Here is a 72,089-nt window from a genome sequence, read left to right on the forward strand (position 1 = left end):
ATCAGTTGTTTATCCTTGCAGTTAAGTTGTTGGTTTGTCTACAATCTAGGCATATAGGCTGCTCTTAATCTGAAGAACAATTGAACAAAGCCCGATTATTCTCAGTGCGAAGTGTGGCAGAAAGTGACTGATGTTAACATGGGAGACAAGGCTAGTGAGAACTCTTCCCGACCAGCTTGACAGTATATTCATCATATATCTTTGGGATACCCCCACTAATTCAATGGGATAATACAGAAGTCAGCAAACCATAGGCCCAGTGCCAACTTCAATGAGCTTTCTGTTTTTGTATGGCCTGTAAGCTAAGAAGAGCTATTAATTACATTTCTCAAGGTGGTTTTTTTTTTAACGTTTTTAAAAGATTATATTTATTGATTTTAGAAGAGGAGAGAAAAGGGGGAATGGAGGAGGAAGCCTCAACTCATAGTAGTTGCTTCTCATATGTGCCTTGACCAGACAAGCCCAGTGGTTTCAAACCAGAGACCAGCATTCCAGGTCAACGCTTTATACATTGTGCAACCAAATAAAAGGCACATTTTTTAATGGTTTTTACAAATAATTTTAAGGATACTACTTGTGTCTAACGGGGTGGTGGCGCAGTGGATAGAGCATCGGATTGGGACACAGAGGACCCATGTTCAAAACTCAGAGGTTGAGTATGGGTTCATCCGGCTTGAGCATGGGCTCACTGGCTTGAGCCCAAGGTTGCTGGCTTGAACAAGGGGTCACTTGCTTTGCTGTAGCCCCCCAATCAAGGCAAATGAGAAAGCAATCAGTGAACAACTAAGGAGACTTAGGAGCCACAATGAAAAATTGATGCTTCTCATTTCTCTTCCTGCCTGTCTGTCCCTATCTAACCCTCTGTCTCTGTCACGAAAAAAAAAAAAATTGTGACATGAAAATAATGTGAAATTCACATTTCAGTGACCGTACACTAAGATGTAATGGAACACAGCCAAACTGATTCACTTACACCTGCTTTTGCTCTGTGAGGGCAGAGTTGAGTCAAGATAGACTATGTGGCGAACTAAACTGGAATACATATTTACCGAGACCCCTTTATAGAAAGAGCTTACTGACCCCAAAATACTGTGTGTAACACACCTAGCGCAGTGCACCTACGTACTTTAAAGCATGGTAAGTTTTGCCACCTTAATACACTGTGGATATTAAAAAAAAAATTTAATTAAATGTGCAGATCTAACTGGCTTTATTAAGGGATTTCTGAGTTGGACTTTACAGGAGTTCTAAGAAATAGAAGAATTTTATAAGAAGGGAACTATTAGGAAAAGAAAATAAAGTATTTCAGCTGGGACATCTTTTTGGAAGGGAAGAGAGGGATTTTTATTATGTAGAATGCCTCCACTTTCAATGGGGGATAGAAAGGGCCTATTAGATTACCTTATAGTACTTGACCAGAAAATTCCATATTGGTTAAGATTGTGTTTCTAGCCCTAATCAGGTGGCTCAGCTGGTTAGAGTGTTTTCCTGATACACTCTAACTGTGGGTTCTATCCATGCTGAGGGCACATTCAAGAATCAACAAATAAATGCATAAAATGGAACAGCAAATTGATGTTTCTTTCTCTCCAAAATAAATAAAAAGAAAAAATGTACCGTCTGACCAGGTGGTGGCACAGTGGATAGAATACTGAACTGGGACAAGGACGACCCAGGTTTGAAACCCAGAGATTATTGGCTTGAGCGAGGGCTCACCAGCTTAAGCATGGGATCTTAGACATGACCCCATGGTTGCTGGTTTGAGCAAGGGATCATTTGCTCTGCTGCAGCCCCACTCCCCAACCCCCATCAAGGCACATATGAAAAAGCAATCAATGAACAACTAAGGTTTCACAACGAAGAACTGATACTGCTCATCTCTCTGCCTTCCTGTCTGTCCTTCTGATTCTGTCTCTGTCAAAAATAAAGTAAAATAAACAGTATTTTCAGGAAAAATACTAATAAATACATTTACTTATAGTAGCAAGTCACAAGACAACAACAGTCCAAAACTGTATTTTTGGATGGCTAGCAATTTTTATTTAAATTTGCAAGCCTAAGGTAAAAAGCAAAGGCAATAAGTTTTACTTGTAAATAAAAAGCAGTTCTACCAATCCATTGATAATTAATATACTAAGCATAGTTGAAAAGCATTTGACTGAAAGCAAAATATTTAGAGAAAATAGACATTTGTATAAAATTATAAAACACTTATAATAAGAACAAGTGCATTCCAAGGAAAGCACAAACTAATGTTAATTTATAAAGCTAGTTAAAGCCTTGAAAAATTTAAGGGAAATTGAAAAATGCAAAAATGTATAAACATTCTACAAAAGATGGTCATTCTTTTCCTGAGTGCACTAAAGCTATGAAACGTAAGGAATCAGGAAGGGGGATTTATGGGAACACTTTTCAAGGGCATTTCCTTTCAACACACTGCTTCCCTCCTTCTTCATATTCTTGTTTGGAAATCCACATCTGTTGAAAGGTTCCCTGTAAAATGGAAAAAAATATTTGTATTATTATGACTTTTTATTAGAATATACCTTTTCTTTTTATTATTATTATTTTCTTTTTCCAAGCGAGAGGAGAGGAGATAGACTCCCGCATGCGCCCTGACCAGGATCTACCTAGCAACCTCCATTAGGAGCCAATGCTCTGCCCATCTGGGGCCATGCTTGCAGCAAAGATTTTTTTAACATTTTTTTTTAAGATTTTATTCATTCATTTTAGAGAGGTGGGGGAGATAGACAGAGACAGAAGGGGGAGGGAGGAGCAAGAGGCATGAACTCCCATATGTGCCTTGACCAGGCAAGCCCAGGGTTTCGAAATGGCAACCTTGGTGTACTAGGTCGACGCTTTATCCACTGTGCCACTACAGGTCAGGCAACAGCTGAGATATTTTTAGCACCTGAAGTGGAAGCTCCACAGAACTACAATATCCTCAGTGCCTGAGACAATGCGCTTGAACCAATTGAGCTATGGCTGTGGAAGGAGATAGAGAAAGAGAAAGAGAAAGAGAGAGAGAGAGATAAAGAGAGAGAGAGAGAGAGAGAGAGAGAGAGAGAGAGAGAGAAGGGGGATGGGGAGAGAAGCAGATGGTCACTTTCCTGTGTGCCCTGACTGAGAATCGACCCAGGATATCCACAGGAAGGCTAACACTCTACCACTGAGCCAGCTGGCCAGGGCCCAGATAATACCTTTTCTTTCAACATCTAATTTTCACAACTCCTATTCCTTGAGGAACTCTTAAACTCCCTTCCCCTAAATAGTATTATTCTCTTCTTATTTCTGGCCTCCTCCCAAACACCTGCAGACTACTTAGATTGGAAAGACTATGAACTAAGCCTATACCTATTAAACTGTCACAAGGATAGAAAAAGGCTGTGACAGAAGATGCAGGGTTTAGCTATGATGGAAACAACAGAAATTGTTGGAATGCTTAAACTTATTACAAAATTGAAATATGTTCTAGGACTTGAATTGATTCATGGTAACATTTATCACTGAAAAGTGCTCATCAGAAGAAGGATAAAGTTTTGCAACTAAACACACAACAGTAGCAAGCACTTTACAAAATAAATAGAAGGTGAAAGAAGGAAGTGACCAAAGGATGAAGAACCCTGGACTTTATGGTTATTAGCTCTAATCAACTGATTTTATACATGGTACCTAGTTTTGGTTTTTTGTTTGTTTGTTTGTTTTCCATTTTTATTTTATCTTTTTAGAGACAGAGAGAGAGACAAAGAAGAAGATGCAGGAACCATTAACTTCTATATTTGCCTTGAACCAGGCAAGCCCAGGGTTTTGAACTGGCGCTCCAAGTTGACACTTTATCCACTGCACCACCATAGGCCAGGCCATGGTATCTAGTTTTGACCTAAGATCTGCTAAAAGACTTGAAATAGAACATAGATAAGAAATAAAGACATAGACAGTTCCAAATATCTAATTGCTTAAAAATGGTTTAGTGTAAGTACTTGGTAACATTTGCTTTGACTGCTCTGAGGAGAAGGGAACATTCTCAATCTAGAGTGCAAGTAAGGATAAGGACTTTTCCTTCTGATTCAAGGCAGGCTCCAGTCTAAACAACATGCAAAACCAAGCACCATGACTTCACCATCTGCCTCCAAGTACCCATTCCTCACTTCCTCTACCTCAACAACAGGCCAGGGAGCAACCAGAACCTGAAAGGGAATGATTTAATTAGAAATATGCTTCAGGTACATCCTGACCAGTGTCAATGAGATTACTAATGAAAAAGGAGTGAATAAATGAACAGGTTCCCACCTGTTTGAGAGGGAAGATTGAAATTAGGCTGACAAATATCCACTAGTAGAGGCACAAAGCAGTCTGTTATACAGTGTGTCCATAAAGTCATGGTGCACTTTTGACCAGTCACAGGAAAGCAACAAAAGAAGATAGAAATGTGAAATCTGCACCAAATAAAAGAAAAACCCTCCCAGTTTCTGTAGCATGATGTGGCAGCATGTGCACATAAGCAGATGATGACGTAACACCGTGTATACAGTGGAGTAGCCCACAGCCATGCCAGTCGAGATGTGGACGGCACAGAGGAAAGTTCAGTGTGTTCTGTGGCTCGCTAAATTCAAATCCGTGACCAAAGTGCAACGTGAATATTGGCACGTTTATAACGAAGCGCTGCCACATAGGAATAACATTACTCGGTGGGATAAGCAGTTGAAGGAAAACAGCAGTTTGGTGGAGAAACCCCGTTCTGGTAGGCCATCAGTCAGTGACGAGTCTGTAGAGGCTATACGGGATAGCTACCTAAGGAGCCCTAAAAATCTGTGCGTGAGCCCACATCGAACTGCATTGAATAGGTATGAAACTGGGAGAGTTTTCCTTTTATTTGGTGCAGATTTCACATTTCTACCGTCTTTTGTTGCATTCCTGTGACAGGTCAAAAGTGTACCGTGACTTTACGAACACACTGTATTAGAAAATGTAAAACTGGTATTATTAGGCCCTCTAGTCATTTGACAGTTGTAAAATGCAAAGATAAACGATGAACTAAAGTTATTTTTAGTATTTTTACCAAATTTAGTGTTTTCAGCAGTACATTTAAGAAAAATCATTCAATAGAAATTGTTACCTAGTTTTCAAAGCAGTGTATTTACTCACCAGAGAAGCGAGAATAGAGCCACCAATCCATGAACTGAACCTACGTTCCACTGTTGTATTATTTGCGATCAATTTCAACCGCATACTCTAAAATAAAGAGGGAAAAGTATCATTAGCACCATCAATTAAAACAAGAAACTAAACTTGGAAAATTCAGCTTTGACAACCTTTTTTTATTTTAGGGAGAGAAAATGAGACAGAGAGAACAAAAGACAGACAGGAGGGAGAGAAATGAGAAGCATCAACTTGTTGCAGCACCTTAGTAGTTCATTCACTGCTTTCTCATATGTGCCTTGACCAAGGAGCTCCAGCCAAGCCACTTACCTCTTGCTCAAGCCAGTGACCTTGGGCTCACGCTGGTGAGAATGGGGTCATATCTACAATCCCACACTCAAGCTAGTGACTTCGTGCTCAAGCCGCAGGGGCTCGCACTCAAGCCAGTGACCTTTGGGTTTTGAACCTGGGTCTTCTGCATCCCAGGTTGACGATCTATTCACTGCGTCACCGTCTGGTCAGGAAGACAACTTATTAATGATAGCTTAAAGCACTAATTGTAGGACTGACCTGTGGTGGTGCAAGGATAAAGCTTTGATATGGCATGCTGAGGACTCAAGTTCGAAACCATAGGGTTGCTAGCTTCAGAGCGGGCTCATATGGCTTGAAGTGGGATCATAAACATAATCTCGCCTAAACAGGCGGTGACGCAGTAGATAGAGCTTCAGACTGGGATGTGGAAGACCCAGGTTCCAGACCCCGAGGGTCGTCAGCTTGAGCACAGGCTCATCTGGTTTGAGCAAAAAGCTCACCAGCTTGGACCCAAGGTTGCTGGCTCAGGTAAGGGGGTACTCAAACTGCTGAAGGCCCATGGTCAAGGCACATATGAGGAAGCAATCAATGAACAACTAAGGTGTTGCAAGGAAAAACTGATGATTGATGCTTCTCATCTCTCTTTGTTCACATCTGTCCCCATCTATCCCTCTCTCTCTCCCTCTCTCTCTGTCCCTGTAAAAAACAAAACAAAACATACTCCCATGATCTCTGGCTTAAGCTCAAAGGTTGCTGGCTTGAGCAATGGGTCACTGGCTTGGCTGGAGCCCCCTGGTCAAGGCACATATGAGAAAGCAATCAATGAACAACTCAGATATTCACTGAGTTGATAATTCTCATATCTCTCCCTTCCTGTCTGTCTGTCCCTATCTGTCCCCCCTTCTCTCGCTCGATTAAAAAAAAAATTGCAGACTCTTCAACCAAGGAACACTGAAGAAGCCACACCGAGACTGGTAGGAAAAGCAGAAACGCGGAGAGGGCTGCCCAACTCCCCAGAGCAAACGGCAGCTGGGAGAGACTCGCGTGGCGGGAAGTGACTTTAGCAAAGAGGGGAGGGTCCTGAATCCCAGGAACAAAGCCCCAGCCTGCAGCCCCAGAGCCTAGAAGAGGTGTATGGACAGTATTTAGCTAGAAACAAGACAGGATACTATTTGTGAGAAAGAGACTGATTTCTCAGACCCAGGATTCTTCTTAAAAGGACCGGGCAGAACACCTCTCTCACAACCACACACCTGGGGCTCCAGGGGTCAGGGGGAGAGGAGAATACCAGAGTAGCAGGAAGACAGTGTAATCTAGGAGGCACAGGGAGAAACATTTTGGGAGACAGCCACCCTAACCCCTGGGACGAGTCACTCCCCAAATCAGAAGTGAATATTTCCCCTGGAAACAGCAATACCAGCAAAAGGAAGCAGGACACCATCCAAACAAGCTCTCCCGCAGCACTCAGAGCAGAGTTGCTTAGAAGGAGGGTGTTTTCAGGACTACAGTAGTGAGTCTTAGGGTGTGAGCTGCAGCACCCCCACCCACATGGCTGAGGGCTCGCCGGAGGGCGGGGGGCGGTAGGACGCGAAAGCGTGGTTCTGTCGGCAAGGGCGGAAGCCGGGTGGCCACCACGGAGGACCAGCTGTGAGGACCAGTCTTGCCCGGCTGGGGAGGAGGGGGCAAGCAAAAGTGGTCAAGCCCAGCTGTGGGCCGCCTGTAATCTAGCCTGCAGGGGAAGGGCAGGAGCCTCAGAAGGGATGGAGACCGGCCCTTCAGCAAGGGCTCAGGAGCACAGCCTTGCCCTGCCCATGGAACAAAAGCTTGTGGCCTGACTTGGGAGCCAGCTACTCCTGCGGAGGTGGAGCCAAAAACCCAGAACAGGCAGAGTCACACTATTGAGCGTGGGTGAGGAGACCCACCTGACCTGTGAAGCCAAGGCTTGTAGCCGTCCCAGAGCGGGCTCCTCCTGCAAGGGCGAGGCAGAAGCCTGGAAACAGGAGGAGACCCGCAGCTGAGCAAAGGTGCTCACCACTGCCCTCAGGGCCGAGCATAACGCCACCCAAGGGTGGAGCAAAGGCCAAGGCCAAGGCCACCAAGGCCTGTACACCTGAGCACGTGACCACAGCCACTCCGTGAAGGAGAGGCAGAAACCACAGCAACAGCCCCAGTGGGCAGGCACCGGCAATGCCCATAACCAAACACCCTAGGCAGCAACAGCAGAGAAGGACGCAGGCCTGCAGACAGACCATACCTAGGGAACAGAGGCCACACCCAGTGGACTCTAGTGGCCAAGTCCTTCTTTTACACAGAGAAGATGAGAAGGCAGAGAAATGCAACACAAATGAATCAAGAGAAATCCCCAGAAGGGCCTGAATGAATCAGATATAACCAAATTACCAGATGCAGAGTTTAAAACAAGGGTCCCCAAACTACGGCCTGCGGGCCACATGCGGCCCCCTGAGGCCATTTATCTGGCCCCCGCTGCACTTCCGGAAGGGGCACCTCTTTCATTGGTGGTCAGTGAGAAGAGCACATATCACTTGTTACGGCTAGCAGTGACAAATATGGAACCGGATATTGACCATCTCATTAGCCAAAAGCAGGCCCATAGTTCCCATTGAAATACTGGCCAGCTTGTTGATTTAAATTTACTTGTTCTTTATTTTAAATATTGTATTTGTTCCTGTTTTTTTTTTTTTAACTTTAAAATAAGATATGTGCAGTGTGCATAGGGATTTGTTCATAGTTTATTTTTTATAGTTCGGCCCTCCAATGGTCTGAGGGACAGTGAACTGGCCCCCTATGTAAAAAATTTAGGGACCCCTGGTTTAAAATAACGATTTTTAGGATGCTCAAAGACAGGGGTCCCCAAACTTTTTACACAAGGGGCCAGTTCACTGTCCCTCAGACCGTTGGAGGGCCAGACTATGAAAAAAAAACTAGGAACAAATCCCTATGCACACTGCACATATCTTATTTTAAAGTAAAAAAACAAAATGGGAACAAATACAATATTTAAAATAAAGAACAAGTAAATTTAAATCAACAAACTGACCAATATTTTAATGGGAACTATGCTCCTCTCAGTGACCACCAATGAAAGAGGTGCCCCTTCCAGAAGTGCGGCGGGGGCCGGATAAATGGCCTCAGGGGGCCACATGTGGCCCGCGGGCCGTAGTTTGGGGACCCCTGCTCAAAGACATTAGAACAACAATAGATGGTTATTACGAACACCTAAATAAAGAGATAGCAAATATAAAAAAGGACACTGAAATAATAAAAAAGATTCAGTCAGAAATGACACATACAATATTAGAAATAAAGAACACAATGGAAGGAATTAAAAGCAGAATGGATGAAGCTGAGAATCGAGTCAGCAACTTAGAGGACACGATAAATAAAGGACTGGCACCAGACCAGAAAAAAGAAAAGAGACTCAAAAAGTCTGAGGAAACTCTAAGAGAGCTCTGTGACAACATGAAGAGAAATAACATCCACATCATTGGGGTTCCTAAAGAAGAAGAGAAAGAACAAGGTATAGAGACTTTGTTTAAGCATATCATAGCTGAAAACTTCCCTCAATTAAGGCAGGAAAACATCTCACCTGTTCAGGAAGCACAGAGAACTCCATTAAAGAGAAACCCAAAGAAATCAACACCAAGACACCCCACACCCAGTGGACTAACTGGGACATAACTAAAATACCAAAGTGATAAAGAGAAAATATGAAAAGCTGCTAGAGAAAAAAAGTCTATTACCTACAAAGAAGCCCCCATAAGGATGACTTCCGACTTCTCAACAGAACCACTTGAAGCCAGAAGAGAATGGCAAGAAATATTCAAGGTAATGCAGAACAAGAGCCTATAACCAAGACTACTTTATCCAGCAAGGCTATCGTTTAAAATTGAAGGAGAAGGCCTGTCCTGTGGTGATGCAGTGGATAAAGTGTCGACCTGGAATGCTGAGGTCACCAGTTCAAAACCCTGGGCTCACCCGGTCAAGGCACATATGGGAGTAAAAGCTTCCTGCTCCTTCCCCCATTCTCTCTCTCTCTCTCTCTCTCTCTCTCTCTCTCTCTCTCTCTCTCTCCTCTAAAATGAATAAATAAATGAAAATAATTAAAAAAATAAAAATTAAATTGATGGAGAAATAAAAAGCTTTCCAGACAAAAAAAAACTTCAAGGAATTCATTACAACCAAACCAAGGCTGCAAGAAATGCTAAGGGGCCTGTTGTAAACAGATCAAAGGAGAAAAAGAATATAGCAAAGAGGAATACAATTTTAAAGAATAAAATGGCAATAAACAATTACATATCAGTAATAAACTTAAATGTAAATGGATTAAATGATCCGATCAAAAGACATAGGGTAGCTGCATGGATAAGAAAACAGGATCCACACATATGCTGTCTACAAGAGACACCCCTTAAAACAAAAGATGCGCATAGACTGAAGATAAAAGGAAGGAAAAAAATATTTCACACAAATGGAAATGAAAAAAAACTGGGGTAGCAATACTTTTATCAGACAAAATGGTTTTAAAACAAAGGCTATAGTAAGAGATAAAGAAGGTCACTACATAATGATAAAGGGAGCAATCCAACAGGAAGATATAACCATTATAAATATCTACACACCTAATATAGGAGCACCTAAATATATAAATCACACTTTGATGGATTTAAAGGGCAAGATCAACAGCAATACTATAATAGTAGGGGATTTCAATATCCCAACATCACTAGATAGATCCTCAAGAAAAAAAATTAACAAAGAAACAGCAGACTTAAAGGACATACTAGATCAACTCGATTTAATAGATATCTTCAAAACATTTCACCCTAAAGCAGCAGAATATACATTCTTTTCAAGTGCTCATGGTACATCCTCTAGAATAGACCACATGTTAGGTCACAAAAGCGGTCTCAACAAATTTAAGAAGACTGAAATCATATCAAGCACTTTCTCTGATCACAATGGCATGAAACTAAAAATCAACCACAACAGAAAAATTGAAAAATACTCAAACACTTGGAAACTAAATAGTACGTTATTAAATAACAATGGGTAAACAATGAGATCAAAGAAGAAATTAAAAAATGCCCCCTGGTGGGCATGCCGGGTGGATCCTGGTCGGGCGCATGTGGGAGTCTATCTGACTGCCTCCCTGTCTCCAACTTCAGGGGAAAAAAAAACAAACCCAATGACTTACTTCAAAGATATAGAACACATATTCCAAAAATTTATATGGAACCAAAAGAGAACATGAATAGCCTCAGCAATCTTGAAAAGGAAGAATAAAGTGGGAGGTATCGCACTCTATTGTACTCAAAACAGCCTGGTACTGGCATAAGAACAGGCATATAGATCAATGGAACAGAACTGAGAACCCAGAAATAAACCTCATACCTTTATGGACAACTGATATTTGACAAAGGAGGTAAGAGCATACATTGGAGTAAAGACATCCTCTTCAACAAATGGTGTTGAGATAATTGGACATCTACCTGCAAAAAAATGAAACTAGACCACCTACTTACACCATTCACAAAAATAAACTCAAAATGGATAAAAGACTTAAATGTAAGCCGTGAAACCATAAGCATCTTAGAAAAAAACAGGCAGTAAGCTCTCTGACATTTCTCGCAGCAATATATTTGCCGATTTGTCTCCACAGGAAAGTGAACTAAAAGACAGGATAAACAAATGGGACTATATCAAACTAAAAAGCTTCTGCACAGCTAAAGACAATAAGAACAGAATAAAAAGACAAACTACACAATGGGAGAAGATATTTGACAATGCGTCTGATAAGGGGTTAATAACTAAAATTTATAAAGAACTGGTAAAACTTAATACCAGAAAGACAAACAATCCAATCAAAAAATGGGCAAAAGAAATGAATAGACACTTCTCCAAAGAGGACATAGAGAGGGCCAATAGGCATATGAAAAAATGGTCAACATCACTAATCATTAGAGAAATGCATATTAAAACCACAATGAGATATCACCTCACACCAGTCAGAATGGCGCTCATGAATAAAACAACACAGAATAAGCGCTGGCGAGGATGTGGAGAAAAGGGAACCCTCCTGCACTGCTGGTGGGAATGCAGACTGGTGCAGCCACTGTAGAAAACAGTATGGAGATTCCTCAAAAAATTAAAAATCGAACTGCCTTTTTACCCAGCTATCCCACTGTTAGGAATATACCCCAATAACACCATAGCACTGTTTCAAAAGGAGAAATGCACCCCCATGTTTATGGCAGCATTGTTCACAATAGCGAAGATCTGGAAACAGCCCAAGTGTCCGTCAGAGGACGAGTGGATTAAAAAGCTTTGGTACATATATATTATGGAATACTACTCAGCCATAAGAAATGGATCATTTTACAACAACATGGATGAACCTTGATAACATTATACTGAGTGAAATAAGTAAATCAGAAAAAACTAAGAACTATATGATTCCATACATAGGTGGGACATAAAAATGAGACTCAGAGACATGGACAAGAGTGTGGGGGTACAGGGTGGGGGGAGGAAAGGGAAGGGGTTGGGGGAGGGGAGGGGCACAAAGAAAACCAGTTAGAAGGTGACTGAAGACAACTGGACTTTGGGTGATGGGAATGCAGCATAAGCAAATGTCAAAATGACCTAGAGCTGTTTTCTCTGAACATATGTACCCTGATTTATCAATGTTACCCCATTAAAATTAATCAAAAAAAAAAAAAAAAGAATTTGTCTCAGGGATAATTCAGACAGTTAGAAGAATAGTATAAGGATGCTAATTCTGCTTCTCAGGCCACATCCTGCAAAAGGGGCCCCAAGAAAATCGGCGATTTGGCTCCTCTGATTTTGCCAATTGGATTTAAAAAAATAGGTCAGGAACACCCTGAAATGGAACTAACAGTACAAGGGCATAAATTTAAAGGACTTTTAGATACTTGCTAAGCTACACTGGCCTCCTTCCTGGCCCATTCATGCAGCAGCCACAGAATTACAAGGTATAGGGCAGAGTAAACCCCTCAACAAAGGTCTAGTTTTTTAAATTAGGAAGATTAAGAAGGCCATTCTGGATTTTTTAAGCCTTCTGCGCTCCCTGGATGGCCAGTTAATTTGAGGGGTAGAGATGTTTTGAAAAATACGGGAGCCTTGCTTGTCAGTCCTAATGGTTTAGTCAGTGCTCAGATGCTTGATCGGGGATTTTTGCCCACTAAGGGACTAGGGAAAAAAACAATAAGGAATTCTCACCCCCATAGAAATGGCACCCAATACCAGAAGGTGTGGATTAGGATATCATAATCTAGCATGGGGGCCTTGGTAGCTCCTGCTACCCCAATAATGCAATGTGCAGACCCAATTACTTGGAAATCAGATAATCCTGTATGGGTAAACCAATGGCCCCTTTCTCAGGAGAAACTTAGGGGCAGCTGCTCGATTGGTACAAGAGCAGCTACAGCTTGGGCACATTGAACCCTCTAATAGCCCATGGAATATACTTCCATATTTTGATCTTGTTGCCTCCTTGATTATCAAGGGGCATAGGTGACCCTTACAGCTTATAGGTTTTTTTGTTGTTTTTTTTACAGAGACAGAGAGAGTCAGAGAGAGGGATAGACAGACAGGAACAGAGAGATGAGAAGCAGCAATCATTAGTTTTTTGATGCGCATTGCAACACCTTAATTGTTCATTGATTGCCTTCTCATACGTGCCTTGACCTCGGGCCTTCAGCAGATCGAGTAACCCCTTGCTTGAGCCAGCGACCTTGGGCTCAAGCTGGTGAGCTTTTGCTCAAAGCAGATGAGCCCTCGCTTAAGCTGGCGACTTCGGGGTCTCGAACCTGGGTCTTCCGCATCCCAGTCCGATGCTCTATCCACTGCACCACCGCCCAGTCAGGCTCAACTTATAGGTTTTAAGCCTCAAAATTATTGTTGTTCCTTTTTTCAAAGGATCAACAACAATGGCTCTGGGAAACTTCTACTAAATGGTAAATCGCTTGTGCAAATCAATGGACAACTTTATACTGAAACAGTCAACTTAAAATCAGCTCAAAGACTAGAATTATATGCCATTATCATGGCTTTTCAGCATTTGCCATATTCCTCCTTTAATCTATATACAGACAGCAAGTATTTACTTATGGTAGTTTCCACTATAAAGACTGCTGTCTTGCCTGGCCTGTGGCGGCGCAGTGGATAAAGCGTCGACCTGGAACGCTGAGGTCGCCGGTTCAAAACCCTGGGCTTGCCTGGTCAAGGCACATATGGGAGTTGATGCTTCCTGCTCCTCCCTCCTCCTTCTCTCTCTCTCTCTCTCTCTCTCTCTCTCTCTCCTCTCTAAAAGAAAAAAAAAAGACTGCTGTCTTAGGGAAAACTGCTGATGAACTATTTCAGCAGTCCTTTCTTCTTCAAAGACTTGTATGTCAACATAGAGCTCCATGTTTTATAGGACATATTCGAGTTCACTCCATGCTCCCTGGAGCTTTAGCACAAGGGAATGCCCTTCTTGATCAAGCTACCCAAAAGAAAATTATTTGGAGCAACCATGACAGATCGAGCAATTCAGTCTCTATTCATCACCAGAACACTGCAGCCCTGTGTAAACAGCTTCAATTTTCTCAGGAAGCAGCACAGCAGATTGGTAAATCCTGTACTACAATCTGTCTCTTCATTTGGAGTTAACCCTCAAGGACTCCTACCAGGATAACTTTGGCAAATGGAGGTTACTCATATACCTTCATTTGGCAAACACCCCTATGTCCACGTAAACAGTGGATACTTATTCTGGATTTATTTATATACATAATAACCTCTGCCAGAACAGGAGAGGCTGCTAAGCATGTTATAGCTCATAGTCTGTATGCATTTTTCTATTATTGAATTTCCTAAACTGGTTAAAATTGACAATGCTCCTGCATATGTAGCAAAAGCATTTACTGTATTTTGTAAAACCTTTCGAATTATGGGTATTTCTTACAATCTTTAAAGTCAAGGTATTATTAAAGCATACCCAGGCCCTGGCCGGTTGGCTCAGCGGTAAAGCATCGGCCTGGCGTGCGGGGGACCTGGGTGTGATTCCCAGCCAGGGCACATAGGACAAGCGCCCATTTGCTTCTCCCCCCTCCTTCCTCTCTATCTCTCTCTTCCCCTCCCGCAGCCAAGGCTCCATTGGAGCAAAGATAGCCTGGGCGCTGGGGATGGCTCCTTGGCCTCTGCCCCAGGCACTAGAGTGGCTCTGGTCGCGGCAGAGCTACGCACCAGAGGGGCAGAGCATCGCCCCTTGGTGGGCGTGCCGGGTGGATTCCAGTCGGGCACATGCGGGAGTCTGTCTGACCGTCTCTTCCCGTATCCAGCTTCAGAAAAATACAATAAATAAATAAATAAATAAATAAATAAATAAAGCATACCCAGCAAATATTATAAGGTCAATTTAAAAAAATTTAAAAGAGGGGTGTCATATCCTGGAACACCTACGGGTCTACCATATCATGCTTTTTACTTAAAAATTTAAAATTTCTTTTGAATGCTGATAAACAGGAGACGCCAAATCTTCTCCTGCAAACTTCTACCTTCTTTTACTTGATCCAGCTAATAACACTATTTTGTCTTTTTCCAAATAGTTCCAGATATACAGAAAAGGTTTATATAGGCAGATGGGGATCCTCAAACCCTCCAGCGAGATCTTCTGAGCATGGCTTTTAAGGTACCAAGAGGCAGAAAAAGCCCAATAGAGATCAGGTGAACTACCAGCTTTTAGGATATGCCCTTAAAGGCTCCAATGCCCCAAAGGGGTCTCATAGGATTCCATCTGGGTCCTGCTTCAATAGTGGAAAGGAAGGTCATTGAGCTAACGCCTGTCAGGCTTACATGCCTTTGCTGTGAAGAAAAAGGGACACTGGAAGGTAGGCTTCCCCCTCGCTCCTTAAGGGAGGGTTCAGTCTCTTCCAGCCCTGCTCCAGCCACCTATGACCTAACCTTGCCCAGAAAGCTGGGGTTTGCCACTGAAGGCTGAAGGTGCCCAGGGCCGTCGGCCCCACCTACGACACTGTGGACAGGCCTAAGGTATTTATTCCAAGAAGCAGGTAAACTAATCTCATTTGCACAAGGGCCACTTAACTATGTCTTGCCTGAATAGTCAGGTTTTTTGTTCTTCCCTCAAAGATCTCTGTTGTGGGTGTTGATAGTCTTATTTTCTGCTGCTTTGCTTAATATATAGTGTTTCCTTTATTCCTCCTACCTCAATGCCCCACTCATATTTCAGGCTGGGACCTACTACTAATTTAGAGCTCTTTCCCCCCTTTTGCCAACTTCTATTATGAATCTACCTTTGCCACCCAGCTTAGGGTATCCCAAGGTTCTCTTTACCAGGCCACAGTTGCAGAGCTCCAGGGGAAAGCAACCTGGTCTCATCTCTCCAGGAAGAGGAGAAGAGAAGCTCCATATCCACGCATGCTGCAAATGGCTTTTCCAGTCTACCTGAATCATTACCAGCTAGAAGCAGCGGTCATTGGGACTTGGACGTGAGCTGCAAAGTATAGAATTGTGACAACAATTCCAGTGCTATGCGGACTTTTCCTGGAGGTGGACTTTTCCTGGACTCCTGCTCCTTGTGACAGCTCCTAATGGACTGAACTGGGGTTGGGTTGCATTTGCAGGGATTTGGAATGGTGTTAGTGCCAACTTGGACTTGGTGCACACGTTAAGGACACTATTCTTTTATGGATTCTTGCTGTATTGGCCAAGAGTTTGCTTAAAGGCTTCAATCACTGTAAAAAAAAATAGAAGACTGGATAAAGAAGATGTGGCACATATACACTATGGTATACTATTCAGCCATAAGAAATGATGACATCGGATCATTTACAACGAAATGGTGGGATCTTGATAACATTAAACAGAGTGAAATATGTAAATCAGGAAAAACCAAGAATTGCATGATTCCATACATTGGTGGGACATAAAAACGAGACTGAGACATGGACAAGAGTGTGGTGGTTATGGGGGGGGGGGAGGAGAGAGAGAAGGAGTGGGAGGGAGAGGGGCACAAAGAAAACCCGCTAGAAAGTGTCGGAGGACAATCTGACTTTGGGTGATGGGTATGCAACATAATTGAATGACAACATAAGCTGGACATGTTTTCTTTGAATATATGTACCTTGATTTATTGATGTCACCCCATTAAAATTAATAAATATTTATTTATAAAAAAATTGCATATTAAAATATTCCTTTGTATGAGAAACTAGAAGGCTATCAAATATACAAATATGGTTCAAGTGTATATAACCGCAAATAAGTTTTTAAAAATAACATTCGTGTAGAATACCTTACAAGAAACTATGTGAGAGACGTTTAAAAATCTAAAGGTGATGACTAATCTTCTGTTATGAATGTACCACATAAACTGAATTCCCCAAAAACCAGGTTCTGCTATCCTTTTTTTTTTTTTTTTTTTTTTGTATTTTTCTGAAGCTGGAAACAGGGAGAGACAGTCAGACAGACTCCCGCATGTGCCCGACCGGGATTCACCCAGCACGCCCACCAGGGGCGACGCTCTGCCCACCAGGGGGCAATGCTCTGCCCCTCCGGGGCATCGCTCTGCTGCGACAAGAGCCACTCTAGCGCTTGGGGCAGAGGCCAAGGAGCCATCCCCAGCGCCCGGGCCATCTTTGCTCCAATGGAGCCTTGGCTGCGGGAGGGGAAGAGAGAGACAGAGAGGAAGTAGGGGGGGCGTGGAGAAGCAAATGGGCGCTTCTCCTATGTGCCCTGGCTGGGAATCGAACCCAGGTCCCCCGCACGCCAGGGCGACGCTCTACCGCTGAGCCAACCCACCAGGGCTCTCCTATCCTTTTAAAAGTTATCACAATGCACACAACACAGTGATCCCTTTAAAACAGACACGGGAGTTCGTTAGTCCTCGGCCAAATACAAACCCTGAAGTTCGCTAGTAATAAACAACATGATATGGTACCACCTATCTGTGACTGTACTGTGTTCCCCAAAGAGAGATATTGAAATTCTAATCCTTGGTACCTGAGAATGTGATCTAATTTAGAAATGGGGTCTTAGCAGATGTAATTAAGGTCAATTAAGATGAGGTCAAGCTAGAGCAGGGTGGGCTCTTAATCCAGAACTGGTGTAAGAACTGGTGTTCTTACAAGGAAAGAACAGACCCACAGCAGAGAGGCCAGGTGACGACCGAGTCAGACTGAAGTGTAGCTGCAATCCAGGAAACACCAAGGAAAGCTGGCAAACCATCAGATACTAGGAAGGGGAAGGAAGGATTCTCCTCTGTAGGCTGTAGAGAGAGCATGGCCCGACTGACACACCAATGTCAGACTTCCATCTTCCACGACCGAGAGAGCTAAGTTTCTGTTGCTTTAAGCCACCCACCTGTGGTACTTCTTCACGGCAACCCTAGGACACTAACACACCATCCATCCAACCAGCCATATCCTCTACCATCTGTGCACAGAGGATAAGCCAAGTTCTTTGATATACTGGACTACGCCACCTTCCCTTTGTGTAGTCACATGCTTTTCCCCCCACCTAGATGTCCTTTCGTAAATTGCCACCACTTGGCTCCTGTTCACACAGCCTCTTCCTGAGGCTTCCTCTGATACGCTTAGGGCAGTGGTCGGCAAACTCGTTAGTCAGCAGAGCCAAATATCATCAGTACAACGACTGAAATTTCTTTTGAGAGCCATTTTTTTTTTTTTTTCTGAAGCTGGAAACAGGGAGAGACAGTCAGATAGACTCCTTCCTGCATGGGCCCGACCGGGATCCACCCGGCACGCCCACCAGGGGCGACGCTCTGCCCACCAGGAGGCGATGCTCTGCCCCTTTGGGGTGTCACTCTGCCGCGACCAGAGCCACTCTAGCGCCTGGGGCAGAGGCCAAGAAGCCATCCCCAGCGCCCGGGCCATCTTTGCTCCAATGGAGCCTTGGCTGCGGGAGGGGAAGAGAGAGAGACAGAGAGGAAGGAGGGGGGGGGGTGGAGAAGCAAATGGGCACTTCTCCTATGTGCCCTGGCCGGGAATCGAACCCGGGTCCCCTGCATGCCAGGCCGACGCTCTACCGCTGAGCCAACTGACCAGGGCCCCAAATTTTTTTTTTTTTTTTTAAATGAGACAGAGAGAGAGTCAGAGAGAGGGATAGACAGGGACAGACAGACAGGAATGAAGAAATGAGAAGCATCAATCATTAGTTTTTCGTTGCGACACCTTAGTTGTTCATTGATTGCTTTCTCATATGTGCCTTGACCACGGGCCTTCAGCAGACCGAGTAACCCCTTGCTCAAGCCAGCGACCTTGGGTCCAAGCTGGTGAGCTTTGATTAAACCAGATGAGTCTGCACTCAAGCTGGGGACCTCGGGGTCTCAAACCTGAGTCCTCTGCATCCCAGTCCGATGCTCTATCAACTGCACCACCGCCTGGTCAGGCAAGAGAGAGCCAAATTTTTTAAACTTGAACTATATAGGTAGGTACATTCCTTATCGAGGTAGCGCCCGCACATGCTATTTTGTGGAAGAGCCACACTCAAGGGGCCAAAGAGCCGCAGGTGGCTCGCCAGCCACGGTTTGCTGACCGGGGCCCTAGGGACTTAAGTGCTTGTTCCTCAGTGTTCCCGAGAATGCCTGGTTCATGACATCCTCAACTACTCAGCACATTGCAGTCAGATTTTTCCATGTCTCTTCATTCTGGCAGACTGAGCACCTGCGGGGCAGGGCTATGTTTAATATCTTCAGTCCCCAGCCGACCACAGGTGCTTAGCAATGGAGTCAGTGACTACAATGAGATTCAAGTAGTACAAGAGTAACTAACAAATGCCATCTAGAAAATCTGATTAACTTTACTGAAGTAATACTGCACCAGGCACACACAAACTATCATCAATTTACTGAAAAAAGTAATATCGATACAAGCAGTATTGATAAAATTTCACCAGTGGCGGATATATGTGACTGAAGAGTGTCACTTAAGAACAAACACAACTTACAGGGGGAGTTTTCTGAGAGAGTTCTCTGTTCAGCCTGTCAGTAAAGCTCTGTATTAACGTGTTTCCTCCGGCCACTATGACACTGCCATAGAGACCCTAGGACACAAAGCAAAAGTAAATTAGTTTCAGTTTCCAACAGTTTTAAAACACAACTACGAATGAGACCATGTCCGCCACTACAATTGCCCTTTCTTTTTACCTTGCTTTACTTCTATACAGACCTAGTACGGGCCGCATATTCCACTCTTTTAGGCAGATTTTAAAACATTAGTATTTGGAGCAGTTATAGATCTCTGCGGATGGGTTTGTAGTTTGTTTTAGTTGTCTACAACTCTGCAGATGATTCTAATATGAATTAAAGTTTAAAAATCACTAACTTAAAGCAATTATTCTAAAACCCATAAAAAATTTTATTTACTGCCCTGGTCCGTTGTCCCAGCAGGAAAGCGTCAGTTGGGCATGTGGAAGTCTTGGGTGAGATTCCCAGTCAGGGCATACAGCAGAAGCAACCATCTGCTTCTTCACCCCTTCCCTTCCCCTTCTTCTCCCCCTTTCTCTTCCTCTCCAGCAGCCATGGCTCAAATTTTTGAGCACGTTGGCCCCAGGTGCTGAGGATGGCTCATGGCCTTGCCCTGGCGTTGAAATAGCTCAGTTACTGAGCAACAGAGCAGCTGCCCCAGTTGGGCAGAGGACTGCCCTGTAAGAGTCTTGCCGGGTGGATACCAGTCAGGGCACACGCAGGAGCCTCTCTCTCTGCCTCCCCACCTCCCGCTTCATTAAAAAAAACTTATTTACTTAGAGGCATATTTTATAATGCCTTCAGCTTAGAATGTTCGTCTAATAGTTCTGCTACTTAATATTAGACAATATAACTCTTTAATGATTGCGATGGACAATGTAAACTCAGACAATATCTCTGGAAAAGTACAGCTATCTTTCTGTTTTGGACAGGTGTGTATCAGGACCATATGGTGAGGTTTTACAAAATCCACATGCTGAGGCCTCACCAAATAAAAATAAATTCCTACTTAGAAGGAGTGCATTTACCTCAAATCTGCAAGTACATATCAGAAAGTTAAATGCCAGCCTGCTTTTTGAGCAGCCAAGTTTATATTTTAAACAATATTTCAAAGGTATAAGTCATCTAACTTTTAAAAGACAAAATAGAGTACAGAAGCATCTCCTCTGCCATCAACATTAATTCAATGAGGTTTCACTAACAACAGAAAGCTATCACTCTCTTACAGTAAAAGTTCTTCAGTTCCATTGCTTTCCCCAAAAAGTAGCCTGGAGTTAGCACTAAAAAGTTCCACACTTATACTCCTACTGTGCTAGAAACTAGGTTACTAAGATGAAATAAAGAACATTTTTCACAGTTACTCAAAAGTGGTTTTTAACAACATTTTTTTTTAAATCCACCCTTAGCTTTTGGCATTATGCTCTAAATAAAAAAATTATCGTAGGCAATATATTGACTACAAATTAAACCCAAGTTTAAATATGATATAATTAATGTAATAATCATTTTGGTATTATAATATAGTTAGTATTTAAAACTTGGAAAAGCACAAAAATATGAAGGAAAGGAAATAATTTATGCTCCTTGTAAAAGTTACATAATTTAAACAACAACTTCTGGAAAAAATAATAAGGAAACTGCACTATAAAAAAGAACAATTACCAATATATATTTTGGTTTGTCACTTTTAAGGAAATTTCTAGAACTGTCCTAAAGAATTTGGTGTAGATGGAAATGTTCTATCATTGTAGCCACGGTTACAATGGCTTCTAGCTACAATATAATGCAGCTAGTACAACTAAAGAACCAACCTTAACATTTTTATTTGTTTTAATTTAGATTGCTGCATGTGGGCAACAGATACACATTGGATACCACAGCTCTAGAGTTTTTCATTTTCCCTTTTCTAGTAAACATCATCTTTTTACATACTCTGCTGCAAAACTGACTTCAAGATTAATGGCCAGTGCTGCCAACTTAAATAATAATGTGGGGCATTTCAGTGCCCTGATGAAACCTTTATAGCATACACAGGAGATTGGCACTTACTGGTCTGATATCAATATCACACATTCCAACACTGGTAGTGACAACATGACTGACTCCCAGCATTGTATTTCCTGATAATCCCTACAACAAAATAAGATGAGTATGACACAGAGAAATTTAAACAATAAAGTGCATCCAAAAAACCTTAGTAGTATATAGGTTTTATAATTATGCAAGATCTCTACATATACAGAAGAATAGGGCTAATTATGAAATAAGCTTTCATACCTTTACATTGGAAGGGTCAAATAATCCTTCAGGAATCTTCAATCGTTCTGCACCAAAATCACAGTTGTAGCCATTGGGGAATTCATAATGAACCGTTGGCATCTGTGCGGCTACTCTGAAAACATACTCAGCGTTAAAGAAAAGACAGAAACAATCCTCTTCAAAAATGATAACCTACTAAAAACTCAACTTATATGAAAGTAAAGTGAGAATAACTATTTTCTTTCCTTTTTTAGAAGTTATCTCAGGGTGTCTACAGTGATCTCTAAAGTCCATGTATATAATAGAAAGTGTAAATTATTTTGGAATTTTTTTTTTTAATGCCAGGTTTCTTTTATCACTGTGGCACATAATTAATTGGAGTACATCTACAACTTAAAAAGAAAATCACAGCACATTTCACATCACGGATGATTTTCTATAAATACTATACTTCATAAATAACAGCCTGAACTGTAACTTTGCCGCTGGAGAGGGAGCAGGCCCAGAGCAGGTCTGCCTTGGGCTGGCCAGTGGTGTGCGGGTTCTGGACTTCCTGCAGGAAAGATTTCATAACACAAGTCCAGGTGATTTTTGAGATTACATTAATTAGAGCTGGAAACAGTGAAACAAAGGAAGGGCTCAGGGTAGAAGTAACAGGAGAAAGCCTAGGCAGTGCTCTGCTTTGGCTCTCTAGAAACATTATAGGAAAGAAGTGAGCCAAGGCAGGGCTGCTGTTAGCTCACTGAAAAACCAAAGAAAAGGAGAGCCTTGGAGATCAATTCAGGAGCTTAGCCTGTGACGGGCTGCTGCTGCCCATTGCTCCCCAACTGCATGTCTCATGGGGGCCCTTACAGTTTATGAGTGAAGATACGTACCTAAGAAGGAAGCAAGTTGTGAGCGTGCTCCAAAGAGAGCCTGCTCCAATTTCCTTTTAAAATGTTATTCCAATAATAATAATAATAATAATAAATGTTATTTCTTAAAATATCTTTTTACCTTTTGACAAGTTAAGTATATTCTATGATTCTTTTTTTACCTACACAAATCAATTCTTTCCTTAGGAAGTATCCAGTTTTTAAAAAGATTTGCTATGAAGGTTTATATGACCTATTAAATTATGTCTTGTAGACAAAATAAGAAAACATACTGTTCATCATAAGTTGAATCTGACACTTGAAGTACTGAAGCTTGAAAGTCCTGGATAACACACTATGGATAAAAATAAAAAAATTTAAGACACAAAGTTATTGAGATTTGTCTTTGTAATCTATACTTTTGTAACATTATCTATAAAATAGTTTTCTTAAGGAAATGGACCATGTTCATGGATGGGTAAGTATATAATTCAAGGGTATAAATCTATTCAGCAAAGACCTGAGTATCAAAAAAACCCAATTAAAAGTATCTGAATTAGAAGCTAAAATGCAGAACATTTCATCACAATCCTGGAACAATGATGAGATAAAAACAACAGTGTACCACAGTCCTGAATAACAAAACCAGTTTCAAAACACTGTTTTTACCATAAAAATTAGCTTAGACGTAGAAGCAAGATTTCATTACCTGAATACATATATAGATAAGCATATCCAATGCACTTGATGTAAGCTTCAGTGACTTTATATAGTGTAAAACAATTTTGAAATTTGCTCTAAAATACATATAACCTCTGGGTGGCTAAGGATAAATCTTGTCTACTATCTAATCAAAATTGGTAATCATTTTCACAATTTTTCCTTGTACCACACACCTACAAAAACCTCTATCTTTAGGTGCCAAAAAGTCGAATACACTATATCCCTGCCATAGTAAATTGACTTTCATATCCTTTTACTTTGAGAAATGAACATCTATCTATGCTATGCCAGGTCGTTTTACTAACCTATCCCAGTCAGTAAGCCCTATGTTCAGAAATACATGTTTAGTAAAGAGGATCTCTCATTGGCTCCTTGCTATAAACAATACTACGTTTTTGTTTGTTTTTATGGCAGACTTATGTTAGGAAAGAGAACATAACAACCATACCAAGAGATTGCTATAGACATAAACCATTCTCTCCACCAAAAAAGAAAAGTCCAGAATAGCATAATATTTGTTTTCACCCCAAAGCCAAAGTTCCTTCCAAGTCTCACCACAATAATCCAAATGAGTATATAGTAGTTCATTGATATAGTTGTTTGGCAACTGTGAAAAGCAACCCCACCCAGAAAAGCTATTAATTCTGTTCATAAAATGCCATTAAAAATGTAAAGATTGAAAACAGTGCTCACATTGTATTCAAAGACTTACAGGCTGTACCTCTTTCATAAAGAGGATAATGGTTACTTACATTACACATGTAATTGTGCCAAGACCTTGTCACCTGCGGCAACTTCTCTTTCCTTTTCCAGTTTGCAGGAGATCCTTCTCGCACAGGTTCCTGAGTACCAAGAGCACACAGGACAGGTTAACAGGGCTCACAACATGAGGTGAAGAACTGGAGATAAATTCCAAAAAGAATATTCAGTTATACTTACTTTGGATGCAATCATATATGGAGGAATCAGTTCTATATTCATTTCCTGGAAGAGTTCTCTGCACTGCATAGTAATGAAGTCTCCAGCAAGAGGTGATTTCACAATACCTTTGAAACAGATTAAACAAGGCTGAGACAGCATTAAATCCAAACAGTTTGGGACAAAATGTCCTTGTGGATTTATACATGAATAATTGACATCCAAGTAGAATTAACAGAAGTATCCCTCCCAAAAGTACGCACAAAGACATGCATCAGTGCCTGAGCAGGCGGTGGCACAGTGGGCAGAGCGTTGGCCTGGGACACTGAGGCCCCAGGTTTGAAACCCCAAGGTTGCCAGCTTGAGCAGTGGATCATAAACATAACCCCATCGTCGCTGGCTTGAAGCCCAAGGTCGATGGCTGGAGCAAGGGATCGCTAGCCTGGCTGGAGCCCCTCCTGCCCCCCATCAAGGCACATATGAGAAAGCAATCAATGAACTACTAAGGTGCTGCAACTATGAGTTGATGCTTCTCATCTCTTTCCCTTCTTGTTTATCTGTCCCCCACACCTCTCTAAAAAAGAAAAAAATAACCCAAAGAAATAAAAAGACATGTATTAGCTTAAAATCTGCAATACATACCCCAATTTTTAAAAATCTCTTTTAAAAAAGACATTTGGAACTGGGTATGTTTTGACAGTACAGTTTTATTATCTGTCTCCTTCTAACAACTAACATTATCTCAATGCAGGCTGATGAAGTAACTACCTTGCTGAAGGACATAGCCATCATGAACTGGAATTGCAGTGGTATGAGTGGCTCCACTGTCCAAAATAAGCCCTGTAGAACGTCCATTAGCAAATCTAGTTTAAAGCTTAAGGAAAATAAAGATCAAGGCTCCTAAAAATGTTTATTATAAAGGAAAGGTTTTATTAAGGTGTTAAAGTGAATCTAGGGGTTAAAATGAGTGTCAGATAATGGCTGACTAAAAATAAATGACAATAGGCAGGACTACTTCCAGAGTGATGGTATGAGGAACTTGGGGAAACCTTTCTCCCAGAGAGAAACATCTCATCTATTGAATGGTCAAAATAACACAATCACACACGCAAAGTCTCTGGAGATACATCAAAGGGCTTATAACAAACTGAAAATCTCCCCTCCCTCTTTTTAAACAAAATCCACAGAACTTGGTATGAACAGTGGGAGGCTATAGAGTTTGAGCTAGGAACTAAAAATATTGTCACTAACTATTAAAAGTGCCTGACCAGGCGGTGGCGCAGTGGATAGAGAGTCGGACTGGGACACCGAGGACCCAGGTTCGAAACCCCAAAGTCGCCGGCTTGAGTGTGGGTTCATCTGGTTTGAGCAAGGTTCACCAGCTTGAGCCCAAGGTCGCTGGCTCGAGCAAGGGGTTACTCGGTCTTCTGTAGCCCCACAATCAAGGCACATATGAGAAAGCAATCTATGAATAATTAAAGTGCCGCAATGAAGAATTGATGCTTCTCATCTCTCTCCCTTCCTGTCTGTCTGTCTGTCTCTCTCTCTCTCTCTGTCCTAAATAAATAAATAAATAAGTAAATTTTAAAGTATTTCAGCAGTGAGGCAGTTCCCATCTCCTCAACACAATGGGAAGAGCTAATCCAGGTAAATTCAATAGCCAGTGAATATTGGCATATTCTGTTTTTCACAGCTCTGCCCCAAGCATCTTAAACCACTGTTTAGAAATAGGGCCATTTATCTGGCCATCAGTATTTAACTGAGCATCTATTATGTGCCAATAACGTGTGATGTTTAATAAAGGAGGAAAGGAGAGAGGCCATTTAGGTATTGTCATTTCTTAAGCACAGGAGACACACAAAGGTGAACCATCTGACTCTGGTCTGAAGATATCTTGTTTAGGAAAGTAGAAATCAGTAAGAAAAGCTGTAAAAAGAACAGCTCAAGATGCTTTCGGGAGGCGGGGGAGGATATTAGAGAGGGACCACCTAGCCAATCCTTGAGATTTCAAGTGTAATCTAGTGATGGGGACATGGAGAAAAGGCTAGCAGTCAAGAGAACAGGTGAGGTCAAAGAAATGCAATAGATCTGACTGAGAATGTCACAGTAGATAGAGCATTAACCTAGGACATTAATGTCCCAGGTTCAAAATCCTGTGGTCACTGGCTTGAGAGCGGGCTTGCCAGCTTGACCATGGGGTCATTGGCTCAGCTTGAGCCCAACCCTGATCAAGGAACGTACGAGAAGCAGTCAATGAACAACTAAAGTGAAGCAACTATGAGTTGATGCTTCTCATCTCTCTCCCCTCCCTTACTCTCTCTCAAAAAAGAAAAAAGAAAAGAAACACACTAGTTCAGTACAGCCTAAAAGAAGAATAAAGGAACAAATATGGAAGATAATTGTGGCTTAAAGCAGGCTGAAATTAATAAAGATTATTGGAGCTGCAGAGTTAAGAATGAGCAAGAAAGGAGGAAGGAAGGGTTGCAGTAATCCTGGAAACAGCCTGTACCTAAGGCAAGGCAAGGGTAGTGGATAGAGAGAAATAAATGGATTTGGGAGATGGTTGGTAAAAAGTTATATAGGTCTTGATAACTGACACATTTGAAGGGTTAAAGAGAAAGATTTCTAGTCTGGGCAACTGGAAGTAAAATGACACACAAAAGGAGAAACTAAATATGAGGAGTGAAGACAGAGTCAGTTTTGAACATAATACATAATGAGTTTAAAAGGTCTATGCAGATAACTAAAAAAATGTTCTAGTAGGCAGCCGAGACTAGAGCTTACAGGAAAGATCTGGGATACAGATATGGTTAGGAATTTATCGTGGAATATGGTACCTGAAGTCAAGGAAATTGGTAAATTAAGCCAGAAAGAGCATGTCAGGAGAGATAAAGGGGTAAGGGCAGAAAACCAAGAAATGTGTAGGGATGATCAGAGGTAAGAGGTCTGAGAAATAAACAGCCAGAAAGATATTTAGTGATTTATATTTGCTATTATTGGTACTCTATTGACCTGGTCAACAACTGACACTCACTATTAGAACAAACTGATGCAGTTAACACCACGCTAAAAAGTGGCATAAACATTTGTGGACCCTCCTACAACAAATGGCAATTATAAAACCTGGGCAAAGTATTTTTATTTTTCAAAAGAAATTTTATTTATTAATTTTAGGGGGGAGGAGGAGATTTGTTGTTTCACTTATTTATGCATTCATTGGTTGTGTCCTGACCAGGGATCAAACCAACAACCTTAGTGTAACAGGACAATACGCTAACCAACTGAGCAACCCAGCTAGGGCCTGACAAATTATTTTAAGTGACCATTTTAAGATGCTGGAAAGTGATTAAAAGAGCACTCAAAATTCAGCTAGTATCGATTCTCATAAAGCTGTAACTCAAAGTAGTAAGAATTGCAATTTGCCATTCCCTTGCCTGAAAGTGCTCCCAGTTCCGTGGCTGTGGCTTGTTAGCAAAGCAGTGGTAGGAAAAAAGTTGGGCACTTAAGGCAGAAACCTCGGAAGCGCCTGACCAGGCAGTGGCGCAGTGGATAGAGCATCGGACTGGGATGCGGAAGACCCAGGTTCGAGACCCCGAGGTCACCAGCTTGAGCGCGGGCTCATCTGGTTTGAGCAAAAAGCCCACCAGCGTGAACCCAAGGTCGCTGGCTCCAGCAAGGGGTTACTCAGTCTGCTGAAGGCCCACGGTCAAGGCACATATGAGAAAGCAATCAATGAACAACTAAGGTGTTGCAACACGCAATGAAAAACTAATGATTGATGCTTCTCATCTCTCTCCATTCCTGTCTGTATGTCCCTGTCTATCCCTCTCTCTGACTCACTCTCTGTCTCTGTAAAAAATAAAATAAAATAAAAAAACTTTAAAAAAAAAAAAAAAAAAAAAAAGAAACCTCGGAAGCTAGAGAAGCACAGATGGGTATAACCCATAATTGGAGAATAAAATCTACCCAAATCTCTGGCTACCGGTTAAACTACTCCAGCACAGGACTAAATTTAAGGGGGCCCAACACAAATGGGGAGACAGAACAGAGAGTAATCTACTTTTCAAAAACAAGAGCAGTACTCATGAATTCTGTGATTTTACTACTTTCTTAACTGGATGTATTCTACAACTATGCAGCTTGGACAGCAGAAAACTGGCCTTCCTTATGAGTTTAAGGTGTCAATAGGACAGAGCCTGTGGCCGGAAGATATGAGAACCCAGTTATCATCAATTAAGTCAGATAAAACAATGCTAGTCTTATTGTTAATAGTTTTGTTTTACAAAATATATTGACCCTTCATAAAAATGTTATTTGTGTTAACAGGTCTGTTTTGTTACTGTAAATGAACCAATAAGTAAATGGTAAATTCTTAGTTTTAATTTGTCCAACAGTAATATTGATAGATATAACCCATATAAACAAAAGCACTTGGGAATTTTCAGTAATTTGTATGTATTAAAAAATCCCTAGGCCATAATATTTGACAAGTCAAAACAATGTAGTTCTGGCTGGATAGCTCAGTTGGTTAGAGCATCATCCCAACACTCCCAGGTGGTATGATTCCTGGTCAGGGCACATACAAGAATCAACCAATGAATGCATAAGTAGTGGAACAACAAATCAATGTTTCTCTCTCTCCCTTCTTCTCTTTCTAAATAAAATTTAAAAATAATTTTTAGAGTAACACTAAGATGTCTTTTTCAATGTGATTCTCTCATAAATATATAAGGGATTTTCCCAGAGGATATGTCATGTGTGATAAACCGCTGACTGAATGCAAAAGCCAGATTGGAGACTCCACCTTCTGCTATTAACTCCAACATTAAAGAGATCTGAAAAATGTAAACTCTTTTCATTAATTCTCTTGGTTTTGGAAAACAGCTATTTTTCATTAAAATATTTTACTTATATTAAAACATAATACTTATTATTGATTTACTTAAAATAAAACTAAGTATATAAAATTATAAAGGTTCTGTTTTAATTTCCATTTGGTAAATACTGCCAGATACAATACACACATATAAAAAGTTTTGTGTGTAAATGTTTGAGAATTGCCGGGCTAAAAACATCATCAGTCAGCAAAATTCACAAATGTGGGAAATTCTATAGGACAAACAATATACTCCTCTGAACAAACAAGAACTGGCTCAGTCTTCCTGCTGCGGCATCGTCTTCAGGAGCACCACATTCACTTTTAGAAAAAAGCTAAGCACTACTCTTTCAAGGATACGCTGTCAAAACTGCGGTTTTGCAAAGGAAGAATGCGGGGATGTTGTAGTGTTCAAACATCAACTCTGTCAGTTTCTCTCTCTTGGCTCTAATGTTCCACTGGAAAAGAGAGAGAAAGAAATACAAGTGATTTGTTGTTTAAAAACTAAAATATGGATTTATTTCCAGATTTATTATAGCACTATATTAAAGATGTAAAACATTAAAAACAGAATAAAATATTATGGCAAATAACGCCGGGGAACAAAATTTTTGTTGCATCCACAAAAACACTTGTTCTTACCTAAATCTAGTGTACTGATCTCAAATCTGGCATTGGTTTTTCTCTGTAAGCTACAGTTTTATGCAATACAAGATTTTAGGTTTTCATTATATTATAAAATTTTCAACACTTAGTTTAATATAATAAAGTAAAATGTCTTCTTGGGCATCATCTTTGTGAAAATATAATAATTTATATAATGCAGTAAATACATTAATACACTAAAAGATATGATTGCATCAAAATTTGTCTACAATTTTGAAACAGAACATATTAAAAACTTATTTTAATCATAAAACTGTCGTAAAACTTATTTAAATTCTATTCAGGCAAAAATTTGCGTTTGTAGCTCTTGCGTTTGTGTACTTGTTGAGGACAGTCTCATTTGATGCTCCAGCAGTAGTCTGCTCATCACTAACAGCTCCAAGATTTTCAGGAAACTTATCAAGGTGATTGTTCAGGAAGTGAATCTTAATGCTCATGTTACATCCAATGTCGCGGAAAGCCAACAGCATCCTTTGAAGTTGATGGTTTTCTGCTTTTGTTGCCAAGGAAGTTCTTTGTAACTGCCACAAAAGACTGCCATGCTACTTTTTCCTCCTTATTCATCTTCTTGGCAAATTCTTCATCACGTATAAGGGCTCAGTTTTTGTTTTTTTTTACAGAGACAGAGCGAGAATCAGAGAAAGAAATAGATAGGAACAGACAGACAGGAACGGAGAGAGATGAGAAGCATCAATCATCAGTTTCTCGTTGTGACACTTTAGTTGTTCATTGATTGCTTTCTCATGTGTCTTGACAGTGGGGCTACAGCAGACCGTGCAACCTCTTGCTCAAGCCAGTGACCCTGGGTCCAAGCTGGTGAGTCTTGCTCAAACCAGACGATCCCGCATTCAAGCTGGCAACCTTGGGGTCTGAAACCTGGGTCCTCCGCATCCTAGTCCGATGCTCTATCCACTGCGCCACCGCCTGGTTAGGCCGAATTTAAGGTCCATCGAATACACCTGGCTTTTATCTTCTCGAAAGACAAGGCAGGAAAAGTAGAAATAATATGTTGAAAGCATTCACTTTCTCTATTCAAAGCCTGAACAAACTGCTTCATTAAGCCAAGTTTGATTTGAAGTGGGGGGAAAATGATCCTGTCTCGATTAACTACAGGTTCATTCACAATATTCTGCATCTCTACTTCCAGAGCTTCACGTTTCGGCCACTCCTTCTGTGTCCAGTGTTTCTCTCGAGCTCGGCTGTCCCACAAACACGGAAAGCAAGGATACTTCACAAAACCTCTCTGTTGTGCTAGCATGAAATTTGCCATTTTAAGATCCACACAAATGATCCAGTTATGCTCCTCATACTTCAGGAAGTCAAGGACAATTTTTATATCATTCTTACTAAGTCATTCAATTAGGGTTGGCTAAATTGCTGAGGGGTTAATGACTGGTTGGCATCAGAAGAAGACCCTTCAGATTCTACAATACAACCATTTCCTCATGCATCTTATCAAAATACACTTGATCACCATGTTCACTTTCTTCATCCTTACAAGAAATAAAACCACTGAAAATTGGAACTGGGAGTGTCTCAGAGTGTGGGATAGGTTGTATTGCTGAAGGAATTTAGGATATGCGATCATATGCCGTTTTTCTTGCCAATGCCTTTTGTATGGATCAGACAGAAATAACAGTCACTGCTGTGGTCCTTAGGTTCACGCCAAACCATGAAAATACCATATGGCATTCCTTTGCGTTTTCCTTTTGTCCAGTCACAAAGCATTTTCTCACAATTATGACACACAATACGAGGAGCCCAATTCTTGTCTTGATCGCCAAGGGGAAAATAAGCAATATATGCACGTGTCACAAATGATGAAATATTGCACCTCTGACGTTGAAGTATGTAACAGCCACATATATAACAGAAGGTGTTAGCACTATTCTTACATTTACGCCTACTCGAAGAAGCCATGATTCAATCTTAAAACAAAATAAGAGGGTGTTTTTATCAGATAATATTTCTTACATTTAAAAACAACTACAATTATGTAAAAGTGATGTTTGTAAAACATTAATTGCCTTGTGGTTATGTTCAATCCAAGAATCATTGCCCTTTAACTCCAATTTAAAAACCAATGCATGCCATTAACTGTAATAAAAAGAAATTAAAATTGCATAAAAACTAAAGCATGCACCAAAAAACGGATTTCAGATTTGGAATCAGCGATGCAGAAATATATAGAAACAGTTCTAAAACCTCATGCAACAGAAAATGAAAAAAAAAAATTGTTGCCCAGTGTAATCTTCATAATAATAATTTCATAATCATTTCTATTTCTTTGTAAACAAAATTAATAAATAAATATAAATTAAAATTTGGTTATCATTTAATAAGAGGTAAAATTATCTGCTATAATGAATTCTAGAAATTACCAAGTTTTCAATTAAGAGAATTAGTATTGTTATAAAGTATTATTAAATGTGAAGTGAATCTAATAGTCATCCAGAAATCTAAGTATGAATTTTAAAACGCCCAAATTTTCATACTTACAGTTGCTACTCACAAAGAAACTAGAGGTTAGAAACAATAACAGAATATTGATAACTTATATATTTCACGAAATACTTCGGTCTAGTAATTTGCATCCCTCATTCAACATTTGACTTCTCTCTTGGAGACCAGATTATAAAGCAAATATGTACTATACTTGGGACACAAAGGACAATTCACAAACCAAAATGGAAAGCAGCCTAAGGATTCAAATATTAAATAATCCATGGAAAAAAATAAACAAATAACCACCAGAATCCATTATGATGCTTTGATAATCTTCTTTGAATACATTTTTTATTGAAATAATAAAAGTTATATTATTTAAAAATATATCCCCCTTTCTCTAATTTTCAAAATATAAATTTCTATGCCTCTTTAAAGAAAAACGAAGAATTCTTCAGACGAATGGGAGAAACAAGAGACACTTAACAAAGAAAGTCTTGCTCCTACCGGTGCTTCTGACATGAGGACAGGATGCAGGCTGGGTTCTGATTTGACATGCATTTTATAGGTATGGTCCAAAATAGCCTGGAAACTATCCCAGTCTTCAACTACAATAGAAAATTAATACCTTGAAAACAATGCTTAGTTGAAGGTAAACTGCATCTTTTGAATGATTACTTCTACGATTTAACATTAAATACTTTGATACACAGACTCTGCTTTCTCGACAGTTTCATTTCATAACAAGGTACCTTACATAGACATCATCTTTGTTTCTGAACACAGAACTCCTTTTTGCTTTCTTCAGCCCCAACAGTATCCCAATCCCAAGACCTGTCCCAAATATAAGTGATGTATCTAATACAGTGGTCCCCCGCCTGACCTGTGGTGGCGCAGTGGATAAAGCCTCGACCTGGAAATGCTGAGGTCGCCGGTTCGAAACCCTGGTCAAGGCACATATGGGAGTTGATGCTTCCAGCTCCTCCCCCCTTCTCTCTCTCTGTCTCTCTCTCTCCTCTGCCTCTCTCTCTCCTCTATAAAAATGAATAAGCCCTGGCCGGTTGGCTCAGCGGTAGAGCGTCGGCCTAGCGTGCGGAGGACCCGGGTTCAATTCCCGGCCAGGGCACACAGGAGAAGCGCCCATTTGCTTCTCCACCCCTCCGCCGCGCTTTCCTCTCTGTCTCTCTCTTCCCCTCCCGCAGCCAAGGCTCCATTAGAGCAAAGATGGCCCGGGCGCTGGGGATGGCTCTGTGGCCTCTGCCCCAGGCGCTAGAGTGGCTCTGGTCGCAACATGGCGACACCCAGGATGGGCAGAGCATCGCCCCCTGGTGGGCAGAGCATCGCCCCTGGTGGGCGTGCCAGGTGGATCCTGGTCGGGTGCATGCGGGAGTCTGTCTGACTGTCTCTCCCTGTTTCCAGCTTCAGAAAAATGAAAAAAATAAATAAATAAAAATAAATAAATAAATAAATAATACAGAGGTCCCCAACCTTTTTTGGGCCACGGACCGGTTTAATGTCAGAAAATATTTTCGCAGACCGGCCTTTAGGGTGGGACGGATAAATGTATCACGTGATGGAGACAAGCGTCAAGAGTGAGTCTTAGACGGATATAACAGAGGGATTCTGGTCATTTTAAAAAAATAAAACATCGTTCAGACTTAAATATAAATAAAACGAAAATAATATATTTATTCTTTCTCTGCGGACCGGTACCAAATGGCCCACGGACCGGGGGTTGGGGACCACTGATCTAATAGACTTAAAGTACCGAGTATTGCCTGACCTGTGGTGGCGCAGTGGATAAAGCGTCAACCTGGAAATGCTGAGGTCACCAGTTCAAAACCCTGGGCTTGCCTGGTCAAGGCATATACGAGAGTTGATGCTTCTAGCTCCTCCCCCCTTCTGTCTCTTCTCTCTCTCTCTCTCTCTCTCTCTCTCTCTCTCTCTGTCTCTCCCTCTCCTCTCTAAAATGAATAAAAATTAAAAATAAATAAATAAATAAATAAAGTACCGAGTACATATTATTCAATAAGTACTTGTTAGAGGCCCAGTATGTGATCAAAATGGTAAAAGAATTGTATAATCTAGACCTGACATTCAAAGACCTCACAATCTATTTGAAAAAATAAAATTAAAAAACATAAAAAATATTCAGCCTGCCTGACCAGGCGGTGGCGCAGTGGATAAAGCGTTGGACTGGGATGCCGAGGACCCAGGTTTGAGATCCCAAGGTTGCCAGCTTGAGCGCGGGCTCATCCGGTTAAGAGAGGAAAAAAAAAAAAAAAAAAAAAAAAAAAAAAAAAAAAAAAAAAAAAAAAAAAAAAAAAAAAAAAAAGCTCACCAGCTTGAACTCAAGGTCGCTGGCTCGAGCAAGGGGTCACTTGGGGTCACTTGGTGTGCTGAAGGCCCACGGTCAAGGCACATATGAGAAAGCAATCAATGAACAACTAAGGTGCCGCAACGAAGAATTGATGCTTCTCATCTCTCTCCTTTCTTGTCTGCCTGTCTGTCCCTATCTGTTCCTCTCTCTGTCTCTCTGTCACACACACACACAAAAATATTGAGATTAATGTAACATGTCTCCAATTTGGCTTCCACCTGAACATGCCATTAGAACTATTTGCCTAGCCCTGGCCAAATAGCTCAGTTGGTTAGAGTGTCATCCCAAAGTGGAGAGGCTGACAGTTCAATCCCTGCTCAGAGCATATACAGGAACATCTTCTTTGTTCCTGCCCCTCTCCCTCTCTCCTTTCCTCTCTCACTAAAATAAAAATAAATAAGTAAAGCTAATTTCTATTACAGGAAAAAAGAATCTTTGCCTAGACTGACCTGTGGTGGCAAAGTGGATAGCACCTGGACCTGTAATGCTGAGATCACTAATTCAAAACCTTGGGCTTGCCTGGTCAAGACACATATAACAAGCAATCAATGAACAACTAAAATGAATCAACTACAAGTTGATGCTGCTTTTTCCTCTCCTCCCTCCTCTTTCTCCCCCACCTAAAATCAATAAATAAAATCTTAAAAAAAACAAACTGTTTGTCTAAGTCACTTTTAACCTTTTAATGAGCAAATCCAGTGACTATTTCACATGTGATCATGTGGTTGCTGACTTGGCCCAAGGTCACTGGCTTGAGCAAGGCGGGACTCGCTGTGCTGCAGCCACCACCACCACCACCACCCCCCACCCCCGGTCAAGACACATACAAGAAAGCAATCAATGAACAACTAAGAAGACTAAGGAGCCACAATGAGAACTGATGCTTCTTCTCTCTCCCCCTTCCTGTCTGTTTGTCCCTATCTGTCCTCTCTCTCTGTCTCTGTCACACACAAAAAATAAGTAAATAAAATAAACGTACCAAGTATACTCTATATTTATACTTATTTACACAGAAAAAAAATCGTACTTGTCCCATGTTTCATTGGTGAAATGGCCTCCATATTCTCCCTGGGAACACGCAGGGCATTAGTATCTATGTAATAGGTTGGACCGCCTTGCTTGCCTTTATCACCATCAATTTCCATCAATGTGCTTCCATCATCTCTTTCTAACACCATTCCAATAGCTGTGGGGAAATCCACCTGGAAGAGTCAAAAACATCATATACTAGTTTTAGCTGCTTCTGTCATGGAGTCACCCTCCCAACTAATGTCTTTTATCATATTTGAGTCAGTATTTTCCGTATGAATTTCATTTTACAGGAACGGCCCTTATATATCAACTTAACTCTAACATTACACTTACCTTGGGACAGTCCTCACCAGCATAACCAGCTCTCACAGTATAGGATCCAATGTCAAAAACAAGGGCTCCAACTTCATCTGAAAATATGAGAGGATGATTAGCATTCAAAACTCACCAGTATCATATAAAAATTAAGACTATTTAACATGCTTAAATAAGAATATATGTAAAATCTTCATAACATTTAAAACAAGCATTACATTTACACATTACTAACTTGAACCTAGTTTTAATTTAAACTAGAAGTCATTTATTTAAATATAATGTCATATGTGGTGTACCAGTACAGGTTCAATCAAGAAAAAAGATGCTACATTGAAATCGGATAATTTCAGAATTCACTTATTAATGGGACAATTTACAGAGATATAGGCAATACTGTATAGGAGAATAATAAAAAAACAGTACGGTACTCTAGGACTAAAATATCAGAGATCTGCTGCTAACCCTAGAGCTGAAGGAATGAAAAAGGAACTATTTCCAGACCCCAGGGAGAACACCATCTTGGGAAGAGCTATGACCTTCAGTTGAGGGACGGAGTCAGCCTTGGCTGAGTCTGAGGGGAAGGATCCAGGCTAATAAACATGCCAACCTCTCTACTCCTCCACATGGGCGAGGGTATTCTTGTAATGTCTCATCCAAACTGGGACACTTCTCAGTGTGAAAAGGTTCCTTTTAATAATTGTATGAGGACATGCGGCACTAAGCAGGAGTCTGGTTACTCTACCACTGGACAAACCAGAGGTCAAGGAGCCCCTTGACGCAGTCAGTCTACATGGGTCAGTCTTCCAGGGCACGGAGAGGGTGGAAATGCATGGAAAGTGGACCTGGAGGGGCAAAGGGAAAATACCAGTACACTCCAGCACCATTTTTCATACATTAAGAAAAATATGTCATGCAATTAGAGAAGAAACTTAGCAAAGTCCCAAGTAGAGACCCTGAAGAATAACAGTTTAATGTATATTAATATAGACCAAGGAAAAATATCATTAAAATAAAGGTATCATCAAAGTTTGCATATTTCAAAGATTTTTAGGACATAAAGTTTAGTGCTGAGGGAAAAAGCTAATAGGTCTTTTCACATTCAAATTCAGAGAAAAGTCTCTTATTATACTTTAGAGCAGAGGGTCGCAACCCCACCGGGTCGCGACCCACAGGTTGAGAACCGCTGCTTTATGGTCTGCTGGAATTCAATGAGAATCTGCACGGCCACGATGGCGGTGACCACTGGCCATACAGATGGGAAATAGGCTTTAAGATCTGTTTACAGAGCAAATAAACAAGATGTTTATCCTGAATACCTAAACCATACTCGAATATGCTATGGTTATATATTTTTTAAATGACTTATGGAAAAACAACCAAAAAACTCTTTTCAATGGTAAAATGTCTTTTCTTCATCACAGAGATTCTTGCTCCCCATTTACTAGGAACTTATGTTGTGGTAAGGTACCAAAGAATTGAAAAATTAATATTCATGTTTTAGGAGAAAAAGTCAGGTTTCTTGTCCTCTCCTTTCTGTAGGGAGTGAAAGTAAAGGGATGTGGGAGTTTTCTGGCTTGCAGAGACATACTGTGTAGGAAACCCCTTTTACGAGGAAGCTTAAAGGGTATTTTATAATTTGGGTTAAGCATAAGTTACAGAGAGATTTTGTAAATATGATTTTTATACTTGTGTGTGATTCGCACCAGCCCAGGACAGACAACAGCACTGTGTTGGGAGACTTAGATTGCCCCTTCCCCCACTTCTGTGAGAAACAGGGTAAAAACCTAGCCAAGTGTGGGGAGGGGAAGGAGAGATTAAGCATGCTTTTCCTCTCCTCTTTTTCCTTCTTTAATGGACCATTCACTGATACTTATCTCCTGGCGACCTGTAGACCCCCTCTCTTTCTGAAAACGTGTAATTAATATATATACCTCTAAACAAAGGAATAGCAAATGAACACTAGAAAATTTAGGAATATCTTTTTATATGTAGAACAACATTTTCCACTATTGTTTTACCTTGTAAGTTTTAATGTGTAGAGATTTTTTTTTTTTACAGAGACAGAGTCAGAAAGAAGGACAGACAGGGACAGACAGACAGGAACGGAAAGATGAGAAGCATCAATCATTAGTTTTTCATTGCACATTGCAACACCTTAATTGTTCATTGATTGCTTTCCCATCTGTGCCTTGATCACGTTCAGCAGACCGAGTAACCCCTTGCTGGAGCCAGTGACCTTGGGTCCAAGCTGGTGAGCTTTTGCTCAAACCAGATGAGCCCACGCTCAAGTTGGCGACCTCGGGGTCTCGAACCTGGATCTTCCACATCCCAGTCCGACACTCTATCCACTGCGCCATTGCCTGGTCAGGCTCTGAAAAGATATTGTTATAAATACTATAGACGAATGTTATAAGCTTGCTAATGAATTGTGTCATTTCTCCCCCTCCTCCTTTTCCTGCTAACCTGTGTGTGATCAAAGGTATATAACTTGCCTCGGGGCTATATGCGGCACTCATGATTTGGGTCAGCTATGCCTTGTATTAGCCATATGCGGCCAGCATATTAATAAATTCCCTCCTTTTAATAAAACTCCTTAAAAATTCATTTGGGCCCTGGCTGGTTGGCTCAGTGGTAGGGCGTCGGCCTGGCGTGCGGAAGTCCCGGGTTCGATTCCCGGCCAGGGCACACAGGAGAAGCGCCCACCTGCTTCTCCACCCCTCCCCCTCTCCTTCCTCTCTGTCTCTCTCTTCCCCTCCTGCAGCCAAGGCTCCAATGGAGCGAAGATGGCCCGGGAGCTGGGGATGGCTCCATGTCCTCTGCCTCAGGCGCTAGAGTGGCTCTGGTTGCAGCAGAGCATCGACCCCTGGTGGGCGTGCCGGGTGGATCCCGGTTGGGCGCATGCGGGAGTCTGTCTGACTACCTCCCCCTTTCCAGCATCAGAAAAATACAGAAAAAAAGAAGAAAAAAGAAAAAAATATTCATTTGGACTGGCATCTCTACGTAAACCCAGTGGAACTGTACTTTACAAGAATGTAGCTTTGGGATGGTTACGTAATCATTTTTATTCCTCATTGTAGGGCCAGTAGCTGCCACCATGGCCGTGCAGGTTCAGGTTCCTATTGGATTCAGGCAGATGGTAAAGGGACAGTGCAGCCGCAAGATGGTGGGCCATTCGTTTATTAGTCTTCTAACGGCAGACAAAACAGGGAAGACCGCTTCCCTCTCACTCAGGGCTCCCAAAGCCCTGACTCATTCTCCAGACTCTGTGAGACTCACAGGCCCCACCAACCTTAGCACTCTCTTTCTCTGGATTCTCTCTGCAAAACAGTCCAAGGGGGAAAAAAAAAGCCTTCTCCTACAAACCATAGCAGCAAAGGCCCCTCCCAAGCAGGAAAGCAATCCACAATTTGCAATCTGCCACCCTGAGGGCATGCACTAGCAGCCTTCCACAGACTATACACACTTGGCCCTGTCCTGGCCAATGCAAAATATAAGCAAGTAAACTTAAACACGTTTCACACTTCTTTGCCCAACTCATTTTCTTCAATGAAATGGGAACAGAACTACCATTTCCTATGGTTGTTGTGGATTAACTGAGTTAATCAATGTATTCAGTGCAACACATAAAAAGCCTCTGGAAGAATTTTTTTTTATTGTCATATAATTCTTTTATAGCCTGACCTGTAGTGGCACAGTGGATAAAGCGTCAACCTGGAAACACTGAGGTTGCCGGTTCAAAACCCTGGGCTTGCCTGGTCAAGGCACATAAGGGAGTTGATGCTTCCTGCTCCTCCCCCCTTCTCTCTCTCTCTCTCCCCTCTCTATAATAAATAAATAAAATCTTAAAAAAAAAAAAAAAGGAAAAAAAATTCTTTTATCGATTTTACAGAGAAAGGAGAGGGAGTAGGGGGATCAAGAAGTATCAACTCATAGTTGCTTCAGTTTAGTTGTTCATTGCTTGCTTGTTGCTTTTGCTATGTGCCTTGACAAGGCAAGCCCAGGGTTTGAGTGACCTCAGTATTACAGGTTGATTATCCACTGATGAGAACGGGCGCGTTCAGGGTGGTATGGCCGTAGACGATTCTCTATCCACTGCACCACCACAAGCCAGGCTTAATTTTTATTTTTAATTTACTGTGTTGAAATGGTATCAAGTGTTTCACTCAATATAACACTCTCTACCCATGGCACTGTGCCCCTGCATGCCCCATACACAGTCACTCTCCCCTATTTCACTCCCTTTGCCCCCTCCCCCATCTCCATCCCCCCTTTTCCTCTAGGAATCACTACCCTGTTGCCTATCTGTTAAGAATATACTATTTAGCTACTCCTCCTCTTGGTCAAAAAAGTTTGTAAATATGATATGTATGTTTGCTCACTTATAGTTTGCATTGTGCTTAGAGAACAGGCTGTAAGCAGGCTGGGTTGTTATAGCCTAAGGCAGGGGTCCCCAAACTACGGCCTGCGGGCCACATGCGGCCCCCTGAGGCCATTTATCCGCCCCCGCCACACTTCCAGAAGGGACACCTCTTTCATTGGTGGTCAGTGAGAGGAGCATCCTGTGCTCCTGGAGTACTGTATGTGGCGGCGCCGCAAAGCGAGGCGTCGCTCATATACAGTATTATTTCCGGTGACGCGGGACGCACACATCACGGCTCCAGAAGCGTGTCATATCACTTGTTACAGCTAGCAGTGACAAATATGGAAACGGACATTGACCATCTCATTAAGCAAAAGCAGGCCCATAGTTCCCATTGAAATACTGGTCAGTTTGTTGATTTAAATTTACTTGTTCTTTATTTTAAATATTGTATTTGTTCCCGTTTTGTTTTTTTACTTTAAAATAAGATATGTGCAGTGTGCATCAGGATTTGTTCATAGTTTTTTTTATAGTCCAGCCCTCCAACGGTCTGAGGGACAGTGAACTGGCCCCCTGTGTAAAAAGTTTGGGGACCCCTGGCCTAAGGCTTAGTTTTAAGACTAAGCTTTTCTCCACACCCACACCCTTGACTGATTACATGATGTGGGATGGTGAATTCTCACGAGGAATCCCATTATGCCTCAGATAAGTGACTTTGTATCAGAGACTTCTTTGTTTGTACAGTGTGTCTGTAAAGTCATGGTGCACTTTTGACCGGTCACAGGAAAGCAACAAAAGATGATAGAAATGTGAAATTTGCACCAAATAAAAGGAAAACTCTCCCAGTTTCATACCTATTCAGTGCAGTTCCATGTCAGCTCACGCACAGATTTTTAGGGCTCCTTAGGTAGCTATCCTGTATAGCCTCTACAGACTCGTCACTGACTGACGGCCTACCAGAACGGGGTTTCTCCACCAAACTGCCGTTTTCCTTCAACTGCTTATCCCACCGAGTAATGTTATTCCTATATGGTGGCGCTTCGTTATAAACGCGCCGATATTCATGTTGCACTTTGGTTACAGATTCGAATTTAGCAAGCCACAGAACATACTGAACTTTCCTCTGTACCGTCCACATCTCGACTGGCATGGCCGTGGGCTGCTCTGCTGTATACACGGTGTTACGTGATCATCTGTGCATGTGCACATGCTGCCACATCATCCTACAGAAACTGGGAGGGTTTTCCTTTTATTTGGTGCAGATTTCACATTTCTATCATTTTTTGTTGCTTTCCTGTGACTGGTCAAAAGTGCACTACGAACACACTGTATACTGGATTAAAGGTTTTGATTTCTATACTATAAAGTGGGGCAGACCAGGAGCTTGCTCTCTCTCGGTTCCTGATTTAGCATTAGAGAGTAGAGCACAGAAAGGCCACATGGAGGAGAGAAGAAGGAGCCAAGATGGCAGTTTGTGCAGCCAGTTTGTGCAGAGAGAAGGAGATGGGGAACAGAGATGAGTAAGGTTAGTGAGCTAGAAAACTTTCATTCTAGGAAACTCGGATAAGTCAGTGGCTTTGGGAGCCTTGAATGGAAAGTTTTCCCACTGTGTTTATTTCTTGCCCCCCTGCCCCCCCCCCAGGTGCAAGCTAGGATTAAAGCTAATGGCCCACCAGTTCTTGGCTCCGTTGTTTCATTATCGTCTGTCCAAATCAAATATGAACCTGCACAGGCCAGGCAGCTGTGATGGTGGCCGTGGCTACTGGCTTTACACCTCCCTTCTTTGATCCCGTCCCTGGAAGAGTTCTTAATACACAGTATCTAATAAATATTTAATAAATACTAGCATTATTAGCATCCATTTCTACTTTTATCATATTAACCGATTCCTTTTAAGGAAATATTCAATGAACAGCCTCTACCTACATCCTAGAATCTGTGGATCTAATGTCAAACAGCCTCCAGAAGCAAAGGCACACAGACCCAGTTTTTCTGTCAGGATTGCATCTTCAGATGAGGAAGAGGTAAATCATGAAGATCTATCTACTCAGCTTTCTCCAAAGTAAAATGGGAAACTACTGACATTCACATCTGAGAAATCAAAACCAAGAACATAAATATGGAAGAAGGGGGGGTGAGGGTCAGTATACCACCTCAAAAAAGGCTAAGCTACACTGAAAAACAAGAACTTTGAAAACTTGACTTTTATCCCCTACTAATAAAACGCCATACTCTTCAGAATCAGAGTGCTTACTAGACACAGTAACAACAGCAACACCTCTGTTCTGTCTCCTTGTTCTCCCAACAAACATAAATCAAGAGTCATATACATCTGGGCACATCTGTAAGAATGGAGGCTCTGACTCAGTAGATTCACAGAGACTTGAGTCAGCCTTCCTAAAAAGCTTGCAGATGATGCTGAACGCTTGCTCCATGGACCACACTTGGAGTGCAAGTGAAGCATTGTCTCACACTCACCCACTGGCTAGTGGGGGTAGGAACAAATTTTCCCTCACTCTAAAGGTTCTTTAGGCTGGCCTAATAAGCAAATAAACATCAGGCAGATTAGTAGGAAATAATTTCATACATACATTTGTATGGCAGCCCCACAGACATGAAGGTCAGAGACCCCACGGGCACAGGAGTTCAGAGACAGAAAGGGGTATCTAGGTGTATAGGACATTCTGAGTTACAGATGAAGTAGTGCACCTTGGGGACTTCAAAGGGTCACTGCAGGGTAAGGAGAGCAGATGCTTAGGAAATACAGGTGTGCTGTGCCATTAGGTGAGTCAGAAAGACACAACTGTTGGCACTCTCTCACGGGCAAGGCCCCTAATTCAACGTATCTGGATAATTAAAGGGAGGGGAAGATTCTCTCCAGGCTGAAGCTCAGGTCGACATCAGCTCTAAATGACCCGCACGTTCCTGAGGCACACCGTGGGCTGGCGGGTTCGAAACCCCCACAACTACGGAGGCTCAAGTTGGGAAAAGTCAGGCCGCCTGTCCAAGCCAAAGCGCTGCACGAACCGGGAGGCTGAGACCACACCGGTCCCTGGGACTCCCGGCACGTGGTAACTCGGAGAACCCGGGCAACGGAAGGCAGGAGTTGCGAAGGGAGCGCGAACGGCTGCGTCCTGGGAGGCGCCGCTCCTCCGACCAGCTCGCCCGCCTGCCCGCGCTCGCCGCGCCTCCGCGGGACGCTGCGGAAACCCCGTCCGCTCGCAAACTGCAGGGAACTCCCAAGTTGGGGCTCGCGCGCCCCCCGACACGGCCGGTTTCCGGACACGCTGGGGAGGTGGACCTGGGGCCGCCCCCTGGATGGGGCTGCACTCCCAGCCGCGAGGCCGGCGCGCGTCCTCAAACCCGCTCCTCCGGGCACTCAAGCTGGAAGGGGCCCGCGGGCGCCCGCAGACCACGGGGCGGGGACGGTGGGGAGGCGGGAGTCCCGGGAGGGGAGCCCGGAAGGGACGGCCGCCGAGGGGAGGGGCGGGAAGCGCTGGGGGCGGCGGTTACAAGCCCCGTACGCACGGCGCGCTCTGGTCCGGCCGCGCACACTCACCTCCCCCGTACACGCCGCCGCTCATGGCTGCTGTCGCCGCGGTCCCTACGCTGAAGGCTGCCGGGCGACGTGAGTGCGACGACGACGACCACGGGTCCTGACAGGCGCTAGCCTCTGATCTCCTTAACTTCTACCGCCACCCCCCTCAGGCAACAAAGCGGCGTCCACACACCCGCGGCGCAGTCACACTTGCTGTCTTCTCTCTTCAGCCAATCACGACAGGGCCGGCTGTCCTTTAGCCAGTAAGAACTAGGCTCTAAGGCATCCTGCTGCGGCACTGTCATGATAGCCAATCGAAGGCAGCCATCGGGGCGGGGAGAGAAAAAAGCGACAAAAGGAGTGAAAGAATTGGAGCGAGGGCTGGAGGGGGCGGAGCCATCAGAGTAGGCGGGGGACCGCGGCCGTAGGAGAGAAACGGACAGGTTATTGGTGCTACTGGCTGCGGAGGGTCAGTGGAAACTTGCTAGAGCTAGGTCTGCTTCTGGAGACAGTCTGGAATTTCGGGTAAAGGAGTTCCACGTGGTAATTACCGGTTTGGGAGTATGGTGAATGCTAATTTTTTGCCCAGAAAAAAGTGTTTTCAACTTACCTTTATGTTGAAATAATAAAAATGTTATGCTCCACTTTGGGGTAAAGGAATCGGTAAATCCAACAAATTGATAGGGTTCTGATATATTTAAAATTGTTAATAATGAAAAGACGTGCCAAGGTTAGGTAGCACCTTAGAAGTTATATATTTATGTTTTATTCTTCAAGTATATAAAAGTTATTTTTAAAGTGTCATCAATCTCTTGTGAGACAGATACAGAACAATGTAATTTAATCAGTCCACATCTAATGAATACCTAATACATCTCAGATCTGTCTTAGTCCCCTGTTTTGTCAGCCCAGTTGAAATTTTAATTGCTTCTTTCTGAATTATGCAACAACTTGTGGCTTTGCCTCTTGGCCACACTACAGGCACCTTGATCTATGAAAACACCCAATTCTGTGACACCACTCCCACTCAAACCCTCACACTCAATAGTATATCCTTAAGTTGTTTTGTCTAGAATCATAGGAGCTACTCTTAACCTGAATAACAATTGGATAATGCCCCTTCAGTCTCAGTGCCAACACTGTGGCAGAAAGTGATTGATAGGGTGGAAAACAAGGCTAATGATAATAGGGGGAACTCAAGAGTTAAAACTTCAGCTTGAGTAATGGTGACTTTGGTTATGGTCAGTTGGCCTAATGGTTAATGCAAGTAAAAGCTTTTTTCCGGGAACAGGTCTACCTGGAACAGGCCTACAGTACTGTAAGGCCAAGGGTTGCTGCCATCGCGGCCATACACATGCAGGTTCCCATTAGATTCGGGCAGACAGTAAAAAAACAGTGGAGCCAGAAAATGGTGGACCACCCTTTATTAAAGTCTCACACCGGCCTATGAGCAAACACACAGGGAAAACACTTCCCTCTTCATTTATTCAGAGCTCACAAAGCCCTGACACCTTATCTGGTTCCACAACCAGGAGAATTTTCTCTGGTTCCTCCTAGAAGCAAAGGACCCACAAGTCTCAGTGGAGCTCGCAAAAGCCCTTCACCTCTGGTTCCCCATCTGCACACCTTCTCTCTCTCTCTCTCTCTCTCTCTCTCTCTTTTCTCTGGTTCCTCCTGGAAGCAAAGGACCCACAAGTCTCAGTGGAGCTCGCAAAACCTTCACCTCTGGTTCCCCATCTGCACACTTTCTCTCTCTCTCTCTCTCTCTCTCTCTCTCTCTCTCTCTGCAAAAACATGGCTTCTCTCTTCAGCTCCTCCTTTTTCTCTTTTTTCAAAACTTTCTGGTGGGAAAACTTCTCCAGCAAACATTAGCAAGACAATGGCCCTTCCCAAGCTGGAAGGTAATTTGCAATTTCACAGATCACATAACTGGCGCTGCTCAGCACCATTTTTTAACACTAAAAGTGAGCAAACTCAAAAAACACATATTTTACAAACTCATTTGCCCAACAAGTACATAACAAGATCTGCAAGTAATATACCTTTGTGCTTTTGGGGGAGCAAGTTTGAAACAGGTTTGCTCACTTTTATTTTGCCTAATTGTTGCATTGGCCTGGGGCAGTGCCCTATGTGTATAGTCTATAAAAGGCTAGAGTGCTTGACCTCAAGGCAGCAGATTGCAAACTGTGAATTGGCTTCCTGCCTGGGAGGGGCCATTGTTTGCTGCAGAAGGGGTCTATTTTTCATCCAGCCTATTGCTGGGGAGTGCTGTTTTGCTTATGGGGGCCTGTGAGTCCCGTAGAATCCGGAGAATGAGTCTGGGCTTTGGGAGCCCCGATTGAGAGGGAAGAGGTCTTCCCGGTATTCCTTGCCTGTTTGCTCATCTGCCCTCAGGAGACTTTAATAAACAGAATGGCCCACCATTTTCTGGCTCCACTGTTCCTTTACCATCTGCCCAAATACAATGTGAGCCTGCATGGCCACCACCATGGCCACTGGCCTTACAGTGCCTCAGGAGATCTCCAATGGATTCCCTTTGTGCCCCAGGGGGATTGGCTGCAAAGCCTTTGTGCTCTAATAAAGTTACAATGAAAAGGAAAAAAATAAATCAAAGAAAATAATATTGTAAATAAAAGAAACATTTTATTCATTCAAACAATAATATGCTATAATATGATAAATGCATAATAAAAATATTTGTAATATTTTATATTGTAATTATGCTTACATGTTTATTAATTTTTAATAATAACTAAGAAAAAAGTACTCATTTAGATACAAATACATCATATCACACACAATGGATCAACTCTGCATCGATTGGATACGGACATTTACAGATTAGTCTGTCAATATGAAAAAGGAGGACATGTAGGAGGATACTTTTCAAGGGAGGATGGAAGTTACAAAAGAAGGCCTGTCCTCCCTAAAGGAGGACGATTGGTCACCTTAGCTCGAAGGACAAAATGCCTGCTGACTATGATCTGATGAACTCTCCCCTAGCATTCCAAAACCTTTAATCTACCCTTTCCCTAAAAAAAAGTTTATCTGGGGATATGAGGTTGAGATAATTTGGGAATATAAACCCCCTGCCCGCAGTCTCCCCAGATTGCCAGCCATCTGCATAAAGTGCCCATAAAGATTCAATTTCTATCTCTACTTATTTGGCTGAATTGGTAGACAGGCAGCATGAAGTCCAATATTTCACTGAGAAAACTCTCACTTGCTTGACAGTATAATTATCATGTACCTGTTCACTTATGAAATTCCCACTAACCCCATAAAATAATGCAGAGGTTGCCTGACCTGTGGTGGCACAGTGGATAAAGCGTCGACCTGGAAATGCTGAGGTCGCCGGTTCAAAACCCTGGGCTTGCCTGGTCAAGGCACATATGGGAGTTGATGCTTCCAGCTCCTCCCCCCTTCTCTGTCTTCTCTCTCTCCCTCTCTGTCTCTCTCTCTCCCTCTCTCTGTCCTCTCTAAAAAATGAATAAATAAAATAAAATAAAAACCACAAAGTGGTTATACTATTAAAAAAAATAATAATAATAATAATAATAATGCAGAGGTCAGCAAACTGAGCCTGAGCCAAATCCAACCAGCATTCTGTTTTTGTATGGCCTGTGAGCCAAGAATGAGTAGTCCATTTCTTAATGATTTTTTTTTTTTTTAATTTTATTTATTCATTTTAGAGAGGAGAGGGAGAGACAGAGAGGGGGGGGGGGTAGGAGCTGGAAGCATCAACTCCCATATGTGCCTTGACCAGGCAAGCCCAGGGTTTTGAACCGGCGACCTCAGCATTTCCAGGTCAAGGCTTTATCCACTGCGCCACCACAGGTCAGGCCATTTCTTAATGATTTTTAAAAAATATTTTTATGAATAATATTCTGTGACATATAAAAATTATATAAAATTGTCATTGTAGTACCATAAACTAACTTCCATTGGAACACATCCAAGCTAATTCATTTATGACTACTTTTTTTCTGTAAGGGCAGAGTTAGGTTACAACAGAGGCTGATGCCCTGAGCTGGGTAATATACAGTGTGTCCGAAAAGTCATGGTGCACTTTTGACCAGTCATAGGAAAGCAACAAAAGACGATAGAAATGTGAAATCTGCACCAAATAAAAGGAAAACTCTCCCAGTTTCATACCTATTCAGTACAGTTTGATGTGGGCTCACGCACAGATTTTTTAGGGCTCCTTAGGTAGCTATCCCGTATAGCCTCTACAGACTCGTCACTGACTGATGGCCTACCAGAACGGGGTTTCTCCACCAAACTGCCGGTTTCCTTCAACTGCTTATCCCACCGAGTAATGTTATTCCTATATGGTGGCACTTCATTATAAATGTGCCAATATTCACGTTGCACTTTGGTCACGGATTCGAATTTAGCAAGCCACAGAACACACTGAACTTTCCTCTGTACCGTCCACATCTCGACTGGCATGGCCATAGGCTGCTCCGCTGTATACACGGTGTTATGTCATCATCTGCGCATGCGCACATGCTGCCACATCATCCTACAGAAACTGGGAGGGTTTTCCTTTTATTTGGTGCAGATTTCACATTTCTATCATTTTTTGTTGCTTTCCTGTGACTGGTCAAAAGTGCACCATGACTTTACAGACACACTGTATTTACTATCAGACCCCTATACTGAAAGAGCTTACTGACCTCTGAGATAATTTGTGTAACACATCTAGCTCAGTACACTGTTGTAAAATACTGTACCTTACTTTTGCACGTTTACGTAGAGACACTAAGTCCAAATGAATTTTTGAGGAGTTTTATTGATTAAGCCGGCTGCATATGACTAACACGGGGTATAGCTGACTCAAATAGTGTAGTGTCAAATATAACTCTGAGGCTAATTATCTAACCTTGACCACATACAGGTTGGGGGGAGCATGCCATAATTATTAACAAGCTTATAACATTTGTCTAGAGAATCTATAAGACATTAAAACTTTCAAGGTAACATAATAGTGAAGTCGTTTTACATATCATAGACATTCACAAATCTTTTAGTGTCTATCTCCCCTCCTTTGCCTAGAACAGGGGTCAGAACCTATGGCTCGCGAGCCAGATGTGGCTCTTTTGATGGCTGCATCTGGCTCGCAGACAAATCTTTAATAAAAAAAAAATGTTAAAAATATAAAACATTCTCATTATTACAATCCATTCATTTCCTACCACTCATGTTTATAGTTGCAGGTGGCTGGAGCCAATCACAGCTGTCCTCCAGGATAACACCAAATTTTTATTGGATAATGCGTAATATACATGGGTTGTTGTATGGCTCTCATGGAATTACATTTTAAAATATGTGGCGTTCATGGCTCTCTCAGCCAAAAAGGTTCCCGACCCTTGGCCTAGAAGTATATGTTACTCTCAGGATTCCGGCAAGGGAGGGAGAGTTAAAATCAGTGTAGGGCAGTGGTCAGCAAACTCATTAGTCAACAGAGACAAATATCAACAATACAATAATTGAAATTTCTTTTGAGAGCCAAATTTTTTAAACTTAAACTATATAGTTAGGTACATTCCTTATCGAGGTAGCGCCCGCATGTGGTATTTTGTGGAAGAGCCACACTCAAGGGGCCAAAGAGCCGCATGTGGCTTGTGAGCTGCAGTTTGCTGACCAGAGGTGTAGGGCATGCAAACATTGTCTCCTATTGAAGGGGAAAGGAAGTTCTTCAGATAACCTTTATCCTTTCAGAGAACTATAGTTAAACTAAATGACCCAGTCGTCCTTGCAAACCAGGAAGCTTCTGCATTCTTCTCCCTCCAGTCTCTAAAGAAAGGACGGGGTAAGAAGGCTGACATTTTCTCCTAAAATATTAATATTAATTTTTACAATTCTTTGGTACCTTACCACTTCCCCACTGGTTTTATATCCTGAGTCAAATCCTTGACTCATTTTAATGAGGTGTATGAGGCTGTTGAGTTGGAATATTAGCCTATAACATGCAACAGATATTTAACAGGTAGATAATGGTTTCATTAATAGTAATACAGTATACTGATGAAACAAATGCTATTGATCAATTTCTTATAACCTGTACAAACCTTTTGTAATTTATACAAATCGTTAATTTTTATAAACTTTCTTCCTTTAAAAAAAAAAAGTATTTCCATACCTTATACCTTTAGTGACAACCAAGCTGGTTGCTGGAGAACAGCAAGCTGCCAAAGGCATGCTGGGAGTGGGTGGGGCACTGCCAGAAGTCTTGGGTGTTCATGCCCCTACTGGCATTCCTGCCACGGGGTGTGAGCAGCTGGATGCCAAGGCACTGGGCCAGCAGCTGCTATATCCAGAAGGGCATGGAGCATGCCCAGAAGAGCAGCACAATGCCCAGGATGAGGTGCAGCACTCTGGGGTTGGCCGCCGCGTCTGGGAAGGAGGCCTGCTGTGACAGTCAGTGGGCCCAGGGCAGGTGCATGCAGAGCAGTCTAATGACCATTTTAGGCCCCACAATGCTGTTCCCAAAGAGCAGTGTCAGGTAGGCATGGTGGGTGCTTTAGCTCCCGCCCAGCAGGTCCGGTGTTCCCTGTGGATCAGCTGGATAGCCAGTATTATGGGCAGCGCCAGCAGCCATGTGCCAAGCGCCAGGACCTTACAGTAGCCCTTGGAGTGCTGTGTGCTGTCCAGCGGTCTCAGCACGGCTCCAATGGCACCCGTGGTCTCCTAGTCCTCCAGGGAGCTGGGTTCCTTCAGGCTGGCCCACGAGCTGTTATTGCTAAAGGGATGAGAGGGGGTGCACCTTGCCTTAAGGAGGGCCACTCTTCACCCGTTTCAAAAAGAAATTTGGTTAAAGTTTCCCTCACTATTCAATTTATGCATTCTACCTGCTCTGAATCTTTGGGGCCTGTAGGCACAATGTAATTTCTAATTCGTTTTTAATTAATATTGAATGCCTTTCCTACTAGCCATGAGACCTTGGATACAAATGCAGGCCCATCATTAGAATGGGCAAGCTAAATCTGCAAAGAATTGCATATAGCAATTTCTTTTTTTTTTTTTTTTTTTGTCTTTTTTTATTTTTATTTTATTTTTTTTTACAGAGACAGAGAGAGAGAGTCAGAGGGATAGACAGGGACAGACAGACAGGAATGGAGACAGATGAGAAGCATCAATCGTTAGTTTTTCGTTGCGTGTTGTGACTTCTTAGTTGTTCATTGATTGCTTTCTCATATGTGCCTTGACTGTGGGCCTTCAGCAGACTGAGTAACCCCTTGCTGGAGCCAGTAACACTGGGTCCAAGCTGGTGAGTTTTTGCTCAAGCCAGATGAGCTCATGCTCAAGCTGGCGACCTCGGGATCTCGAACCTGGGTCCTTCAATATCCCAGTCCAACCTTTGTTAGTTCTTAAGCCTTCTCCTAATGGCCCCGCTTCAACTGTGCCTGTTTTAGGTTGTTCCTGCCTTCAAAAATCTTACCCGTCTTTGACTAACCAGCCACCTTAGGGGCCAAACAGAGTTATGTGATTGAGGGAAGAGCAATGTCCCTTCCGAAATGCTTAGTTTTACTTATTTATTTATTATTTTTAAAAATTTTATTTATTCATTCATTTTAGAAAGGAGAGAGAAAGGGAGAGAGTGAGACAGAGAGGGAGAGAGAGAAGGTGGGGAGGAGCTGGAAGCATCAACTCCCATATGTGCCTTGACCAGGCAAGCCCAGGGTTTCGAACCGGCGACCTCAGCATTTCCAGGCCGATGCTTTATCCACTGCACCACCACAGGTCAGGCCTACTTATTTATTTTTAGCAGCTGATGATGCTATTCTTTTAAAACTTATAATACACTTCCTTTTTAATTTCTACAGCTGATTGTTATGTAAAGGCCTAAGTTGACTGCCTTAGTATTTTTTTGATTCTGGCTAACAGAAACTGGTGGAAAGTGTCCAAAATTTGATCACTTGCTTGGGAGCTAGAATCTCACTTAAGCTAGGCAACCAGAAACATTTTCTTGATATGGTCTTGATTGTCCTAAGTGAGGCAGCATATATACAGTATAGATTCTAACAGCCCTGTTAGGGCTTGAGGCTTCCTTGATAAAGGGAATTCTGAGTTTTTTAATTCTATAGATCACTTAGGAAAAAAGATTTAAACTGTTTTCTATTATATTTACGTATCAAATTCTAAAGATTTAAGGCCCTGGCAGGTTGGTTCAGTGATAGAGTGTTGGCCTGGCGAGTGGGAGTCCTAGGTTCGATTCCTACACAGGAGAAGTGTCCATCTGCTTCTCCACCCCTCCCCCTCTCCTTCCTCTGTCTCTCTCTTCCCCTCCCGCAGCCAAGGCTCCATTGGAGCAAAGTTGGCCCGGGCGCTGAATATGGCTCTATGGCCTCTGCTTCAGGCATTAGAATGGCCCTGGTTGCAGCAGAGCAATGCCCCAGATGGGCAGAACATTGCCCCCTGGTGGGCATGCCGGGTGGAACCCGGTCGGGCGCATGCGGGAGTCTGTCTGACTGCTTCTCAGTTTCCAACTTCAGAAAAATACAAATAAAAAAAATTTCTAGCCCTGGCTGGTTGGCTCAGCGGTAGAGCATCGGCCTAGCGTGCGGAGGACCCAGGTTCAATTCCCGGCCAGGGCACACAGGAGAAGCGCCCATTTGCTTCTCCACCCCTCCGCCGCACTTTCCTCTCTGTCTCTCTCTTCCCCTCCCCCAGCCAAGGCTCCATTGGAGCAAAGATGGCCTGGGCGCTGGGGATGGCTCTGTGGCCTCTGCCTCAGGCGCTAGAGTGGCTCTGGTCGCAACATGGCGACACCCATGATGGGCAGAGCATCGCCCCCTGGTGGGCGTGCCGGGTGGATCCCGGTCGGGCGTATGCGGGAGTCTGTCTGACAGTCTCTCCCTGTTTCCAACTTCAGAAAAATGAAAAAAAAAAAAATTCTAAAGATTTAGTTACAAGCACCAATTGAAATGAATAATATTTTATAGAATAAATTTTATATTCTATTTAATTACAGATTTTTTTTACATTTTAAGAAAACATAACTAATTTATACTGTAATTTTATGTACCCTAACAAATAATGTCTAAAAAAACTCAAGGGAAACAGATTTCTGTTCACATCCTTTAGCCCTTTTAATCTGGGCTCAGAACTTAAATGTTTACTACTACCACAATTAGTTATTTATTTTCTATTTTCTTCTTTCTACCTATTATGTTGGAAATTCTATTGTTAAGCCAATCAATGCTAATATTTGTCACTCTGGGTTTGGTGACCTAACATTGTACAATACTGCTTCAAAAATGATAATAAGCTAGGCCCTGGCCAGTTGGCTCAGCGGTAGAGCGTCGGCATGGCGTGCGGGGGACCCGGGTTCGATTCCCGGCCAGGGCACATAGGAGAAGCGCCCATTTGCTTCTCCACCCTCACCCCCTCCTTCCTCTCTGTCTCTCTCTTCCCCTCCCGCAGCCAAGGCTCCATTGGAGCAAAGATGGCCCAGGCGCTGGTGATGGCTCCTTGGCCTCTGCCCCAGGCACTAGAGTGGCTCTGGTCACGGCAGAGCGACGCCCCGGAGGTGCAGAGCATCGCCCCCTGGTGGGCAGACCCTTGCCCCTGATGGGCGTGCCGGGTGGATCGCGGTCAGGCGCATGCGGGAGTCTGTCTGACTGTCTCTCCCCGTTTCCAGCTTCAGAAAAATAAAAAAAGAATTAAAAAAATGATAATAAGCTAAACATTTATACACCATATAAAACGATAGTATTAATAATTAATATATTAAACACTACATATTAATATTTAAACCAAGATTTCAACATCACAGGGCTATGAAATAGCCACTAAAAAGAATTAACAAAAAAGTCTTGAAATAACATATACATTTCTTTTTAAAAAAAATATTTTTGCCCTAGCCGGTTGGCTCAGTGGTAGAGCGTTGGCCTGGCGTGCAGAAGTCCCGGGTTCAATTCCCGGCCAGGGCACACAGGAGAAGCGCCTATCTGCTTCTCCACCCCTCCCCATCTCCTTCCTCTCTGTCTCTCTCTTCCCCTCCCGCAGCTGAGGCTCCATTGGAGCAAAGATGGCCCGGGCGCTGGGAATGGCTGCTTGGCCTCTGCCCCAGGTGCTAGAGTGGCTCTGGTCGCAACAGAGTGACACCCCGGAGGTGCAGAGTATCGCCCCCTGGTGGGCAGAGCGTCACCCCCTGGTGGGCGTGCCGGGTGGATCCCAGTCGGGCGCATGAGGGAGTCTGTCTGACTGTCTCTCCCCGTTTCCAGCTTCAGAAAAATACAAAAATAAATAAATAAATAAAAATTTTATTTATTCATTTTAGAGAGGAGAGAGAGAGAGAGAGAGAGGAAGGGGGAGGAGCAGGAAGCATCAACTCCCATATGACCCTTGATCAGGCAAGCCCAGGGATTCGAACTGGCAACCTCTGTTTCCAGGTTGATGCTTTATCCACTATGCCACCACAGGTCAAGCTACATTTCTTTTTTAAAATTAATTATTTTTTTTTGTGGCAGAGACAGAGTCAGAGAGAAGGACAAATAGGGACAGACAGACAGGAATGGAGAGAGATGAGAAACACCAATTCTTTGTTGTGGCTCCTTAGTTGTTCATTGATTGATTTCTCACATGTGCCTTGGGGGGGGCTACAGCAGACCGAGTGACCCCTTGCTTGAGCCAGCAACCTTGGGCTCAAGCTGGTGAGCCTCGCTCAAACCAGATGAGCCTGCCCTCAAGCTGGCGACTTTGGGGTCTCGAACCTGGGTCCTCTACATCCCAGTCCAACACTCTATCCACTGCGCCACCGCCTGGTCAGGCAACATATACATTTCTAACATAAAAAATACTTTTTCTTTTTGCAAACATGGCTTCTTTTTCTGTAAAACTGGTTTCTCTTTCAGCACTCTACATTCTCTCTGCTCTCCCTGCAAAACATTAGCAAGACAATAGCCCTTTCCCATAATCCTATCACTCATTCTCCTTCCTGGAGCTGTAATTCATTTCGAAAAACTGATAATCAACAAGGTCCATACCCGTAGTTTGTTATTTCCCAAACATTTCTATCTGATCCTGTTCCCTTTTCCTTCTCTAAAATTTTTCTAAAGAAAAGTTTTAATTTTTTTAATACTATTCCTACCTCGTATCTTCCAAACAGGCAAAACTTCTTTTGGTCAGTAGGTGGATATCTGAATATCTGAAACTAGTTTCTATTCTATACTTTCTCTAGTCGCCCTACCCTTACTCGTCTCTGCCACCTTACTCCAGCGCCCTTCCCCCACCGCTCAGCATACAGTGCGTCCTGGCCTTGCCTCCCACTCTTCCCTCACCCAAACTGCTTACTTGCCAGCTCTCCGTCCCCAGAGGCTGAAGAAACATTTCCTATTCCTCAGCCCTCTCCTCTTTGCAATACACGCACTGATTCTTTCCCAGCGGAGTCCTAGTCCTTTTTCTCAAATTCTCTTTTTGTCCTAGATGTAGTGCCCTTTCTGTATCAAGTATGCTTTTAGCCATTGTGGCGTGTTCATTGCTAATATTAGCCATTGATCAATGTAGGGGAACTGGTCAGGGTAGCCTGGATTCCCAGTCACAATATTCCAGACTGCCCTTACCACTCGGGGATTAAAAATCCTGGCCAGTGGCCATCCATCCCCGAAGGTGGGCCATTCTGATTCACAAAGAGTGCAAGGTCTTCCTTTGACCATTTAACTCCGTACCCTCGGTTGTCTCCAAAGGTTCTTTTTTTTTTTTATAAATAAATTTTTATTTTAATGGGGTGACATCAATAAATCAGGGTACATACATTCAAAGAAAACATTTCCAGGTTATCTTGTCATTTAGTTCTGTTGCATACCCATCACCCGAAGAGAGATCGTCCTCCGCCACCCTCCATCCAGTTCTCTCTGTACCCCTCCCCCTCTCCCTCTCCCTCCTTCCCTCCCCCCCCCCATAACCACCACACTCCTGTCCATGCCTCTTAGTCTCACTTTTATGTCCCACCAATGTATGGAATCCTGCAGTTCCTGTTTTTTTCTGATTCGCTATTTCACCCCGCACAATGCTACCAAGACTCCACCATTCCGCTGTAAGTGATCCGATGTCACCATTTCTCCTAGCTGAATAGTATACCATGGTGTATACGTGCCCCATCTTCTTCATCCAGTCCTCTATTTTTTTTTTTACAGTGATTAAAAGCCTTTAAGCAAACTCTTGGCCAATACAGCAAGAATCCATAAAAGAGTAGTGTTATTAACATGTTCACCAAGTCCAAGTTGGCCCCATCACCATGCCAAATCCCTGAAAAATGCAACCCAACCACAGTTCAGTCTGTTAGGAGCTGTCACATGAGCAGGAGTCCAGGAAAGTTCCCCACAGGAAAAGTCTGCATGGCACTGGAATTGTTGTCACCATTCTATACTTTGCAGCTTATGTCCAAGTCCCAATGACCGCTGCTTCTAGCTGGTAATGATTCAGGTAGACTGGAAAAAGCCATTTGCAGCATGCGTGGATATGGAGCTTCTGTTCTCCTCTGCCTGGAGAGTTGAGACCAGGTTGCTTTTCCCTGGAGCTCTGTGACTGTGGCATGGTAAAGAGAACCTTGGGATACACTCAGCTGGGTGGCAAAGGTAAATTCATAATACAAGTTGGCAAAAGGAGGAAAGAGAGCTCTAAATTAGGAGTAGGTCCCAGCCTGAAATATGAGTGGGGCATTGAGGTAGGAGGGATAAAGGAAACAGTATATATTAAGCAAAGCAGCAGAAAATAGGACTATCAACACCCACAACAGAGATCTTTGAGGGAAGAATAAAAAACCTGACTATTCAGGCAAAACATAGTTAAGTGGCCCTCCAAAGGTTCTTGAAAGTGCTTTAGGAGACAACGTAAGGGGGTCTTTTGTGTACTGGGCCCTCCTCCCATATTTAATAGGTAGGGCACTGATTTACAAAATTGAAACTGTCTGGGAGAATGCAGGAATCAATACACCAATAAAAGGCAAGAAAGATAAGATAGATAATAATTAGCACACAGTATAAAGGATATTTGACTATAGAGGTGTCAATCATCACACAAGACAAGAGGCAGGAGCCAACAGAAGAGAACAATTTCTTCAGGGGAGAAGTCAGACAGAGTGCCCTGAAGCCAGAGGTCTTAGATCCACGAAAAGAGATTTAGTGGTGTAAAGCCAGTAACCGCGGCCACCATCACAGCCGCCTAGCACATGCAGGTTCACATCTGATTCAGACAGATGGTAATGAAACAATGGAGCCAAAAACTAGTGGGCCATTAGCTTTATACCTAGCTTGCACCCGGCTGGCAAGAAATTCACACAGTGGGAAAACACTTCCCTTTCCATTCAGGGTTCCCAAAGCCACTGACTTATCTGAGTTTCCTAGACTCAAAGCTTTCTACCTCACCAGCCTTATTCATCTCTGTTCCCCATCTCCTTCTCTCTGCACAAACTGGCCTCTCTTTCAGCACTCCACCATCAAGGCTGCTTCTCCTGGCCTCCTCCACGTGGCCTTTCTCTGCTCTCCTACAGCATGGGCTTCTCCTAGAACAGTGATGGCAATCTTTTGAGCTTGGTGTGTCAAAATTCACCAAAAAACCGAGCATAACTCAGGTGGTGTGTCACTTCAAGAAAAAACCCAAAATTTTGCGATATTTATAGTTTAAATAACAAAAATGTATAGTTGTAATATATAACTGTATTTAAAAACCAAAAACTAATTATTTAACTTACCTGCTTAGTGACTTATTTGTTCATCTGTCACTTGGTTTCTTTTGTTGGTCTTGATATTATTTAACTTGTGTGGGGTGCCGTGAACTAAGATAAGTGAGGGGGAGGGGGAATTCTTTAACTAACCTGCCTATTAGTGACTTTTTTGTTGCTGAATTTCATTGGCTAAATCTTCAGTTGAAGATTGGTATTTTGTACACTTCAAGCCCAAGCAAGCGCTACTAACTTCATCTGTCAATCTGTTTCTTTTGTTGGTTTTGATATTATTTAATGCTGAGAATAAGGTCTCACAAAAGTACGTAGAGGAAAAAATTATGAGTAACGCCATTGCTATATTTTTCAGGGTGATAAAAGTGTCTGGTAATCGGTTCCAGGCACTCCAAATTTCCTGTTTGTATTGCACTCCTCTTGATTCTCCAAGCAGCACCTTTCCAGATTCTCAAGCTTTGACCTCAAGTCGACAAACACCTGAGCCCAAATACTGTCTTGAAATTCTGCAAGTTGCATCTTATGTAAATGGCGGGAAATGGCACCCATAGCACAGGCCCTCGCATCAGCCTCCCCCTCACTTATCTCAGTAATGATGGTCAATTAGAAATTCACAACACCTCAGAACAGTGGATTGGATGATAGTTGCTGTGGTTATGTGGTTGCTGGTAATGGCGATCACAGGCCCCCAGAATACACCCCCCCCCATGGCATTCTGCTGCTTTCTGCTCCACTGGCCGAAAGTGAGGTCAAAGATCCCCTAAGGGCCTAACCAGAAGTCCCAGAACTAGATGCTCTGTGCTGGAGTTCTGTTGTTTTGGCCTACAACAGACCTCCGGCACAGAGTGTCTACATTACAGCAAATGTTTTATCCTCGGCTATTGCACCTGGCCATGTAGGAGCCGAGGATGAAACGTCCTTCTTGGCATGTGATCTCATACTTCTCTGGTATGCAGCTGTGTGTCATCGAAAATGTCTACGCGTGTCAGTGCTGACACACGTGTCATAGATTCACCATCACGGTCCTAGAACGTAATCACTCTTCCCCTGGAACAATGTGATCTCTCTTCCTTTTAAAACCTTTTGGTGCAAAAGCCCTCCCCCCACACATATTAACATAATCACACCTATCCCAAGCAATTACCTGGACTATGGGCTTCCACGTGGGCAGTGCCATCTTTAACAAAGTGAGTATAATATATTTTATCTGCCCAACAAGTGGGTCCGGGAAAAAAGGCCCGTACCACGAAATGTCACAAGAGATTTTTTGGACGAACAAAGAGAACTTATAGTATAGACAATTCACCATTTAAGAATATTTTAATACTTCTATGAATTTTGCTAGTTTTATAATTTGCAGACTTTTGTGGACAGCCACTAGCTCATATGAGGTTTATGAATTTCCCTTAACTTTTGCCCTCTGCTTTTAAGTCAGAAGTTTCCAATATTTGCATGCAAAAACTTAATTCAGGCTTTAAAAACAGACACTTTTAGATATTAAATAAAGACTTCACATATAATCACACAAATTAAGAAATTTAAATGAGCACTTTTTATTTATTCCAATTAAAATTACACTAGAGATTTTCCTAACAAACAAAGAGAACTTACAAAACAGACAATTTACTATTTTACATTTACTCTTGACTTTTAGGCACACAGTTCAACAGACAAAGGAAAGGGTTCCCCCATCAGGGGCCTGCATTCTTCATGGGGGCTTAGGCTCAGGCACCAGAGATCCCCACTCACACACCAATCACTCAGGGATTTCAGACAGAAACATTAAAAACAAAGAATGAGATCTCGACAAGCACAAAGGTGTCCCTGGAAGTCCGAGACAGGACTGATTAACTCAGTCCCTACTCAGGTCTCTTCATGAGAGCACCACCAAATGTGCGTACTAATGTCTTTTTCTGAGAGCACAACTAGATGTCCCTGGAAGTCTGGGACATGACTCAGTCCGCACTAACTTTCTACCTAGAGCACAAACAGACGTCTTTGGAAGTCCAAGACAGGATTCAGTCCCCACTAACTGTTTTCCTAGAGTACAACCAGATGTGTCCCGGAAAATTCCAAGGCAGGACCTATAACTCTCCACCAATACCTCAGTCTTGAAGAGCCTCTTACGAGAGTGAGACTGCATCCAGTCCTCTACACAATAGTCCAAATTGACTAGTCCCAAACAGAATTCAGCAAAGCAAAAGATTTGTCTCACTCACCTCTAGAAGTCAGAATTTTACACTCCTCGATCTCTCTGCTGAATTGTCGAATCTGGGGACCGGAGGTGTCTGCCGAGGAGTTGTCAGAACCCCACAGGAAAAAGGGAGCCCTGGAACATCTCAGGTGGTGCCTCTTCTCGAGATCCAAGTGAGGTCAAGCAACCGTCTGGAGAAACCAGCCGATCCGGATGTCTCTACCCAGTGACACGGAACACTGGATCCTGAATGAGCCCCCAAATGTTGTAAAGTACCATACCTTACTTCGTGGGTTTATGTAGAGACATAGGTGTCTCAATGAAAAACTGATGATTGATGCTTCTCATCTCTCTCCATTCCTGTCTGTCTGTCCCTAGCTATCCCTCTCTCTGACTCTCCCTCTGTCTCTGTAAATAAATAAATAAATAAATAAAATGACCAGATTCCCTCTGTTACATCCGTCTAAGACACATTCTTATTTTTTTTATTTATTCATTTTAGAGAGGAGAGGGAGAGACAGAGAGAGAGAAGTGGGGGAGGAGCTGGAAGCATCAACTCCCATATGTGCCTTGACCAGGCAAGCCCAGGGTTATGAACCGGCGACCTCAGCATTTCCAGGTCGACGCTTTATCCACTGCGCCACCACAAGTCAGGCTAAGACTCATTCTTGACACTTATCTCAGTCACATGATACATTTATCCGTCCCACCCTAAAGACCGGTCCATGAAAATATTTTCTGACATTAAACCAGTCCATGGTCCAAAAAAAGTAGGGGAACACTGCTCTAGGTAAAGGAGGAGAGATAGATACTAAAGCAGGGGTTGGGAAACTTTTTGGCTGAGAGAGCCATGAACACCACATATTTTAAAATGTAATTCCATGAGAGCCATACAACGACCCATGTATGTTACACATTGTAAGGCCAGGAGCCACCATCATGGCCATTCACATGCAAGTTCCCATTGGATTCGGTCAGATGGTAAAGAAATGGCAGAGTCAGAGCATGGTGGGCCATTCTGTTTATTGTTGTCTCACCAAGACAGGCAAACCACAAGAGAAGACAAGCGAAAAGCAGAAAACCAGCTTTTCCCACGAAGGGCAAAGGATCAGGGAGGCCCCTGCAATGGTGATAGCAGGAACCAAGAGAGAACAAGCTCCCGGTTTGCGCCACTTTATAGTGTAGAAACCAAAATCTTTAATCCAATTCACAAACAAGGAAGTCTCTGATACAAAGTCACTTATCTGAGTCATAATGGGATTTCTCATGAGGGTGGACCACCCCACATCATGCAATCAGTCAAGGGTGTGGGGAAAAGCTTAGTCTTAACACTAAGCCTTAGGCTATAACATCCTGGCCTGCTTACAGCCTGTCCCCCACACCCAATACAAATTATAAGCAAGCAAACATATATATTATATTTACAAACTTATTTTGACCAACACGCATTATCCAATAAAAATTTTGTGTTGTCCCGGAGAACAGCTGTGATTGGCTATAGCCACCCGCAACCATGAACAGGAGTGGTAGGAAATGAATGGATTGTAATACATGAGAATGTTTTATATTTTTAACATTATTTTTTTTTATTAAAGATTTGTCTGTGAGCCAGATGCAGCCATCAAAAGTCTGTTAAAGGGGTTAATAACCAAATTTATAAAGAACTTGTAAAACTCAACACCAGGAAGACAAATAATCCAATAAAAAAATGGGCACAAGCCTGACCTGTGGTGGTACAGTGGATAAAGCGTCGACCTGGGATGCTGAGGTTGCCAGTTCAAAACCCTGATATTGCTCGGTCAAGGCACATATGGGAGTTAAAGCTTCCTGCTTCTCCCCCTTCTCTCTCTCTCTCTCTCTCTCCTCTAAAATGAATAAATAAGAATAATTTTTAAAATGGGCACAAGAAATGAATAGACACTTCTCCAACGAGGACATACAGATGGCCAATAGGCATATGAAAATATGCTCAACATCACTAATCATTAGAAAAATGCAAATTAAAACCACAATGAGATATCACCTCACACCAGTCAGAATGGCACTCATCAACAAAACAACACAGAATAAGTGCTGGCAAGGATGTGGAGAAAAGGGAACCCTCCTGCACTGCTTGTAGGAATGTAGAATGGTGCAGCCACTGTGGAAAACAGTATGGAGATTCCTCAAAAAATTAAAAATCGAACTGCCTTTTTACCCAGCTATCTCACTTTTAGGAATATACCCCCCAAACACCATAGCACTGTTTCAAAAGGAGAAATGCACCCCCATGTTTATGGCAGCATTGTTCATAATAGCGAAGATCTGGAAACAGCCGAAGTGTCCATCAGTGGACGAGTGGATTGAAAAGCTTTGGTACATATATACTATGGAATACTACTCAGCCATAAGAAATGATGACATCGGATCATTTACAACAACATGGATGAAACTTGATAACATTATACTGAGCGAAATAAGTAAATCAGAAAAAACTAAGAACTATATGATTCCATACATAGGTGGGACATAAAAATGAGACTCAGAAACATGGACAAGAGTATGGGGGTTAGGCCCTGGCTGGTTGGCTCAGCGGTAGAGCGTCGGCCTGGCGTGTGGGGGACCCGGGTTCGATTCCCAGCCAGGGCACATAGGAGAAGTGCCCATTTGCTTCTCCACCCCCCCCTTCCTCTCTGTCTCTCTCTTCCCCTTCCACAGCCAAGGCTCCATTGGAGCAAAGATGGCCCAGGCGCTGGGAATGGCTCCTTGGCCTCTGCCCCAGGCACTAGAGTGGCTCTGGTCACGGCAGAGTGACGCCCCAGAGGGGCAGAGCATCGCCCCCTGGTGGGCAGAGCATCGCCCCTGGTGGGCGTGCCGGGTGGATCCCGGTTGGGTGCATGCGGAAGTCTGTCTGACTGTCTCTCCCCGTTTCCAGCTTAAGAAAAAAAAAAAAAAAAAAGAGTATGGGGGTTACAGGGTGGGGGGGAGGAGAGGGAGTGATTGGGGGAGGGGAGCGGCAAAAAGAAAACCAGTTAGAAGGTGACAGAAGACAATTGGACTTTGGGTGATGGGAATGCAGCATAATCAAATGTCAGAATAACCTAGAGATGTTTTCTCTGAACATATGTACCCTGATTTATCGATGTCACCCCATTAAAATTAATAAATAAAAATAAAAAAAAGATTTGTCTGCGAGCCAGCTGCAGCCATCAAAAGAGCCACATCTGGCTCGCGAGCCATAGGTTCCTGACCCCTATACTAAATGTATTTGTGAATGACTTTGTATTACCTTGAATGTTTTAACATTTTCTATAAATTCTCTAGACAAATGTTACTCTTGTTCATGTAATGTAAATCTTGTCAAATGTTATAATCTTGTTAATGATTGTGTCATGCTAGCATGCCCCCCAACCTGTATGTGGTCAAAGGGTATATAACCAGCCCCTGAAATATACTCGTCGCACATGATTTGGGCCTGCTATACCCCGTGTCAGCCATAAGCAGCCAGCATATTTGACAAATTTCCTCTTTCTATAAAACTCTTCAAAATTCATCTGGACTGGGTGTCTCTACGTGGACTTGATGAAGTGAGGTACAGTGCCTTTTAGAATCTGGGGTGTGGTACTTTATAACAATACAGGTTAGGGGGAGCATGACACAATTATTAACAAGCTTATAACATTTGTCTAGAGCAGTGGTAGTCAACCTGGTCCCTATTGCCCACTAGTGGGCATTATAGCTTTCATGATGGGCAGTAGCAGAGCAACCAAAGTATAAATAAAAACATAGATTTAACTATAAAAGTAAGTTGTTTTATAAAGATTTATTCTGCCAAACTTAGCTAAAGTCCAACATAAAGTACTTGGTAAGTAATTATTATTATATGCTTTAACTTGCTGTAACTCTGCTTTATAAATTTTATAAAGTAAAGTTACTTCCCTACTTTATAAATCACCAGTACTGTGGAACCAGTGGGTGGTTAGAAAATTTTACTACTAACAGATACAAAAGTGGGTGGTAGGTATAAAAAGGTTGACTACCTCTGCTGTAGAGGATGTATAAAAGACATTAAAACTTTCAAGGTAACATAATAGTGATGTCATTTTACATATCAAAGACATTCACAAATCTTTTAGTGTGTCTATCTTTCCTCCTTTGCCTAGAGCAGCTGTTCTCAACCTGTGGGTCGTGACCCCGGCGGGGGTCGAACAACCAAAACACAGGGGTCACCTAAAGCCATCGGAAATACATATTTATTATACAGGTTGAGAACCACTGGCCTAGAGGTATATGTGTGTTGGTCAAATAAGTTTGTAAACATGATATATATGTTTGCTCGCTTGTGACTTATAATGGGTGTGGGGGACAGGCTATAAGCAGGCCAGGTTGTTGTAGCCTGAGGTTTGGTTTTGGGACTAAGCTTTTCCCCACACCCTTGACTGATTGTATGATCTGGGTGGTGCACTCTCATGAGAAATCCAATTATGCCTTGGATAAGTGACTTTGTATTGGAGACTTCCTTGTTTGTATATTGGATTAAGGGATTTTGGTTTTCTACACTATAAAGTGGGACAGACCAGGAGCTCAGACACACAGTTCCTGCTATCACAATTGCAGGGGCTCCCCTGATCCCTTGCCCTTCATGGGAAGAGCTGGTTTTCTGCTTTTCCCTTGTCTTCTTTTGTGGTTTGCCTGTCTTGGTGAGACACCAATAAATAGGATGGCCCCCCATCCTCTGACTCCGCCATTTCTTTATCGCCTGCCCGAATCCAATGGGAACCTGCATGTGAATGGTCACGATGACGGCTCCTGGCCTTACAACGTGTTACTCTCAATATTCCAGGAAGGGAGGGAGAGTTAAAATCAGTGTAGGGCATGCAAACATTGTCTCCTATTGAAGGGGAAAGGAAGTTCTTCAGATAACCTTTATCCTTTCAGAGAACTATAGTTAAACTAAATGACACAGTCGTCCTTGCAAACCAGGAAGCTTCTGCATTCTTCTCCCTCCAGTCTCTAAAGAAAGGACGGGGTAAGAAGCCTGACTTTTTCTCCTAAAATATTAATATTAATTTTTGCAGTTCTTTGGTACCTTACCACAACACCTAATCACTCTATGTTAACTGTTGTGCCCCATGATTAAAGCTCTCACTGTAGATGTTGTAGATGAAAAAGGGGCCACATGCTGAACCTCACAAGTTCAGGGGAGGCCTGCATGGCGACTGTAAGGTATTTTTCCCCACCGAGAAGGAAGGAATGGGGCTCAGAGCCACAAAATGTGGAACAACAAAAAGGCTTTATTCAGTACAGAGTGCGCATCCCACCTGGCAAGGTTCCCTGGCCCCAAGGTAAGATGGAGGCCAGGGAAGTTGCATGGATTAAACTGCGTGGGAGATATTTAAAGGGGTCCCTCTAGGGAAGTGGAGCTAACATGACGTGGTGAAATCCCACTGGTTGGTAGATGGTCGCTTTTTTCCAAATGGTTCCTGTGAAGCTTCTTTTGGCGCGCGTGGTTGTGGGCGATCCTAGCCAAAGTTTGCGGGTCTGAGTTTCCCAAGTGACCATTCCCCATTATCCACTGACCTTACAGCGACCTTGCAAACTCACGGACCCAAAGTAACTGCACAGAATGGTCTGAAATAAAAACTTTCTAACTAAAAGCAGTTCATAGTGTGTATTCCTGTTTTAGAACGGTATTTTTGTTTAACAAGATCAGTGTTTTCCTTAATTGAACCTGTCCATTGTCTTTTTGCATCTATAATAGCATACCTGATAACATGCCTTTAAATATAAGAGTAATCTTCTATTCCAGCTCCCTCAGGACACAACCATCCCACCAGAACAGAAAACACAAATCCCCTCTGTTGGGCAGATAAGATGTATTATCCTCACTTTGTTAAAGATGGCGCTGCCCACGTGGAAGCCCGAAGCACAGGTGATTGCTTGAAATGGGCGTGGTTATGTTAATATGTGTTGGGGGAGGGCTTTCGCACCAAAAGGTTTTAAAAGGAAGAGAGATTACATTGTTCTGGGAGAAGAGTGATTGCGTTCTAGGAGGAGGGCAGAGAGGAGAGCAGAGAAAGGCCACATGGAGGAGAAGAGAGGCAGCCAAGATGGAGGAATGCTGAAGAAGCCAGTTTGTGTAGAGAGAAGGAGATGGGGAACAGAGGTGAATAAGGCTAGTGAGCTAGAAACCTTTGATTCTAGGAAACTCAGGTAAGTCAGTAGCTTTGTAAGCAATGAATGAATGGGTTTTGGAGCCCAGTGTGTGTTTTTACTTGCCTGCCAGTTGCAAGCTAGGATTAAAGATGATGGCCCAACAGTTCTTTGCTCCATTGTTTTATTACCGTCTGTCCGAATCCAATGGGAATCTGTATGTGAATGGCCACGATGGTGGCTCCTGGCCTTAACCCTCATTGTTATTATCATGTTAATTGGTAACTGTTAAATATCTTTTACCTGCCTGTGTAAAAGAAGTAAGGTTTCCTTTTAATACAATCCCAAAGATTTCCCTGTTTAGCTTCCTCCCTAATCTATCACCAGATTTCCTGTCACCTTCTTACATCTTTTTCTTTCATTCTGATGTATAAATAAGTGGTGAGACTGCTTTTTTCTGGAGAATTTTCTCAATCTGTTGAGATTTTCATCCTGCCAATTGTCAACAGTTTGGCTCAAATAAACTTATAAAGCCGGTAGCCACGGCCACCATCACAGCTGCCTGGCCCATGCAGGTTCGCATTAGATTCGGACAGACGGTACTGAATCAATAGAGCCAAGAACTGGTGGGCCATTAGCTTTAATTCTAGCTTGCACCCAGTGGGCAAGAAATACACACAGTGGGAAAACACCTCTGTTTCCATTCAGGACTCCCAAAGCCACTGACTTATCTGAGTTTCCTAGAATCGAAGTTTTCTACCTCACTAGCCTTATTCACTTTTGTTCCCCATCTCCTGTTCCCTGCACAAACTCTGCACAAATTTGCTTCTCCCTCAGCATTCCACCATCTTGGCTGCCTCTCCTCTCCTTCATGTGGCTTTTCTCTGCTCTTCTCTCTAATGCTAATCTCAGGAACCGAGAGAGCAAGCTCCTGGTCTGCCCCATTTTATAGTGTAGAAATCAAAACCTTTAATCCAATATACAAACAAGGAAGTCTCTGATACAAAGTCACTTAGGGTGGGAAAGGCTTAGTCTTAAAACTAAGCCTTATACTTAGGGTATAACAACTCTGCTTGCTTATAGCCTGTCCCCCACTCCCAATGCCAACTATAAATGAGCAAACCTATATATCATATTTACAAACTTATTTGACCAACAAAACTCATAAAAAATTCTTACAGGTTTGGACATATTTTACATTGACAGTGTATACTGCTCACAAAAATTAGAGGATATTTCAAAATGAATGTGAACCTATAAAATATCCCCTAATTTTTGTGAGCAGTATATTATCAAATACCCAAAATATTTTATTTGCATTGTACATTTTTATGTTTTAGTTGTCTGATATGCTGATGAAATATAAAATATGTGCTAATTTGGTAATAATTAAATATGAAGGAAATAATATCTTTGAATACACAGTAATTCGTTTAAATCAACTTACCATTTAAAGTATAGTGTTTTTTAGCAAGTTAAATAGATTAGATAGGTAAATAATAGACACTATTTCTCAGCAATACTATCTCTAACATCTGTGTGTGTAGAAATAAGATACTCTCTGGGCTGAAAAAGAGCAAAATATTTGTTCCCCTAGTTCTGAGAGTTCATCAGAAAATGAAACAATTTAGCAGGGTTAATGAGGACCACACTCCTAACCTGTGATTGTCTTCTCCCACAGAGAACACACTGGTGTGCAGGGGAATCTTCAATCTGATGGCACAAAGGAAACAGCTTGAAATACTGGGAAGTCATGCTTAGATGTTTTTACTTAAAGTAAAGGCTTTGCTTCATTTAGTCATTTGGGAAAATTTTGGAAAACAGATCATTCATTATTTCAGGCAGCTTGTTCTCTTGATGTATCATTGGGCACATTGCTTTAATAAACCATTGAAATGAACTACAAGTGAAAAGAACTTCACAGTACATCTGCTGTATCAAGGCTAATCACATGTTAATGTAGATAAAAGTGCACACTTAAACCCTTCATAAATTTTAATCAACAAAAAAAGTAGCAGAGCACTAAGATCATTGGTCCTAAAGTATTGAGTTGCTGGAGGAATGGACTGTTGAGAAAGGAAACCTATTCAGCATCCTAAGAAAACATCTCAGGGATTACAAAACCACAATAACAATGACACTGTTTCCTTAGAGGGAAACTAATACTATGGATGTTATTTTCTTCCATTCTTCATAATTAGGAAAACTGGTAGAACACAGAGAAAAACACTGACCCAGCAGAATCTACAAAATATAAAATATCTGAGGGTTCTTTCCATTAATATTTCTTGTCTGTAGCCTAATATTTTCTCTAATGTCTTTGCTCAACCTACATTAATGTAGTTGATAGCTGGTCAGATTAAAAAACACAGCAACCTAAAATTAGTGTTTATACATCGATTCTCAGGAGTATTGGATATCAAAACAACCAATGCTTGCAATTCCTGCCCCCAACCCCCCTGTCAGCATATTCTTTGTCAACCTAAAATAAAAGATATTGAAGTAACCTATATGTAAGTTTGTATAGCCCCATAGATGTTCAGTGGTTGACTCCAGATATATAAAAATAAGTGCCTTTCAGAAATCCTTTGTAATCTGCTAACATCAAGGATTTCCTGTGTACACAAGTTCAACACTTGGCTGTTGCCTCACAGAGTCACTGTTCTTCCATTCCTGTAATGCAGCACCAGAACTCAGGAGCCTTACTCCTTTTTAAATCAACTCTATCTGAATTCAGATTATGAAATCACACACAGCAGTCATTATAAAATGTTACTGATCTTGTCCTTTGTCTCAGCCTTCATCAAGTTTGCAGCTGGAAAAAAATTGCCATTGTTAAAATGCAAGCTAGAAAACATTCTGGAGATTATCATCTGTTAAAAAGAATGATACAGCTTGATCAGGCGGTGGCACAGTGGATGGAGCATTGGACTGGGATGCGGAAGACCCAGGTTTGAGGCCCCAAGGTTGCCAGCTTGAGTGCGGGCTCATCTGGTTTTAGCAAAGCTCACCAGTTTGGACCCAAGGTCACTGGCTTGAGGAAGGGGTTACTCAGTCTGCTGAAGCCCCCTGGTCAAGGCACATATGAGAAAGCAATCAATGAACAACTAAAGTGCCACAATGAAAAAACTGATGATTAATGCTTCTCACCTCTCTCCTGTCTATCCTTACTTACCTATCCCTCGCTCTGACTCTCTCTCTGTATCAAAAAAAAAAAAAAAAGATACAAAAATATGTATTTAAAGTTATTTTATTTCATGCTGCAAAATATATGCCATTAGCAATTATGAAAGACAAATTTTGCTCTGGCCAGGTAGCTCAGTTGGAAGAGTGCTGTTCTGATATGCCAGGGTTGCAGATTCAATCTTTGGTCAGGGCACATATAGGGATCAACCAGTAAATCCATAAATAAGTGGAGCAGTGGGTCGATGTCTCTCTCTCAAATTAATAGATTAAAAACAATTAGAAAAGCAAATTTCAATATAAAAATTTTGTGTATATATGTGTACACATAAGGAGTCATAAATACCATACTCTATTTGTTGAAGTTCCAAAAAATCTACTCATGCATGGACCACTGAGATAAAGGATACATATGTGGAGTGTGGAGTTTTTCATTTACAGCTATATCAGCAGTCAGATTCACACATCTGTTTTCCATTAGCATAGTAAGAGGTCTCCTAGCCTTTCCAAATAATGTGACCAGGAAGTAAATGTAGTGGTAGGATTTAGCCGGTTCACACCAGTTCAGCAGAACTGAGACCTAATTTTTTGTTGAGTTCAGCAAAACAATTGTTAAAATGGCACTTGTAATCAGGGTTCTCACTAAGGTGGGCACCTGAGCAGCTGCCTAATGTGGAAATCACAAATTTACATCCTATTTAACGTTCATCTGCACAACAGCATATTCTGAGCACTCATAGGAATGTTCATTCCATCCATAGGTGAAAAAAAATTGAGGGAACTATGTTTGTAATATTTATTTATTCATTTCATAAAAAATCATTATACTTTTAAAAAAAGATTTGATTTATTCATTTTTTTTTTTTCATTTTTTCTGAAGCTGGAAACAGGGAGAGACAGTCAGACAGACTCCCGCATGCGCCCAACCGGGATCCACCCGGCACGCCCACCATGGGGCGACACTCTGCCCACCAGGGGGCGATGCTCTGCCCATCCTGGGCGTTGCCATGTTGCGACCAGAGCCACTCTAGCGCCTGAGGCAGAGGCCACAAAGCCATCCCCAGCGCCCGGGCCATCTTTGCTCCAATGGAGCCTTGGCTGTGGGAGGGGAAGAGAGAGACAGAGAGGAAAGCACGGCGGAGGGGTGGAGAAGCAAATGGGCGCTTCTCCTGTGTGCCCTGGCCGGGAATCGAACCCGGGTCCTCCACACGCTAGGCCGACGCTCTACCGCTGAGCCAACCGGCCAGGGCCTGATTTATTCATTTTAGAGAGAAGAGAGAGACGGGAGAAGCAGGAAGCATCAACACCCATATGTGCCTTGACCAGGCAAGCCTAGAGTTTCGAACTGGTGACCTCAGCATTCCAGGTTGATGCTTTATCCACTGCATCACCACAGGTCAGGCTCATTATACCTTAATAAAATACTACATTTTAATTCCCTCACATTTGTTACTTCATTAAACAAACATATAATGTAAGAGAAAAAGTGCCGAACAACCAGGGGGTGATAAACTGTCATTGGAAATATGTTAAATAACAGTTTCATTGTTTTTTGTCAGATATTATTTAATATTTTTTCATTAATTTTTTTTTCCTGTATTTACTTTTTTTTTTTTTTTAATTTTTTTTTTTTTTTTTCATTTTAGAGAGGAGAGAGAGAGGGAGAGAGAGAGAAAGAGAGAGAGAGAGAGAAGGGGGGAGGAGCTGGAAGCATCAACTCCCATATGTGCCTTGACCAGGCAAGCCCAGGGTTTCGAACCGGTGACCTCAGCATTCCAGGTCGATGCTTTATCCACTGCGCCACCACAGGTCAGGCCATTCATTAATATTTTTAAACTCTTTCTGATAACATAATCTAGTTTTGTGTACCTTTTTTATTGTTCTTATTTAAGTATTAAATGTGTGAAATAGTAAACTATCTTTTGGTACATTGTTTCCTTATCCTTAAAACAGTCATTAGGGCAGAGAACCGGTTGTTGAATTATTTGAGTCTCACCACTGAGTAAATGAAATTATATTTGGTCATAGCTGGTACCTTATAACATAGCAATAGATTTGTATTAACAATATTAAAAGATGGCCTGACCTGTAGTGGCGCAGTGGATAAAGCGTCAACCTGGAAATGCTGAGGTCGCCGGTTTGAAACCCTGGGCTTGCCTGGTCAAGGCACATATGGGAGTTGATGCTTCCAGCTCCTCCCCCCTTCTCTCTCTCTGTCTCTCTCTCCTCTGCCTCTCTCTCTCCTTCTCTCTCTCCTCTCTAAAAATGAATAAATAAATAAAAAAAAGAAGAAAAAAAAAGATGAAGTGCTAAATGCTCTGTGGATTTTACAAGTCTTGATTGTTATTTCATTATCACTTTAAAAATCTCTCTTCATTTGGCATAGCTTTTGTGAGAAGTCACAAAATGTGTAAGAAACATCTACATTTAATCAATTGGTGCTGTAAATTGTCACCATACCACCTTGGGTTACTTTAGGGCTAGTAATGGGCTTCCCACTGATTTAGGTCAGTGCCAATGCCATGTAATGGGGCTATTACACAACCCAAGAAGCAATACTGAACTGAGACGAGGGTTCTTGTTTTGTAATGGTTCTTTGCCGTGAACCAGCGCAGCTAGTAATTGTCCACGTCCTGAGTGAGAACAGTGTGGAATGAAGAAATAAACTCAGAGAGATAAAAGGATGAGATCAGGAGTCCTCTGCAAGCTGATGGTAAGCCAGAGCCCGAGTCCCCGTTTTGCTTTATTATATAGTGTAGAAAATGAAAGCCTTTAAATAAGGTGACCAACTTTTTTACAATGAAAGGGACATGGCCTGACCTGTGGTGGCGCAGTGGATAAAGCGTCGACCTGGAAATGCTGAGGTCGCCAGTTCGAAACCCTGGGCTTGCCTGGTCAAGGCACATATGGGAGTTGATGCTTCCGGCTCCTCCCCCTTTCTCTCTCTCTGTCTCTCCTCTCTCTCTCTCTCTCTCTCTCTCTCTCTGTCTCTCCTTCTCCAAAATGAATAAATTAAAAAAAAAAAGAAAGGGACAAAAATAAATGGAAGA

The 72,089-nt window shown here is 42.4% G+C and overlaps 1 protein-coding gene across 1 annotated transcript; it reads right to left on the reverse strand.

Annotated features, from left to right (window-relative positions):
* Positions 1-1,623: 1,623 nt before the first annotated feature.
* Positions 1,624-43,991, reverse strand: LOC136312069 (actin-like protein 6A). Its single transcript, XM_066241490.1, has 14 exons — positions 43,868-43,991; positions 35,964-36,040; positions 35,626-35,800; positions 32,726-32,826; positions 29,468-29,565; positions 25,000-25,094; positions 24,253-24,359; positions 24,066-24,155; positions 22,884-22,945; positions 21,755-21,869; positions 21,527-21,607; positions 19,459-19,554; positions 5,146-5,232; positions 1,624-2,493 (listed from the first exon to the last, which is right to left on the reverse strand). Exons 1-14 carry the CDS (start codon positions 43,890-43,892, stop codon positions 2,413-2,415), a joined length of 1,290 nt encoding a protein of 429 aa, XP_066097587.1. The 5' UTR covers positions 43,893-43,991; the 3' UTR covers positions 1,624-2,412.
* Between the last annotated feature and the right edge of the window lie 28,098 nt (positions 43,992-72,089).

This window comes from Saccopteryx bilineata, chromosome 8 (assembly GCF_036850765.1).
Source record: "Saccopteryx bilineata isolate mSacBil1 chromosome 8, mSacBil1_pri_phased_curated, whole genome shotgun sequence".
Classification (NCBI taxonomy): Eukaryota; Metazoa; Chordata; class Mammalia; order Chiroptera; family Emballonuridae; genus Saccopteryx; species Saccopteryx bilineata.

Bases quoted from the DNA above. Each gene is read 5' to 3' on its own strand.
- LOC136312069 (XM_066241490.1), bottom strand. From the start codon at position 43,892: ATGAGCGGCGGCGTGTACGGGGGAG. The intron at 36,041-43,867 runs GTGAGTGTGCGC...TCATATTTTCAG, and splicing joins CGGCGGCGTGTACGGGGGAG to ATGAAGTTGGAGCCCTTGTT. The intron at 25,095-29,467 runs GTATCCTTGAAA...GCTTTAAACTAG, and splicing joins AAAACCGCAGTTTTGACAGC to ATTTGCTAATGGACGTTCTA.